This window comes from Phodopus roborovskii, unplaced genomic scaffold (genome assembly GCF_943737965.1).
Source record: "Phodopus roborovskii unplaced genomic scaffold, PHOROB, whole genome shotgun sequence".
NCBI lineage: Eukaryota > Metazoa > Chordata > Mammalia > Rodentia > Cricetidae > Phodopus > Phodopus roborovskii.
The window spans coordinates 25111883-25183971 of NW_026125052.1; positions in this window are offsets into that span (position 1 = coordinate 25111883).

Consider the following 72089-nt stretch of genomic DNA (forward strand, 5'->3'; position numbering starts at 1 on the left):
GACCATAAAAGGGAGAGCCTTTATGGGTTTGAAGAGAAAACTGACTCTAGAGAAATGTCCAGAGACCTACAAGACTGACCCCAGCTAACAATTTGAGCAACAGTGGAAAGGCTACCATAAATAGCCTTCCCTGATAATGAGATTGATTACTAAGTTATCCACTATCGTAGAGCCCTCATCTAGTAGCTGATGGAAACAGAAGCAAACACCCACAGCTAAACACTGAGCCGAACTGGAATGCAGATGCAGAGAGAGGACAAGACCAGGCTACAGAAACCCACAGAGATAGCTGACCTGAAGTAGGGGAACTCATGGTCCCCCAGACTGACAGCAGGGAAACCAGCATTGGACTGACTCAGACCCCCTGAACATGGGTCTCAGTTAGAAGGCCTGGGCAGTCTAAGGGACCACATTCAATGGAATCAGGATGTATCCTTGGTGCACAAAAGGACGTTGGGAGCATATTCCCCATGGAGGGAGGCAGGAGGGAGGTTCCTAGTCCCTACTTCAAATGACTGGACAGATTTTGTTGACCCCTTCTGGAAGGCACCACCCTTCCCGTGGACTGGGAGGGAGATGGGATGGGAGAGTGGTCAGGGGGCATGGGAGGAAGGGAGCGAGGGAGGAAGGGAGTGAGGGAGAGGGAACTGGGACCGATATGTAAAATAAGAAAAAAAAAGAAATATAAAAATAGAAAAAGAAAATTGAGCCTCTGTTTTCTGATGGGTTAGACTTAAATGAATAGGATTTGTTTATTTAATGATTTTTGAATACCTCAAAGGCAACTCTGAATAGTCTCATCTTCATTTTGACCTAAATTATATTTATTTTATCCTTCAGGGTACATGACCATGTAAGGTTACTGTAATATTTTATTAAATGGCATCAACATACCACATTATTGCATTCATTAATATTCTATGGAACTAGTTAGTAAGTCTCAGTTTTATCAAATCATTCATCGATAATTCTATTTACATTAGAAGAAAAAACACATATATGTGTGTATGTTTCTGAAAAATTAAAAGACTTGACTTGTAAAATGCACACTAAATGTTGATGGTATGAAGAATGACTTATGGGCACTGAGAAGATACAAATGGAGGAGGGCTATGATCAGCAGGGTTGTGTGAAGGTTGGGAAGTGGAAGGAATAAAACAGTCAAGAGAAAACAGCTTCACAAAACCAGTGCATGTACTGGTGTTTGAGGGAGACCTCAATGATGCAGATTTTAGTTTTATATTTCTAAAAATAAAGTTGAAAGTTGTTCCCCTTCCTGCTTCTCCTCTTCCTCTTCCTCCTCCTCCTTCTTTCCCCCTCCTCTTTCTTTCTCCTCCCCCTCCTTCTCTTCCTCCTTCTCCTCTTCCTCTTTCTTCCCCTTCTCCTCCTCCTTCTTCAAGACAGAGTTCTTTGTAGCTGAGAATTATCTTGAACTTCTGATCTTGCCATCTTTCTTTCCAAAGTGTTGGGATTAGAAGCATGGACCACCACACCCTGTAGAGATAGAATGAATTCAGGACTGAACCCAGATCTTCAATCATGCTAGGCAAGCACTCTACCAACACAGCTGCATCCCTACCCTTCTTGGTCCCATTTCTGACTAACCTCCAGGAAAGCTGATGTCAGGATTTGCACAGACCCCCTTTAATGTAGCAAGGCTGATGCACAGCAGATGCATAACATGCTTGTCTCTTTCATATGTGAGCTTCCAAAGCCACAGGAATTGTGTTGAATGCTGGATCCATGCTTGAAGAAAACGAGGCCAAACAGGAATAGCTGGGTGAAGCAGTTTGAATGAAATTTCTACAGCCTTCCAAATGACTCATTCCTCGTGTTCAGAAGATCAGAGAGTTCATGATACTGATGGACACTGGTTGGAGTGAGTTAGTATTATAAAGAGCAAGTACCTCAATAGAGTTAGCATTTTTTTAGCTTAATTATTGATGGTGAATATGTGCAAACAACTTTCCAAAGTGTGTGTGAGCACTGGGAGTCTTTGCCACCAATGAAACATGTCTATTACTTATTTGCTTGCTTACTTTAATTTATTCTTTGAGAATTTCATACATGTATCCAATGAAATATGATGATATCATTCCTATTTCCTCCTTTAGACCCCTGACCCTTCCCAGAACAACCCCATCCCAATTTTATGTCATCTTTTTTACTTTTTAAAAAACTCATTAAATTCAAATAGTGCTGCCCATATGTGTATGGGTGTGGAGCATCCACAGAGCATGGGCAACCTACCAAGATCCAAACTCCAAAAGAAGAACGATTCTCCCCTTTATGGACTGCCAATAACTCCATAGTAAGAGATGGGGTCACAGGAGTCCTCCCATCCATAGTGTATCTATTTTTAATGTAAAAGTCACATTTCTGAGAAATCTGTTACTTTAGAAAGCCTAGTTGGCAGGATGTATCCCTGGTGCAGGAAAGGACTTTGGGAGCACATTCCCCATGGAGGGATACTCCCTTAGCCTAGAGGCAGGGGGAGGGCCTAGACCCTACCCCAAATGACTTGACAGATTTTGATGATCCCTCCTGAAAGGCATCACCCTCCCTGTATAGTGTGTGTGTGGAGGGGTGGGATGGGAAGAGGGTCAGGGGCATGGGAGGGAGACAAAACTGAGATCGATATATAAAATAAGAAATAATAATAATAATACTTTAAAAAAAAGAAAGAAAGCCTGGTTGAATCCTGGGGCTATGTATGATTGTTCCTATTTTCCTCATCATGTGAAAGAATTATTCTTGTAGGAAAAAAAATCATCTTTATTATTGGAAAGAAACACTGGATAGATAGAGTATAAGTTCACAGTTTCCATTGAATGCATACTCCCTTACAGAATGTGCTGCACTGCTAAGCCACTCCAGCCTTTTAGCTTATGGTGTCTGCAGTGGAAATGAAGGGGTTGCCTTCATGATTGCTCAAGCCTATTTAAGTTGCAGTATTAGTGAGTCTGAATTCTGTGTGCCTGGAAGGAATATTTCAAACAAAGACCAAAAGGCATTTTTATAAAAATATCTTTTTGGTTCGACTCAGTGTTTTGGTATGGGTGTTTGCTTGTGTTTCCCACAGGTTCTACATGAGGGCTCAATGATGGTGGATAAGTTAGTTGTTGATCTCACTATCCGGGGAGGACATTTATGTTAGCCTTTCCACGGTTGCTCAAATTGTTAGTTGGCAGCAGTCTTGTAGGTCTCTAGACCTTTCTTTAGGTTCAGTTTTCTCTTCAAACCAATAATGGCTCCCTCTTTTATGTTCTCCCTCTCCCCCCTCTCTCTTATGTCTTCTATTCCTACCCTGACTCTATTTTCCTAGTCGCATGTGCTTTCCTCTCCTCCCCTTCTCTTTCTCCTACTTCTCTATTAACTGCACCCCCCCACTTCCCATGTGCTCTGGGGGACTTGTCCCTTCCCCCTTCTGTGAGGGACTTTATAGGAATCTCTTACAATACACCTTGTATTCTAGTTCCTCTGGTGGTGTGAATTATAGGCTGGTGATCCTTTGCTCTAGGTCTAAAATCCATATATGAGCGAGTACATACCATGTTCCTCTTTTTTTGTGACTGGGTTACCTCATTCAAGATGGTTTCTGAAATCCACTTAGCTGTGGATTTCAAGATACCATTATTTTTTTCTGCAGAGTAGTATTCCATTGTGTAAAGGTACCACATCTTCTTTATCCATTCTTCAGTTGAGGGGCATCTAGGTTGTTTCCAGGTTCTTGCTATTATAAATAATTCTGCTATGAACATAGTTGATCAGATGTCTTTGTTGCATGGATGTGGGTCATTTGTGTATATGCCTAAGAGGGGGATTGCTGGATCCTGTGGTAAACTAATTCCCATTTTCCTGAGGAACTGCCATACTGATCTAGATGCAGAGGGAGAGGACAAGACCAGGTTGTAGAAACACATAGAGACAGCTGACCTAAACAATAAGGAGCTAATGGGCCCCCAGACTGATAGCTGGGGACTGACTCAGGCCCCCCTGAATATGGGTCTCAGCTAGAAGGACTGAGCAGTGTAAGGGACCTCAGACAGTGGAACCAGGATGTATTCCTGGTGCACAAAAGGACCTTTCTGACACATCCCCCATGGAGGGATACTGCCTTAACCTAGAGATAGGAGAGAAGTCCTAGACCCTACTTCAAATGACTTGACAGATCTACATGACCCCACCTGGATAGCATTGCCCTACATGTGGAATTGGGGTGGGGAATGGGTGGGAGGGGAGGGTGGTCAGGGTGCATGTGAGGGGGGAGAGAGGATAAGAGGGAGGGAGGGAGAGAGAGGGAACTGAGATCCACATGTAAATTTTTTTATAAATTTATAAAAAAAATCTGTCTGTACAAGTTGAATAAATTACTTTTCACATCTTTTTATTCACTCTATTTTTATGAATATTTTTAAATTTAAATTAGAAATACTACTATTTTATATATTAATCCCAGTTCCCTCTTTCTTCCATTCTCCTGTGCTCCCCATTGACCACCATCCCATCCCTCTTCTTCTCCATAGAAAGGGTAAGGCCTTCTATGGGGGATCATCAAAGTCTGTCACATCATTTGGGGCAGGGCCTAGGCCCTCCTCCATGTGTCTAGGCTGAGAGAGTGTTCCTATATGGGGAGTGGGATCCTAAAGTTCATTGGTACACTAGGTATAAATGCTGTTCCATTACCAGGGACCCCATAGACTGCCCAGACTACCTAACTCTCACCCATGTGCAGAGGGCCTGGTTCAGTCCTATGCTGGTTTCCAAGCTGTCAGTCTGGGGTTCATGAGGTCTCCCTTATTCAGGTCAGCTGTTTCTGTGAGTTTCCTCAGCCTGGTCATAACCCCTTTTCATTCACTCTTGTCTTTCCATGCATTATCAGTTTGGTTTTCGTATTCTTGAAGTAAATACTAAGTATTTGCAGAGCCTACTGGGTTACCCTTTAAAAATACTAAATGGAAACTAAGACATATATAGAAGAAGTGAAGCCAAAAGGAGAGAACCTACTCCAGCATATGGGCTCACACACTAACATTATGTACACACACACACACACAGGGAGAGAGAAGGGGGAGGCAGGGGGCTTAAGAAAAATTAATTAATGAAAGTAAAAAAGATACAGATGTTTTGGGCTGGGGAGATGCCCAGTATGCAAAGTACTTTCTGTGAAGGTGTGAGGACCTGTGCTTGAATTACCTATGACCTGCACAAAGAGAAGGGAATGGGAGTCCTCCATGCTTGGAATATTATCTGTGAGGGTTGTATGGAAAGCAGCAAAGACAAAGAGGTTCAGGAGGGCCCATTGGCCAGCCAATCTAAATCAAAGGGTGAGTTTCAAATTCAGTGAGAAGCCTTGTCTCAAAAATAAGGGAAAGTAACAGGACAAAATGCTGACATTGACACTCCTATGCACAGGCATACACTGCATCCAAACACATGCAAACCAAAAAGGTACAGAAGCCTTAACATCAACATATCATAATACATGGCAATGTTTCAAATTCAATACTAGAGGCAGATGTAGGAATATACAGCAGATCAATGAATGGCTTCTGCAGTACTATAGGCTAACCCTCTAAGCAGGAACATTATTCAGTCAATGGTCGTTTGCTGAATAACTATTTTATAGTTAGCCTTTTACTAGCATTTAGGGTGCACTGTTGAGCAAAGAAGGAAACAAATATATGTTTTTATAGAATGCATGATCTAATGTTGGGACATGAGAGGTTTAAGTAAACATGAATACAATAGTTGTGTGTCTGTATGTAAAAGTAATTTTACATTGAGCTAGCTAGAATTTTTAGGACCTATCATGCTTGCAAGATAAAAGCTGTGGCTTCTTTAAATGATGATAAATCAGCCTCCAAATCCCTTTTCCCTTCAGAAGAAACCTTCTAGAGAGACTTAGAGGGTAACCTTCAAGTAACCTCTGTAACAGGCAAGCTGAACTTTTCAAACTACCCTACCCTTCCCTTTTAGTTAACCTAAAACTGAACTTTGCTCATTAAAGCAGTAAAATTTCCACCCGGGGACATTCCTGACCACCACTTTTTAAACACACAAACTATGAAGAATCGCGACCTTGAACTGACCTGCCTGAAAGCGCATCCCCCTCCACATGCAAGGGAGTCTGCCCTCTGTCCACGAGCAGAAAGAGTTTTCACATTAGGAGCCGGTTGTTTGTTTGCATACAGAAATATGGCTTTTGAGAATGAGGCCATGCAGTCTCCTTACTTGCCTAGGTAATCAACCACTCTGTGTGCTTTTATCTCTTATTTGTGTTTATCAGCAGGGCAATCACCAAAAGTACAATCATACTGCTTTGGTGGAGAAATAGAGCTGTGATAAATCCTAGGGCAGAGCAGTAGATATATACTTGGAGATTATTGGGAAGAAGATTTGACATAGCTTTGGAGTTCAGGAACAGCTATCCTGAAGATGCTGAGATTTGAAGTGAGTTAGACTTTAAAGGATTAAAATAAAGTAGGAGGAGTAAAATCTTGTGCTGGTGGTGGAAAGTTTCCAGACAAAGATTAGACACAAAAGTCCCTCAACTGCCTTGGAGTGGAAGAGTGAAATAATTGGAAGATCAGTGTGTTTTGACTTTACAGTGTCTAAAAGCCTGATGATAAATTGGAAAGTGTATTGTTATACATACAAGTAAGCAAACTTAAAGAACAGTTAGGACTTAAGGTTACACGGTTGGGAAAACGATGTTATGGCTTAATTTTAGGTTTCATGTTCGGTTATATTGGTACCCTCACAGTGTTCACTATTGAAATGCAGAAATAAGAAGAAATGAATGTGTGGGGTTGGGTGTGGACACATTGGCCTCACCTTCAAATTGCATTTTACACATCCAAGTGGTCATGACCAGTGGGCAGCTCTGTTAATAGATTTATCTCAGCAGAATGGGGAGTCAGAGATATGAATTTCAAACTAGTCTGTATGTGAGATGGAAGAGAAGCTGTAAGCTTGCACGACAGAGACCATATATAGGAAGGGCTAAGATTTGGGGGCCTCCAATAGCAATGGTAGAAACTGAACCTGGGAAACAGAGAAATGAGGCCTAAATGATGATATGGGTAGAACAAAAACCAAGACAGTGCCATAGCAGACAAGGGAAGAGAGCTATTCAGAAAACAAGGGAAGTTTCATGTCAGAATGCTGGGCAAAGACGTAAAAATAGGAGCTGACAGACACCCATTAGGCTCTGTTATATTGAGGTAACCAAAGAACTATTCCAATGCTATTAAAAATGATAGATATGGAGTCAAACTGGAGTTTTCAAGAGGAGAATCTTAGGGTTAAGAGTAACCCTCCCCCCTTCTCCACTCTCTCTCTCCCCTCCCCCTCCTTCTCTCTCTCTCTCTCTCTCTCTCTCTCTCTGTTGATTCTTTTGAGTAATTTGCTCATGAATGATGAAGGGTGCAGGAGAAAGGATCATATTTCAAGGGAAAGATGTAGCTACAAGCATGTTTTTTTTCTTCTTGTTTATTGCAATGTAGGATGATTTATGATATATAAAAAGAATCTAGTTGAGATAAAGATTCCAAAGACATAAGAAAGAAGGATCATAGATGCACTATATTGTAATACACTTAATAATAGTACAATGCCTGTTAGTTAGTTAAAGATACTATGCAACCTTTCCTCATTCAGTAGGTCTCAGGTAGACCTATCATTCTTCATTCCAATAAAGTCCTAGGTATTATTAGATCACACTCTTATACCTTTAGTCTAAAGGCCATACCATATTTTTAGTAACAAGAGTTTAATAGAATTGAAGACTAGATTACAGTCAGGTCATATATTCATTATAGTTTAAATTTAATATAGATTGTGCTTATATATATATATATATATATATATAATTTAATAAAGATGAAGCAAAGTTGCAGGTACTAAGATGGACACACATGTTTATTTTTACATGAATAATTAAAACCTGGCTGAATATTTCATGCTGCAGGACACATAACATCTTAAATGCATTCTAGAGTTGTTGACACTTTGATTTTATAATTGCCAATGGGGCTTCACACAAGCACATAGTAACCATGTAGCAGAATTATACTGAGGTCAGCTCCAGACATCACTGGAATTTCTATCATAAGCCCAGCCCAAAATTTATTTAAGAAATTTTTATGTAATTCAAATCAGAAACTTAGAATTTTAAAAAATCAAACATTTAAACATAATAAAACCCAAAGATATACTAATATGATCCTTCAATGCTGAGGAAGGATGATAGGAAAAGATTAAAATTCCTTGTTTTATATCATCAAATTATATTATGTTTCTATTAGAGAAGAAACCTTATATATACAGTAAAGTCATCGAATCTGAGCAGAAGCCTTTCATGTACTGATCACTGGCTCTGCTTTGCATGGTGTCCACTGTGAGCATCTTGGTTGCTTGGAGATGTGGGAAAAGTAAAGAGAATTAGGGGTTAAAGTTGAGCACAGAAGGAACTAAAAGAAATGATTACATCTGGGAAAAAGCAGAAGAGTCCAGAGTATTCAAGGTCCCAAGAGAGCTGATATGCTATGAAGTGGTGGCGTTTGAAAAGACAAGTGGAATGCAGTTTCATTTCAGAGTTTTTTTAGAATCGGTTAATTCGTGTGGCAATATTACTGAGTGACTAGTGGGACACAGGCACTGTTGTAGACAGTGTAATGTCTACCAGACCTGAATGTGCTTATGGTCGGGTTCATGTATCTGGTTTCTGGCTTCCGTATGGATGGTGTTTGATGTGGACCTCTGCAGTCTGTCTCATCAGGCTGGAAGTGATGCCTGGGATGAGATGATTAATTCATCTCTGTTCTGGTCCTTTAAAGGAAAACTTGGTTATCATGAATTTCTTGACATGAAACTGCTGACTGAGTTTTATTCAACAATAGAGCTTGCAAATCAGCTTGTGGGAAAACCACCAAGAAGTTTCAACTAGATACCTTTGAATGAAAGTGTCATTTGTCATATATTCAAAGCCCTAAGAACATTCATCTGATGAAGATACAAAGTGAGGACTTGCATGAAATATCAATCACGAAAAAGATAAAGGACAGTGACTGAAGATCAGAGGACACCAGTTTTCTGAGAATGTAGGATTTATATATATATATATATATGTGTGTGTGTGTGTGTGTGTGTATGTGTGTATGTATATGTATATATATATATATATATGTTATGGAATAGACAATGTGAGTAAATTAACAATTTTATTTTTATTGATTATGTCTACTAATTATTAAGCTCTACTATAATTTTCTGGTTCTCAAGAGATAAAGCAGTGATATAAAAGAATTTATAATAAATGTATTGATTTAGTATTCTGTGGCATTATTGTATGAAGCATAAATCTTATCAATAAATGTCACACAATAGTACACAGGAAAGTCAAGTACATGGTGCATCAGAGAGCAGAGTAGACTCCTTGGTTATGGTTCTACCAGTCTCCTTCTCCTTCTCCTTCTTCTCCTTCTCCTTCTCCTTCTCCTTCTCCTTCTCCTTCTCCTTCTCCTTCTCCTCCTCCTCCTTCTTTTACTTCTTTTTGAGACAGGGTTTCTCTGTATTGCTTTGGAGCCTGTCCTGGAACTTGCTCTGTAATCTAGGCTGGCCTCAAACTCACAGAGATCCACCTGCCTCTGCCTCCTGAGTGCTGTGATTAAAGGCATGTGCCACCAGTGCCTGGCTGGTTACACCAGTATTCTATGTTTTTTTCTCTGGTGTTTCTGTAGTGGTTTCTAATCTGGCTCCATGCTCATCTGATGTCTGCCCTGATGGCCTGTCAGTAAAAGTTTACCTTTCTGGGCTGAGTGATATATCAGAGGCACAAAACATAGGAAAATTTTTCTCTTATTCTCTTGGTAAATATGAATCAGGGTTTGGAATGAAATCTGGACCCAGAAGTGTGAGAGAGGCACAGCCATTCATTTCCACTTTTGATGAAGAGAACTCTCCACTCTTTACCTTTGAAATCTGACTGAATGGTCCAACTACATTCCAAAACATGCACATTTCTCTAAAATTTCTTGGAACTTTTTGGCCAAAGCCTCTGCTTTTTAACTTTCCTGAATCATTTTTGAAACTTTGATCTTTTTTTATTTGATCTCTCCTTATCAGAAAAAAAAAAAAACAATTGATGCCAACACGGTTGGTGAAAGTGAGACCATCTGCTTGCAGGTAGACCTGAGATTTCAGGGTGAATTTTCAGATGGAGAAGCCAGTTTTGAGAAACAGACTTTCCAAGATGCTAAATCACTCCAGCATCACTCCAGCCTTATGAGGTAATACTTTTGAAGTGTTTTTCAACTGCCTTTTGAATTAGTGCAAACTCTTGATAAACCATAACTTTCTGTTTCAGAAGAAAAGACCAGAATGTGTCTTTGGCCACCAAAAACACCTCAGTTCATATAAAAACATTCTGATGAGCTAAGGGTAAATGCATTTCTATCACTGTGCTCATGGCAGACTCTTGTTTTCTTTTTTGAATGAAGAAAAGAATACAGCTGATAGAGTTTTGGGTTTCCTGAATGAATAATTAGAAATAAAAGGTACCTTCCTTCCTCCTGAATGTGAATAAATAAAATACTGCTTTCCCAACCCCACACCTTTTCTTTTCTTTTCTTTTTTTTTTTTTTTTTTTTTTTTTTTTTTTTTTGAGTCAGGGTCCCTCTATTTAACCCTGGTTGGTCTGGAAGTCATTATGTAGATGAGGGTGTCCTCTTCCTCACAGAGATCCACCTCCCTTTGCTTTCTGAGTGCTGGGATTGAAGTGTAGACCACCATGACTAGTGCCTACTGTTGTTGACATTTTTATCATTTGTTTTGACTTTCTTTTTTTCTTCCCTATTTGCTTTCAAAGACATAAACTATGGAAAGTGAATTAATTTGGACAAGCTTACTTTAAAGGTAAATAGCATACCCCTCCCAGGAACTTCTTTAATTTAATTAAGCTGTTTCACATTTAATTATTAATTATTTATCACATAAAGAAATGTTTTATTCTAAGTGTTAGCAGTTTCATGAATTTAATAAATTCAGGTAGCCAGATAGACTTGTCTGATGACTTTTTCTGGGCTATCTTTTGTTAAATTTTGCTTAAGATGAGATTTTTAATCTCTCTTTTTCTCTCCCCTCTCTCCTCATCCTCTTCGTCATTCTTATACTTCTTTTCCATTCTTTTAGCACCCTTTATCTTCCTTTGATATCTTATCTCATTTTTTAAATGAAAATTCCAACAGCCCCCAATGAGGTATCTCAGTACTATGGCCAGGACCACATTAACAAAACTTGGTAGCCATTTTCACAGTGTCTGAATAGAATAGTTTAATTTAATTATGCACTATGTACTATGACCAAATTTATAGTGTTTTATTGAAAATAATTCTTATCAGTGTAGATAGATCAGGAAATGCAGGTCAGTGTATCAATGTCCATGAAATTACAATACACCCATATCAATAAAATATAAAAATAATTGCTACAATAAAGTTAGGTACTTGCAAAGTCCAGTCAGTTTCTGTGGCTTACTATCATGATACATTAACTTGATGCCCGCAATTCTGCTCTTTCATCTTCTTTCTTCCTTAATAGGAGCAGGAGAAGTAAATTTAATTTTTTTTAAATTTTATATACTGACTCCAGTTCCCCTTTCTCTCTCCTTCTGCCATCCTCTTCTCCCTTTCCCACCAATCCACCCCTCACAGGGGATAAGACAAAGTCTGACATATCAAGTTGTGGCAGAACCAAACCGCTACCCCCTGTATCAAGGCTGAGCAAGGTATCCCACCAAAGGGAATGGGCTTCAAAGGCAGGTTTATGAATCCAGGATAATTCTTCTTCCTACTCCCAGCCCCTCCTTACCCCAACATGAAAATTCTTTAGTACCAAATGTTTTCAAGCTTTCTATCTGTTATAGTTTGAACATGAGATGTCCCTCAGAGGTCCCTGAAAGTTTTGTTCTAAAAACAACAGTGTTCAGCAATGGGCCTTTGGGAAGATGATTGGATCATGAAGCCTTTTACTTGTACTCATGGATTAACCACTTGATAGGTTCATAATATGGTGGATTATTGGGAGGTGTTGGAGACTAGAAAGTAGGACCTAGCTGAAGTTTATCAATACTTGGCAACCATACCTTGGGCTACCTCTTTTACTCCAGTTCCCTCTCCCTTCCCTTATCTGATTCCTGGCCACTATGAGGTGAGTATTCTATTGCCAGTGACACACGTCCTCCAACAAGGCCACATCTGCTCCAATGAGTGTTCAGATTTTTATGCCTATGTGGGTCATTTTATTTGAAACTGTCACACAATATTAAAAGAGAAGAATTTCCAAAGAAGATTTGCAGATTATAGACCCTGCTTATTTTAGCTGTTTTGAGCTAATGAGAAATAATGTGTTCCTATAGTATGCGGCTGTTTTGTCCTTTTCTATTAAATTAAATTCTTTAAATCAGGTCTCTCAACACGTGTTTTCCAGTTTAGTGTCATTTAGGACACATTGGGTTGTTTCTTGCACAATATTGAAAATAAAGATATATTTGCAGGATTATTTCCCATTCTATATGACTAATTACTTTTTACTTCTCTCTCTCTCTCTCTCACATACACACACACACACACACACACACTATTTTTAGCTATGTTCTACAACTCAGGTAACCTTTAGTGAGAGGTGTATTGTTAATGGTAGTATAAAAGAACTCATATTAGACTGAATCTTCTAAGTTTAACATTTTGTTTTATTTATTTATTTATTTATTTATTTATGTGTGGATCTGTGCATACATGTATATGTATGTGTATCTAGAGGTCAAAATCAATGTCATGTATCCTTCCTGAGGTCCTATTTTTTTTTTTTTTTAGACAGGATATCTCACTGGGTTAGAAACCACATAAGTCACTTTTCACACCCCAAATGCTGAGTATTCGAGCATGTGCCACCATGTGGGTTCTGAATATAACTCAGGTCATCATTCTTGCACAGAAAATTACTTCACTGGCTGAGATTTCTCCCCAGCCCTTTTCATAGGTTTAAATGATAAGATCAAATTAGAGTCTAGCTGCTCTTGCCTTTATTAGAAAGATGATAACAGAAATCCCCCTTTGAAGTTTTAACTCTGTCCTGTGGGCTTTGTTTGCTTAATATACTTCTCACAGAACTGCTTTAGGGATGGTACTTTCACATCACATTCCTACATGACAAGGAGAGGCAGATGTACAGTGAGATTAAGTCACCTATTTATTATGTCACCGTGTCAAAAATTTGAGCTCAGGGAGTCTGGCTTTGGGGCTCACATTTGGATCTTCTGTTGTCCACTTTTTGTCTCTGACATTTTTGTTGTTGTTGTTTTTTTTTTTTTTTTTTTCTATTCTAACTGGCAATACACATTCTAAAAGGAACGTTTTTTTCTGATTTCATATCCTGCCTGCCCATTATTTAAAGTTAGTTTAGTTAAAACCAGAGGATAGAGTGTGGAATTGAAATGACCCAGAAGCAAATTATGGTGTAAATATGATGAAAGGAAAGAAAGGGTGGCTCTGGCCCTTCCGCTTAGGTTGTGGATCCTCCACCATTTGTGTAAGAAACTCCCATTTTCTAGATGAGTGGGCACTTTCTGATATGAACACCAGCATCTACTCTATATACTTACACCAGAAGGAGAGGAAATATTACACAAACAGAAGTGTTAAGTGCCTATCCATATTCATAAGACCCGCAGTGCAAGGACTCTACTTGGGAGACCACTGAAATTATTGCAAGATGAAAACTTGAGACTGAAGAGCAAAGAATCATTGAATACTTAGGTGGGTGTCAAACTAAAGAGGAATGGAAGAAGTCAACTTATATTAACTGATGGATTTTAGACCTAGAGCAAAGGATCACCAGCCTATAATTCACACCACCAGAGAAACTAGGATACAAGGTATATTGTAAGAGATCCATATAAAGTCCCTCACATAAGGGGGGGAAGGGACAAGTCCCCCAAAGAACAGGGAAAGTGGGGGGGCAGTGAATGGAGAGAGAAGTAGGAGAAAGAGAGGGGGAGGGGAGGAAAGCACCTGCGACTAGGAAGATTGAGTCAGGGTAGGAATAGAAGACGAGAGAGAGAGAGAGAGAGAGAGAGAGAGAGAGAGAGAGAGAGAGACAGAGAGAGAGAGAGAGAGAGAACATAAAAGATGGAGCCATTATTGGCTTGAAGAGAAAACTGAACCTAAAGAAAGGTCTAGAGACCTACAAAACTGCTGCCAACTAACAATTTGAGCAACCGTGGAAAGGCTACCATAAATGCCCTTCCCGGATAGTGAGATCAACAACTAACTTATCCATGGAGCCCTCATATAATACCTGTTGAAAATAGAAGGAAACACCCATACCTAAACACTGAGTCGAAATAGAATCCAGATGCAGACTGAGAGGACAAGACTGGGTTGCAGAAACACATAGATACAGCTGACCTGAACAAGGAGGAGCTAATGGGCCCCCAGACTGATAGCTGGGAATCCAGCATGGTACTGACTCAGGCCCCCCTGAATATGGGTCTCAGCCAGTAGTGAACATTCTAAGGGACCTCAGACAGTGGAACCAGGATGTATCTCTGGTGCACAAAAGGACCTTGTGAACATATCCCCCATGGAGGGATAACTGCCTTAACCTAGAGACAGGAGAGAAGCCCTAGTCCCTACTTCAAATGACCTGACAGATCTACATGACCCCACCTGGATGGTATTGCCCTACATGTGGAATTGGGGCGGGGAGATGGGAGGGGAGGATGGTCAGGGTACATGTGAGGGGGGCAGAGAGGGTAAAAAGGAGGGAGGGAGAGGGAACTGGGATCGACATGTAAAATAACAAATTAAATAAAAAAATTAAAAAAAAAAGACTACTGGAAAAAATAAAATCTCCAGCGGCCATGGCAGGAAAGTACAGTGGAGTCGCTCTGTTATCCCAAAGTTTTGAAGGATAAAATGTCTGTAAATGTCAATAGCTATTTTCAGGCTTTGCTGGAACTGACTCTGGAGTATCAGCCTGAGGTTATACAATGCTCATCCATCAAATACACTTTCCACAAGTAGATGGTACTTGAATCTGTGAAAAACCCAGTGCTATAGGTCCTGACTGCCAGAAGGCTTTTTGGAAAGTCAAAAACCCTGTGGATCATGGATGGGGCCAGGATTTGCTGGTGATGGGATGTTCATGCGTCAAATAAGACAGGGAAAAGTTCACTGACATCTGCTCATACTTCCACAGATGGACATACTCTATCTTTTTGATATGGAAATAGTTGATAATTGTACTGAATTATATTAAGCATCTGAGAGATTTAAGGCATGTTCAAAGGTTTTCAGTGTCTTCATATGATGAGTGTCTTATGTTACTGGGTCTGAACTGATATACCCACTGTCTTATATAATTTGTTCCCATGATTGCTCTGCTTTGGGCCCTTTATATGCTGCTAACAACAATGGGTGTCATTGTATGCCCCACTGTGATGGTTTAAAAATTCCTGGAGGCCATTCTGACTTACTCTTTTAAGTCACATTTGGATTTCCTAATTTAAAACTGTCTCAACAACTTCTGGTCTTACTGATGACTTATGATCGGGGAATTGGGCCCTAACAAACATTTAGAGACTCCTTGGTACTTGGGTCCATGTCAGGGTAGCTCTCTTTAAACTCTCCATGCTAGCCCATTGCAGCTCTCATTGACAATTGACTCCACTTTGACTTGGTTAACCTTTCACCAGCCTTTCTTTGTCTTCCTTTCTCTTCTTTCTTGACATCTGCAGTATAATCTAATAGTGCCATTAATCTCTGCAAGGTGTTTATTAATATATAAAGCTATGTGTAACTTTTCCTCATCAAGTGGTGGTAACACTGGACTGTTTCTGCTAGGAGAGTCATGATGACATCATTTAAAGAAACCCTAACATCACAAAGTAACATGATAGATGTTCACGGTATTCATTCACAATACCAGTCTGATCATCTTTCGATTCCCTTTTGGTGCTGAGAATTTGGTGCTTTGTGTATTCAGCCCACATTCCTTCACTGAGCTGCACCTTTTCCCTATGATCCTTTAAAAATAATTCACTATCAGATCTGGGGATATGAGATGATGCTGTCATTGTAATGTTTGCCATGAAAGTCTAAGGATCTGTTTTGGGATCCTTGACACCCATGTGAAAAGCTGGTGCAGGGGCATGTGCTGGTAAGCTCAGCCTTGAGGAGGCAGAGACAGGCGGATCCCTAGAGCTTGCTGGCCAACCAGTCTAGCTAATCAGTGAGTTACAGATTCAGTGAGAGCTCCTTTCTCAAAAAGTAAAGAGGAACATGTTTATGAAAGATGCTAGATGTCAACCTGTGTTCTCCACTCAGATGTGCACATTTGTACACACACACACACATGTTCATCTACAATCACAGAAAAAATGAGACACATGATATAATTTAAGAAGTTTGGCTCAAACACACTTTTAATCAATCATATCTGATATTTAAATAATGAAGTAGGAAGTTTGTATATTATTAGTGTCAATAAAGAATCTTAGAGATTTTCCAGTGAATATTTTAATGGATAAAGACTAAGTGCCTGAGGACGTGACCGAAACCCTTCTAAGAGAAACAGAAGTCTCTGCTAGTGAAAATTAAGAAAAAAATAGTGCACTTTAAAATTTTTACATGTGTTTACTAGTAAATCCAAAACATTGCTATGCTGAGACTGATAGAAAAATTATAATATTTCAAATGGAGGCTAGTACAATGATCAATACTCTCTCTCTCTCTGTCTCTCTCTGTCTCCTGGAGACGATCATAGTCAATCCTCCTGACAACTTATGGAGTGGTGGCCATTGTTTCTCCTCGTACAGAGTAAGATGAGTTACGTCACTCCCTGTGAGGCTACAGCTGGGAAGTAGCCAGGGAAGAGTTGGAAACCCAGGACTTGCTCTGAAATTCAGGCCCATTTCAGGCCCATGTAACTTCTTTTAGTTACCAATTGCTTCCAGGAAACAGAACTTAAGCATGAAAAAACAGTGGTCAGGTTGTAAATTACTTGGTAGAGTGCTTGCTTGATGTACATGGATCCCTTGTATCTTGAAGCTGTCTTGAATTCTGGCATTCAAAGTGGAGGCAGGAGGATCAGACTTTCAAGTCATTCTTAGCTACACAACAAGTGTGAAGTTTTCCTGGGACACATGAGATTCTATCTAAAAATAAGTGAAAAGTTTTATTGTTTCTAAATTACCACAAGTTATGGAAAGCTGATCATGTGTACTTAAAAAAGAAACTTTTGCATGATTAGTATAATCTGAAAATAATAACTAATATTATTTTAGAACCAATTATCTCATCATTTTTTTTCACATCTCAGTGTCTGAGAATTGAGACCAGTGCTGCAGGCAGAATCGCTTATCTTTCTGGGTGATACAGGGCAAATAAATAAGGCATGAGATCAGCAAACAAGAGGTCATGGAAACGCTGAGGAGCAGACAGAATTGAAGAAAAAAACTGGTAACTTTATCAGGAAAGTGTGAGCTAATGTAGAACTACATATGGTTTAGATTGAGTTCCAACTCATAACAAATCAACAAATCCCCCCCTCCCCACTTCCCATGCCTTCTTCCACTCACCCTCTCTTCCTTCTCCTCTTTCCTTTCTAGCTTTTATGATGAAGTCTATGCTGGCAAGATAAGTATTACTCACTTGAATTATCTGTTTGATGCCAAACAATGTATTCTGCCTTTTCCTGTCTGCTGTGTTAATTTTGCTTCTACATATGTTTCTCAGACGCCATCATTAGTTTTGTTTGAAGTAGTCAATGTTCACTTTTACTCATCCAAACTATCACATTTCCTTGTCTTCTTCATTCTTAGTTGCTGTCCTGTGTTTCAATTTTGAGTCATTTTCCTTTAGTTTGAGTTGCTTCCTTTAGTATGTCTTATGCTGTGGGTTGCATTCAATGCATTTTTCAGCTGTTGTTTAATCTAAAAATCCTATGTTTTAGAATTTTCATTATATAATCATCTGTGAATGTTGTTTTTATTTTTTTATAAATTTCATTTAAATTGGAAACAATCTTATTTACATATCAATCCCAGTTCCCTCTCCCTCCCATCCTCCCATGCCCCCCAAAACCCCCCATCCCATCCCCCCCAGGGAGGGTGAGACCTTCCAAGAGAGATCATCAAACTCTGTCAAGTCATTTGGGGCAGGGTCTAGGCTAAGGGAGTATCTCTCTATGGGGAATAGGATCCCGAAATCCAGCACTACAGAAATCCACAAGGATGACCCCAACTAGAAATGTAAGAAATAGTGGAGAGGCTACCTTGAATGCCCTTCTCCTATAATAAGAATGATGAGTACCTTAAGTGTCATCCTAGAGCCTTCATCCAGTAGCTGATGGAAACAGAAGCAGAGATCCACAGATAAGCACTGAGCTGCACTCCTGGAATCCAGTTGTAGAGAGGGAGGAGTGGTCAGCAAAGGGGTTAAATATGTGCTGGGAAAACCCCAGAAATAGCTGACCTGAGCAAATAGGAACTCATGGATACCAACCTGATGGCGGGGGGGGAAACAACATAGGACCAAACCAGGTCCCCTGAACATGGATGTCAGCTAGGAGTTCTGGACACTCTATGAGGCCTCTGGCAGTGGAAGCAGTATTTATTCACAATAGTCTTTTTATTTTTATCATTTTGTAACTGCTTTACAGTTGATCTCTGGCTGGTAGAGATTTTTTTCCTGTTCTATAGCTAATTGCAATTATTTCTTTGAGCATTTTAATTTATTTTTAATTTCTTGAGTTTTTCCCCTTTTATTGAAAAATTATTTTTTCTCACATAATTTTAGTGTCTACCCCTTGCTCTTCCCCCTCATCTACCCTTCTCATTCCCTTCCATCCAGGCACTCTCTTTCTGTCATTAGAAAATGAACAGCCTTCTAAGGGATAATAGAAAGAACAAAATATAAGATAAGACAAAATTTAACACATTGAAATTGGACAGAACAAGCAAACAGAAGGAAAAGTGCCCAAGAAATGGCACAAGAAACAGAGACCCACTCATTTGCACACTCAGGAATTCCATGCAAACACTACACTGGAAGCCATAATATAAGACCAAAGGGTCTGGTGTAGACCTGAGCAGGCACTATGCATGCTTCCTCAGTCTCTGAGTTCATATAAGCTTTGATCATATGTTGACTAAGAGAATCTTATTTTCTTTGTGTCCTGTATCTCTTCTGGATTGCACTCTTCCTGCCTCCTCCCCTTCTACTGGGTTCCCTTGAACCCCGAAGGGTGAGATTTGATGGAGACATTCCATTTCGAGCTGAATGTTCCTGAGTCTCTCACTTTCTGCACAATGCCTGGCTGTGAGTCTCTGTATTTGTTCCCATCTGCTGCAGGAGGAAGCTTCTCTGATGATGACTATCTAGTCTCTGGCTCTTGGTCACCCAAGCAGTGTCAGGTGTGTGTATGTGTGTTCGTTCCATCTTTGGACGTGGGCCTAAAGTTAAACCACCTACTGGTTGGTTAATCTAAAACTTTGTGCCACTATTTCACTATGATCTTGCAGGCAGAACACCTTTGTATGTGTATATATATATTTTAGGATGCTTTATCTGTATCAGATTTTCTTTTTTTTTTAAGTTTGTGATTTTTATTAAGAGCACTGAGCTTTTTTATATCCTTTACTCAGTATTTGCACTTGAAATGAAACATTTCAAGCTTTCCATTGCTCATTTGTAATGAGCATTCAAAAAAAAGCAAATACAAAATAATTGGGAATGTCAAACATACTATGACACATGCATAACTAGATTATATAGTTAACATAGTAATGCTTGTGACATAATGACAAGGAAAAATAGGCTGAATATTGAATATATACAATATAGTTTCACTTGTTAGCAAACAAACAAACAAAAAAAAACCCACCAAAATATCAGCAGTGGCCATATTTGGGATACAGAATTAGTACTGCTTTTCAATTTTTCATCTTTGTTTTAACATATTTTCTATTTTTCATAGGGAACACATATTGTATATAATCAGGGAAAATATTAGGGTAATGTTTGCATAATGATCTCTATACATTCAAACAGGAACAAATGTTATATACTAAAAATCATGAACCACTGAGCCAGTTTATGACATTTTAAAACAAGAAACTAAATAGATCCTGGAAAATCCAAACACTAACTTGAAATATTTCTGTTCTAAACATACAACTCATGGCTCATGATGATTCCAGATTTTAAGAGGTTGAGATAGGTGGATCTCTGTGAGCTCTGCCCAGCTTGGTCTATATAGTAAGTTCTAGGACAGCCAGGGTTACATAGAGAGATGCTGTCATAAGTAAGGAAGGAGGGAGGGAGGGGAAGGGGGGACACGGGAGAAGAAGAATAGCTTTAAGTTCAAATCCAGTTGATTTAGCTCTCTCCCTCAATTTCCTCCGTCCTCCTCCTCTTCTCTTCCAACTTGAACCTCCCATCCCAGCCCCCCACCAGTCATAATTATCTACTCTATTTTTATTTCCTAGCAATATCTACTTTTCCCCCAGTCCCTTACTCTATACCTAACCTCTTCAGTTCTATGGATTCTAGCTTGGTTATCATTGACTTAACAACGGCAGTGTGATTTGTCATAGGCCATTTAGCTTTGTTCTCCACTTGGGAAATACAGCCAAGATGGGCTTTCCATAAGCATCCCTCAGCCCAGTATCTCTACCTTCTATATGGTGATTACCATTTCACACACTATTCATGGACTCTGTGGAGGAACAATTGCTCATCAGGATCCCAGTGTTTGTACCTCCTTTATGGTAACTACCATTCTGTACACTATTCAGGTGCTCCAGGAGCCTCAACAGTTCAGTAACTAGCAAAATACCGAGGGCTAACTGAAGGCAGCAATTAGTCAACATTCAATTCAGTCAGGAATTCAGATTTCTTTCCATGGTGCAATAGCGGAAGGAAGAAAAGGCTTTCCCTTGAATTAGAGGTGTGACTGTGGAAGCACCCACAATGGGGAATGCCTAGTTGTGTGATCAAGCCCTACTCTGTCTTTTTAATTTTTTTAAACAAAATGTAATATTACATTTGTTATTTTTATTTTCGAAGCGAGTGTCGCAAAATTGCACAGGCTGGCCTTAAACTCACTCTCTACCTCAGGCAAGCCTTAAAGTTGTGACTCTCCTGCCTACATTTCCTAACTATCCAAAATTATAGGTCTGTATACCAGGCACAACTTCTCTCTCTCTCTCTCTCTCTCTCTCTCTCTCTCTCTCTCTCTCTCTCTGTCTCTCTCTCTCTCTCCTCTCATATGTCTAGTGTGTGTATGTGTAAGTGAGGGAGATATACAGAGTTCTCCTTGAGCTTTGTTGAATTTTTGAATCTATAATCTTTTATCAATTTCAAAATAAGCTCATCATTATTTCTTCAAATTATTTCTAAATTCATCTGAATTCTTTGCGTTAAAATGTAAATGTCTTCTATGTAAATATTTTAATAACTTTTTTTTGTTTGTAGGTTCTACCCCTCTCTTCTTTTCCTTTTTATTATTTCTTATTTTACATATCAATCCCAGTTCTCTCTCTCCTTCCCATCCTCCTATGCGCCCAGATCTCCCCTTCCATCCCATTCCCCCTACACTCCACAGGGAAGATGAAGCCTTCCAGAAGGGATCATCAAAATCTGTCAAGTCATTTGGAGTAGGGACTAGGCCCTCCCTCCTGTCTCTGTGCTCCCAAAGTCCTTTCATGCACCAGGGATACATCCTGGTTCCACTGTCAGAGGTCCCATAGACTGCCCAGACCTTCTAACTGAGACCCACGTTCAAGGGGTCTGGGTCTATCCAATGCTGGTTTCCCAGCTATCAGCCTGGGGTCCAAGAGCTCCCCCTTGTTCAGGTCAGCTGTCTCTGTGGGTTTTTGTAGCCTGGTGTTGATCCATTTGCTCATCACTCCTCCCTCTCTGCAACTGGATTTTAAGAATTCAGCTCAGTGTTTAGCTGTGGGTGTCTGCTTCTGTTTCCATCAGCTACTAAATGAGGGGTCTAGGATGGCATATAAGTTAGTTATCATTCTCATTGTCAGGGAAGGGCATTTAAGGTAGCCTCTCTACTATTGCTCAGATTGTTAGTTGGTGTCATCCTTGTAGGTCTCTGGGCATTTCTCTAGTGTCACTTTTCTCTTCAAACCTATAATGGCTACTTCTATTATGGCATCTCTTTTCTTGCTCTCATCTATTTGTCCCTCTACTCAATCTTCCTGGTCCCTCATGATCTTCTCTCCCCTCCTCTTCTTCCCTTCTCTTTCTCCCAACTCCTTCCCCACTCACTACCCAATCCTCCTGCTCCCAATGTACTCAGGAGATCTTGTCCCTTTCCCCTTCTGTGGGGGACCTTGTATGAGTCTCTAAGGGTCCTCTTTGTATTCTAGCTTCTCTGGTGGTTTGAGGTAACCCAGTCACAAAAGGGGGAACATAGTATGTACTCATTCATATATGTATTTTAGACACAGAACAATCACCAGCCTACAATCCACACCACCTCTTCTTATTCTTAAGTGTGGATATTTAGCTAGAAAAAAGGAGGCTTCAAGTTTTGAGTTCATTAAGCTTTTGTTATTTTTTAAGTTGTCCAGACAATTCTACTGTGCTTTTTAAATTTCATTTCTAGAAGGCATATTTTTCTTACAGATTCAAGTTATTTTGTTTTCATTTCTCTATCTTCTTAACTATTTTGAACACTATTTTCTCTATTTTGATATAATTATATTAATTTTTTCTACAAGTTATAGTTGTTTAATATCCTTACCTACAAATTTTAGTATATGGCAAATCTCACCTCTTTTGTTTAATGTTTCTTTTGATTAATAGTTATATGTTTCTTTTTTTTATTTTAGTTTTATTTAGAATTAAGAGCTTTATAGTAGACATTGTTCTCTCTGGTCTTCATGTGTTACAGTCTGACCTGAGCTGGAGCAGAAATGCTTAATCACTGTCTTTACAGGACTCCAACATCTAACAACCATTTTAAGGAAGAGATGAGAGATGAACTCATGGGCATAGGATATTTTATCCTAAGGACCTGGAAACCAATGGGTATTTCCCTTTCTCTTTGCCTATGGTTATTTCCAGGTTTTGAGTGACAGCCTTAATGAATCTTGTAAATCTTTTCAAATGCTTTAAACTAAGCTTTATAATCTTCTATTCCAACACATTAAAAGCCTGACACCTATTTCATGTTTGCTGAAGGATTTGTCTCCTCTGAACCATGAACAAGTGAAAACCATCTCTAGCATTGCTCTAGCACTCAAGTGATACCCTATGCCGTCATGTGTTTGGGCCTCTTTGATCTTCATCTGTTGGAATAGTTTTCATTGCTTTCCAAAAAGCACATTCAGCCCCAATATTCTGCATAAGAGTCATTGCACTAGTGCCCAACCTTGTCCTCTATTGCCCAGACAGGTAGATTCTCTCACATAAAAACTACTTCATTTTTTACCAACTCTTCCTGAGGATTTGAGCTAATCTAGCCTTTGATCCTTCCATTAGTTTCCAATGGCTTTCTGAAATTATCACGAAGCCCATTCTTTTCCATCTATTCATTACCACATTAGGCAAAAGAAGTTGCCAGTGAATGCCACATGCTGTCTGAAAAACAATAAAGCATTTAATAAATGCTATTGGTTATTTGTAACTTTATTCCAGTTTTCTGACCAATTGTAATAAAGCACATGCATTTTGGACTTGTTTTATGTATATCAATTTTTTCTTTCATTTTGGAGTTATGTAATTTGGAAAGCCTACCTTTTGGCTCTCCCCCTCAAAACACAATGTTCTCACCCTTCATGTGATAATACTGTGTGATCAGCAGCACAAATATAAGGATTTTCTCAGAGCCCATCCTTAGACTGAATAGCCTGCATATATCCATGCAGGATAATAATCAGTTAATTACACACTGACATGTGTGCAAAGCACCTGCCTGGAGTGTTGATGGCAGAGGTGGGGGAAGGTATCTCTCCCCATCTGATGCTGCCACATGGAAGATGAGTAATGGGGACAGCTTTCCCATGGTCACGACTTTGGGGCTGGCTCGCCCACCCCTCTGCCAACAGGGTCAGCTGTATACCTAGGCTAGGTGCAGGGTCCACTTTCCTGATTGTTGGAGCTGCTAATGGAGAAGGTCAGCTTGCTAGTCTGTGTCAGGCAGCAAGGTGCGAGGAGTAAGGGGCCATTCCTCCCCACCCACATTGTCATATGGCACATGAGTAGTGGGGACAGTTTCCCCACACTCACAACTTTGGAGCTGGCTCATCCACAACTCTGCCAACAGGGTTGCCTCTATTATGCTGCCCAGACTAGTATGGGAGAGGGTCAGCTCTCTCATCCGCCACAGGTGACAGGGTCAAGGGGGGAAGGTCATCTCTCCCCGGCCCTCACCATGACAAGGCAGACGATGGGGTGTGTAGCCATCTTTCCCTCTGTCACACACTTAGAGCTATTTTACCCATGCCTCTGCCAACAGGGTCATCTCTATCTCTTCTGTTCTTCCCAGGTGAGGAACAGAGCCAGCTCTCCTAAGTGCTACGGGTGATACTAGGGAGGGTCAGCACTGTCTGTCAGTAGCAGGGGGTGAGGGGTAAGGGGGTATCTCTCCCCACCCTTGGCAGATGAGTAGTCGGGACAGTCCTGCTTTGCCTCCACCATCAGGATTAACTCTCTTGTGCTGCCCAGGTGAGGTGCAGGACCTGTTCTGTCAAGTGTCAGAGATGGTGGGGGCCGGGCCGGGGCAGCTCTCCCACTCTTATGACTTCAGGACCAGCTCTCCCACCTGGCTGAGGCTTTGGTGCAGGGCTGGGGATGGGTATCCTACTATTGCCTCTGTAGGGCAGATGAGCGGTGGAGTAGGTTTCCCAGTGCTCATGTTCCCAGGGGTTGCCTCATCTGTGCCCGTATCAACAGGGTCAGCTCTGCTGTGCTGCCAGAGAAGGGGCAGTGCTTGCTCTCCTGCATGTTGCAGTTGGCAAAGAAGGATCAGCTTCCTTGCCAGCTGGAGGTGCTAGGGGCAAGGGGAAGGGGGTAGGGGCAAGGCACGCCGCAGAAGAGGGAAGCAGTACCATCTCTGCCCCTCTCGTGCGCTCTGAGTCAGCTTATCTGTTCCCCTGTCTACAGGGTCAACTTTATTATGCTACCCAGGTGAGGTGGTGGGCCAATTCTCCTGAGTGCTGCAGCTGGTAAGGGGTTGGGTCAGGTCCCGCACCTGATGCAGGTGTTGAGGAGTGAGGAGAGGTCATCTTAACTTCACCCATGCTACTACATGGCAGAAGACAGGGGTGAGACATGCTCTCACATTCTCATGCCCTCAGGGCCAGCTTGCCTATGCCCCCTTCAAAAGGGTCAGCTCTATTGCACTGCCCCAGTGAGATGTAGGGTCCTCTCTCCTGAGGACTTCAGCTGGGCTAAGTTTGTACAGCCCTGTCCTCTCTGCATTTAGCAGGGCCATGGCCCTTGACAGCATCCCAGACCCAGACAACTGAGTCTATGTGGCATTAGGGTACCTGCTTCAGCCCATTGCTCATCTCCTCCACAAATCTGCCTTTCTCCATGCATATGACTCATTCTGCCCCTCTCTCCCGTATCACCATCCTGTACTCACTCACTCATTCCTAGCTGGGTCTTGCCCCCATCCCCCAGCCAGAGGGCACATTGAGGAACTGTTGCTGTTGCTGTGTCATGGTGCAGCTAAAGTTCCCAGACTGCTCCTAGTTACATCCTGCCCTGGCCAGCCACACGGCATGCTGAAGGAACTGTTGCTGTGCCTCGGCCTGGGGCTAGGTTCCTTGGTTCTCTTTCGTTTATAATAACATTATTAACAATATTTACTTAAGACTATATAAATCCCAAGATGTGTTTTGAGATCAAAGGCTTGTTACTAGCTTGTCCTATATTGTTGCAGCCTGCATAAAAGTGTTTGAGAAGGAATTAAGCTGACTGATCTGTTCTTAAAGCCCCGAGCTCTCTTAGAGGCTGCTGCTCATTCACCGGTTCCCCTGCAATCTGCCTGCAGATCCTGCAGCTCTGTCTGCATAGAGCATACAATGCATGTGACATGATGAGATAATCTCTTCACTATATGGTGAGTGACACAGCGTAACATAAGATAAATGTTATTTCAAGGGTATAAAAATGACAAAACATAAAAGGCTTGTTTAATGACATGCTGAGAGCCTCTTATGGAAGGAATTCTGTAATAAGCATTAAAGGTTAGTGTTTACATTTATAATTTTGTTTGTGTGCTTCATTCTTCTGACTTCTTCAACAAAACATTTAAAGTTTTCTCTGGCATATAATAAGTAAACAGAACACTCTTCTCAGCATGTGTTATTTGTACATGGGGTGATTTAGGTAAGATTACATATCTGTACGCACAGTGTATTGTATGGATAACATACCCCATAAGTTCAGGAAACATTCATTTGCTACTTTGCTGGTTTTCTATCTTCTTAATTTATCTCATTATCTAGTTCTAATGACAAAACGGAGAGGTCTAATTAATGTTGCCCATAGGTACAAAGCTGTGGGCTATCCACTGAGGCATATGCATCCTCAAAGGGGAGTGACCCTTCCTCAGCAACCATCTATTATGCAGCAGCTCATTACCACCAGCATACCCTAATCTAACCATTTAAGCCATTAATCAGATTCCCTAGGAAATGGTGCAGCATACTGGAATGGGGGTGGGGGAAGCCTTGGCGCGTTCAACTATAAGAAATAATAATAAGGAATCAAAAGGGAATTTAGATGTGATTGGAGGGTGATGCGCTTGGCTTATACTTTGGTTGTTAAATAGAAAGTGTCCCTTCACGGGGTGGGAAGAAATCGGGCTTCAGAATCAGCGCTGTGGCAACAGAAAGCAGAAGTATACTGGGGACTGAAGAAAGTGGAGCAGTGTTTGCTACACCGCCTCTAAAACTAACTTCTCGAAGAAGACAGGTTCTGCCTAATCAACCCAGTTAGGGACGTTTAGACATGCCACTGTAGAAGTAGCATTACCCAGAGATCTCTTGTAACCCAACATTTGAGTCACCCTTGGCATCACTTTGCAGTATGTGGTGGCTTGCATGTATGTGAGCCTAAGGAGACCTGGGTTAGTGGTTAAGACAACTTCCTGCCACAGTCAGAAGGCTTGACTCACCGAGTCCGGATCTCCTCTGACTAATGCTCAGCCACTGAGCATAGCTAGGGAGCCTGGACTCTAGCTCCTTGTCTGGAATTGTCATTTCCTCTGACACAATGTGAGGTAAAGAGCTTCATTGTACCGCCAGGAATGACATAGTAATTGAAGCCTGGGAATATGATTTATCAACCTCCTCGTTTCCTAAATTATAACAATTGCTCAAGGACCATTTTAGCAATGTTGCTTTCCCTGCCCCTCTCCCCTTTTTCCTTGGTGTGGGGGTATTGCATCATAATAGTGGCCATGGGAAAGAAAGGGGGTATCTTTTCTAGAGCTGTGATTTAAGATGACCAAAGACCACATCACAGTACTGTGCATGACAGGACTGAGGACCAAGGAAACTGAACTCCTAGATATTTTACATTTTCTAGGCAAGTCACAATCTGTCCAGCCTTTAGACATTTTCTCTCTTTATTCCCCCAAGGTAGTGTTTGTGATAAAAGGAGTTGTCTGTAATCCATCAGAAGCTGAATTGTACTGAATTGAAATCCAATGCACTCCCACTGCAGGACAGGCAGACTGGCTTTGAGGTTCATTAACCGCTATGAGCTGTTTTCCAAAAACATTAGGTTCGAAAAACCAGAACCATTCTGGGTCAGCTATTTTTTTTTTAAATTCTTCTTTTTCTATTAAATCTGTGTGAATTTTAAAGGAAACATAATCATATGTTCCTGCTTTCTTTACACTTAACTAGACAGGAAGGCTGTACAAACCGGGGCTTGGGCAGGTAGTCCCTTTGGTGATCAGGCAGCTCTACCTGTCCTTGAGCTCTCATGTCACACGCTTAGTGATCCATCCACACATGAGGCCAATCAGAAACAAGAGGCAGATGCTCCCACTGATCATAGATAGGATGTAGTTCTTTGAGGGGGATGTCATCACTTGCATGGCAAGGTCAGAGAAGGCATCTGCTGGGGCCGCCTTGGCTGCATAACTCCACATTTCAATTCACTTTTTGCAGTCTGGCTGCAACCTCACCCGCTTATCTTCCAAGGCCGCCATCAGGATTTGTTGAAGTCTTCTCTTCAAAGCTATTATATGCATGTGGGATTTTGATCTGCAATTTTCAACCCTCCTTGCCCCCAGCACCTCTCCTTTCTGACTCTCCTGGATTTCCCCCTTCCTACCCTCTTTCTCTCTATTAATAAATATCCCATCAAGTGAAGAAAGTGTTGCCATGTGCTTAGAGATGTGGGACGGTTCACTGGAACATGTCAACTTACCAGGGGCCATGTACCAGGAGAAAACCAACTCCTCTTCATTGAAAGCATTAACTGCTAATGGCTCTAAGTTATGGGGAGGGAGAGGCACAGGAGCCCCTCCCCTGTCTGTGTTAAATGTTGATTAGTTTGATCCTGTGCAGGTCTTGTGAAGGCAGCCACAGCTGCTGTGAGTTCATGAGGGCAGGAAGTGAGGGCAGCAGACCTGTCATGTCTGGAAGACACTGTTTCAATCTAGTCTTCCCAGACCTCTGGGTCTTCTGATAGTTGTACCCTAAGGGTATGTAATGTGGCTGTGTTATCTTGGCTGGGCTCCTTACAGAAAGACTTTTACATAGAAGAAAACAATACACGCAGCATTTAAACGGGGAGGGTGTTATTCTACAGTGCTCCTTCCAGAAACCACAGATTGCCTCAGCAAAAAACCTGTCGAAAAAAAAAAATGACATCAAATACCTGGAAAAATTATCTTATTTAGTAATAGATTGGAATATTTCATTCTTAAGACTGCAAAACCTGAAATCTATCTATAAATGAAGTGCAATCTTCATGAAAATACCAGCTGCAATTCTTTTCCCCTTTGGAAGCATACATCCATCTTGCAACTTTCGTGAAACTACAAGGAACCCAAGACAGGCAACAATTTTAAAGGAGAATAGAACTGGAGAAATATAACTTCCTAATTTCAAACCCTGCTTCCCTCAAAAATTTTTCATATGGGTGGAGATTTGGATTAGTGAAATATAATTTATAGCCCACAAATAATTCCTTTCATTAATGGTAAAAAAATAGTTGATGATGGGAGATGTCATTCTGTGTATGTTTCTCATACTGATTAATGAATAAAGCACTGTTGGCCAATAGGAAAGGAAGATAGGAGGCACTAGGAGACCAGGAGGAAAGAGGAAGTAGGGAGGAGGAGTCAAGATGGAGAGTCTGGAGAAAGCAGAACTGCCGTTCATCCGCTCTCTCGGTAATGGAAATACATAGAAATGGGTTAATAATTAAGACAGAGCTAGCCAATAAGAAACAAATAACTGGCCAACAGCATTATATTTATACAGAGTCTCTGTGCATTATTTGGGGCTGACGTGGCAGCGGGACCAGACCGGCAGCGGGTAGAAAAACCTTACTCCTTACAGTTGATGTCTGTGGTGGTTTGAGTGAGAACGACCCCCATAGGATCATATATGTACTCAGGCCCAGTTTTGCTTATTCTCCATGGCCACTGTCTGTGTGTGGATCAGGGTGTAAGCTCTCAGCTACTGCTCCAGTGCCAAGTCTACCTGCCGCCTGCCTGCCTGTTTCCTGCTTGCTGGCCTGCCTCCTGCCTCCTGCCTGCCTGCCTGCCTGCCTCCTGCCTCCTGCCTCCTGCCTCCTGCCTCCTGCCTACCTGCCACTAGGCTCCCATCTGTGTTGTTAACAGATTAACCCTCTGAAACTGTAAGCAAATTGCCAATATAATGCTTTCTTCTATATGCATCTTCATTATGTTATCTCCTTTTACAGCCATGGAACAGTAAGTTAAAAAAAAAAATATCTGACAAGGATACCCCATGACAATTCAATGAAAGGAAAGAACACTGTTTTCAAAACTAGTACTTAGGATAACTGGTTCAAGTAAGGAAAAACAATGATGCTGAACTCTTGCTTATATTTAAAATTAACTCTAAATGGCTGAAGGAACTAATTATGAAAACTAAAGTCACCAAGCTCTTAGAAAAATAAGTAAAATCATTTTGAGCTTAGATTAAGCCATTCTCTCTCTCTCTCTCTCTCTCTCTCTCTCTCTCTCTCTCTCTCTCTCTCTCTCTCTCTCTCTATTTGTATGAGTATTTTGCCTAAGTGCATGTCTGTGCACCAGGTGCATGCAGTGCCTTTGGAGGCCAGAAGAGGGCATCAGATTGTCTGATATTGGAGTAACAGATGATTACAAGCTGCCATGTGAGTACTGGGAATCAAACCTGTGTCCTCCAGAAGAGCAATCAGTACTCTTACCTACTGATTTGTTGCTCTCATTACTGTTTCTTATATGTAGCAGCAAAAGTATGGACGGCCACAATCGATAAGTTGGACTTTATTAAATCAAACACTCCGTGGTTTAAATCATAACATGAAAGCAATGAAAGGGTAACCCACATAACAAGAGGAAATAATCACAAATCACAAACATGAAAAGAGACAGTTGGGTGTGGCAGGATAGCACCTGGTACGGGGCTGAGGTAAGAGGACTTCTTAAGTCCAGGAGCCCTAGAAAATCTTAGATAGCATAGTGCAATTCTTATGTCAAAAAACAGTGTGTTTCATAGGGTAGGTAGGTAACAAACATGCAAAATAAATCATTTTTATTTTAGTATTATTGCTTAATTTTAAAAGATTTTTGTATTTTTTCATTTTATTGAAAATAGATTATTTTTCTCATGCAATATACCCTGATTATAGTTTTACCTCCCGGTTCCTTCCTAACTCCCCTCCCCTCTGAAGTCATAACAATTAAATGGGACAACCCAAAATATAGTCTGATGAAGGAAAAAAAAAACATATTGAAGTTACCCTATATGGTTACCACATGGCAAGAAGGCATACCACAAGGAAGAAAAGAGTCACAAGGGTAGGTACAAGAGTCAGAGACTCTTTTAGTTAGAAGTTCCATAAAAATAAAAATACTAAGCCAACAGCTATGATATATATGCAGAGGACCTGGTGCAGCCTATGTAGGTCCTCTGTTGCTGCTTCATTCTCTGTGAGCTTGTATGTGCCTTCCTTAGCTGATTCAGAGAGCCTTATTTTGGTGTCTTTCATCCCCTCTGACTCTTATAATGTTTCTCTTCTGTGGATTTCCCTGAAGTCTGAGGGAAGGGATTTGCTGGTGCCTGGTCCCAGAACTTGGGAGATAGAGGCACGTGGATCTCTGTGAGTTCAAGACCAGCCTAGTCTGCAAAGAATGAAAGACTCCCTCTAAGGCTCACAGAATATCACAGAAGAGGGGGTATAAGTATTATACAACCCAGGGGTCAGGGAGGACCAGATTGAAACAAAATCTTCTGTATAGGATAAGACCAGTGCATTGATGAGCTTATAGCAATAGGGGTAGCCTAAGAAGACCTGAGTAAGATCAAAACATGTATGATAGTTCTCAATCTCGATCTTTCCACCGTTTCTGCCATGAAATATTAATCTGTTTTCTGCCTCAAAGGTAGATTTGTTGGATAGTTTCTAGCAATGAAGTCATGTAATAGTTTAATCCTTTCTTTGTACCTAACTTTTTTTCACTTAGAATAGTATCTTAAGAATTCCTTCACTTTCTAATGTGTATCAAAACTTCATTATTTTTAATCACTAAATAATGTTCTATTATATGCATATGTTACATTTGTTTCTGGTGAATATTTAGGTTGGTTGTTTCCCTATTAAGGATATCATGAATAATGATGACATAAATATTTGTGTATATACCCTAAGTATACATAATCATTCAAGTTCTTTGGAGTTTACAGCATGGAGTGACATTGTTATGTGATATAATGATTTTTTTTTTGAGATTTATGAACATGGTCTGGCATTGGTGATGTAGTATTTCATGAATACACTTTAAAATAACCCTACAACTGACCGGTTCTTTTTTCTTGGTAAATTATATATAGATGAATTCTATATCCAAAATGCACATATTTTTCCAATTTACTCAAAAGCATGAAAAGCAGGGATATTTATGCATCTTTTTTGTTAATATTGCTACGATTACTGCTTGTGTAGGTAATTTTGGCCTCAATATCTCCAGGGATGATTATTTTGTTAATGTACAAATTCACATAGGAGAAATATTGAATAGAAAAAAGAAAGAAAAATCATGTTTTTTTTTTCTTCTGTTGAAATGCAACTCATCAATCTTCTTCGTTTGGGCTTTCCTGAGTGCTTGGCAATGACAGATAATTGACTGCAGTCATATGAATGGATTAGTGTTAGAAAGATGTGACCTTCCAAGACCTGCCCTTCCCAGTGTCTTGGTCATCTGGGCAGATGCTTCAGGAAAGAAACTGATATGTTTGTTATTGCTGTTCTTTTACCAGCAAAGTTTACTTTTGTAACCAGAAATATATAGGCTGTCATAGTAGCACAGTGTTATGGTTGATTAATACTGGGAAAAGAAAGTTTTGGTATCTACTTGCCATATGGCTACTAGACTCCTAGTCAATAATAGGTAGAGTTTGGAGTCTGAAAATTAATGAAATAAATATGATCTCATCAGGGCCATAGCAGAGACAAATCAGAGGTAAACATTCTGTCATTTCTCACAGAACATACAAAAATCTTCAATTTTTAAAACTTACTATATAATTATCACATTTACCTTTCCTTTCCTAACCCAAGCCCTTCTATATACCCCTTTTTTGTTTCTTTCAAATTTATGGTGGCCTCTTTTAAAAAAATAATTGTTACACACCACAACACAAACACACACACACACACACACACACACACACATGCAAGTTCCTGATGCTTTGCATTTTCCTCAGTGGCAGACTGTGACCAGTTGAGCCCTTTCTCCCATACGTTGCTTTCAAGTATTTTATCACAGCAACAGGAAGCTTAACTAAGATAGAATGCTTACAAATATTTACTTATCCCCTGTAATGTCGTTTCATTAAGTTCTTCATATAACACCAAATATATGGGTGATGATGTAATATTTGTGGTATTAGTCTACCAAGTGCCCATTATTATAGAGCATACAGAATACTATAGTTACTTTCTATCTACTGACAACATAGTTGTGATGAGAATTTATATTAATAAAAGAGGAATCAAATAATGAATGCTTCTATTTTTCACTTCCTGGAGGGGGTCTTATTTACAATTTTCTTTTTTTGCCTACCATCAGCACCCACATTTAACAAAATAATCATATTCTAACATTTTAACTTCCAGTTCATGTTTAAAAGTTGTGTCTGGGTTTTTGCTCTGACTGCAGTATGTAAGTGACTAATAAGCACTGTGTTCAGAGAGGATAATGCAGAACAATTGGACAGCATCCATGCATTCAGAGTTTAAACGCTGTGGGATAAACAAACAGTTAACCGAGAAATTATAATAAACAAAGATGTGGCTGATCATAGCATCGGTTTAGCCTCCTCCAAAGTGAGTTAGCTCAAAGATTTACCCACAGTGAGCCTAGCAAGTAGGACAGGCTCTAGAAAGGTTATTCAAGGCTTTGAAAATCAGATCAAAGAGTTTCCACTTTTTTCTAAGAACTGGTAGAAACTGTGAAAGGCTTTACTCTTTACTCAGAAAATGACATAATCAGGTTTGCAGTTTTAAGATGGAATTTTGCTTATATGTGTAGTGATCATGTGTTTTATTATTTAAACTAGGAAGTTTGGAAAATAAATGGACCACTGTCAATAAATGCTGGAACTTAAGGTAAGAACTGGTTATCTTCAATGAATTGTCTCATTTATGAAAATTGAAATGGAATAGGCCCCAATTTGACAAAACAAGTCATATTTCTAGGCTATCATTTAATATTTTAACTTCCAGATCACATGTGCAAGTTATGTCTCTGGCTCCTGCCTTGCCTACAGTATTTGAGTGAGTAATACACACTTCATGGAGAGAGGAAAATTCTGAATAATTGGAGATACTGGAGATAAACTAGGAGAGAAAATGATGAAGGGAACTCTGGTAAGATCCATAGAGACACAAGTGATAGTTACCGAAAGCAACATGTACAGAAAGAGTTTCTGGTGAGATATAAAAAGGAAGCAAGGTCTTCTACACTTCTAGCTTGAAAAATTGAATAGATATTGGACACACACAAGAAATGATGCTTTAGAGGGGTAGGTCTTAGGAATATGTATGTTGAGATGTAGGTAGCACTTAGTCACCCAGGAAAAGTTAATATCAGTATTAATAATGGCTAGACCTTGTGTAGAGTATGTGTTAGCTATCCATTGTTGCAATGTATACTTCAAATGCCTTTCTCACATTTGAAAATGAAATGTGAACAAAGCTCGATTGTCCATGTGCAAATAGTAGACTCAGAAAACAGTGCAGAATTGCAGAGGCTTACACACACTTTCCCATGAGAGCTATTCAGGTGCACTTTGATTTCCATTTTTGCTTTGGTTTGCAGTACTCTTTTTAGTACTCATCAGCACAATGAAGGGTCGTTGGAAACTTTGAAGGAGCAACATTGTCAAGCATCCTTTGACAATCTTGATAATTTCTGGGAAATAGTTTCTTGCTAAATTTCAGAGTTGTGTGGATATTGTAGTGTATACTAAGAACAGCAGTGGCATTGATAAACAATACTAAGTCCCATCATAATTTGTGATATATGTGGTCCACTCTTGACTGGAATATTGTTCTCTTTGGTAGGGCTAAATTTGCTAAGTTGATGGTTATATCTTCAGGTTGTAACAAATTTATGCTCAAGGAAAATGTTATGATTCTCATGTTAAAAATAAGATATGGAAGGCTTTCATTTGTCAAACTCCTAAAACTAGTTTAAATAAACAAAAAAGACAACTTGAAGCAGAAACTGTCCCCAGAGTTTCAACATCATGGGGCACAGTTTTGATAGCAGTGGTAGATGGTTTACTTAAAAATTAAGCTATTTTCCCACTGAGTGTTACAATCTGTGATCCATGGCTGGAGACACAGCTCTGTGGTTGACCTTCAAGGACCTACATTCATTCTCCAATGCCCTATAGAAACTGAACAAAAGAATTGTATGGGTACTGGGGGAGACACAGTAGGTGAAATGCTTGCCTTACAAGCATAAGGACTTTGATGCCAAGGAACCACATTTTAAAATAAAATGTGATGATGCATGCTTGGAATCTCGGCACTAGGAAGTATATCCTACTTGAGTTCTAGGCTAGTGAAAGATCATGTCTCCTAAAACAAGTAGACAACTGAGAAATAAAGCCCAAATTTATCCTCTGCCTACACACACACACACACACACACACACACACTCACTCACACACACTCACACTCACACACAAGCCAACACATGTTCATCTATATGCATACATACAAATTGCGATTCTTAATTTGTTGATATAGCAACAAAACAACAGTTGACTCCAAACTGCTGAGAACGTCCACAAAGTCAACAATGTCATTTGTTTAATCTGGGACATGAAGAAAGCTTTCAAGGTTTTCCATATATATATATATATCAATAATCTCATTCTAGAATGACCCCTAACAAGGGTCTCTTCTGTTAAGCTGATGAGAAGTGGTTGTCTTAGTTCTACAAAATGGGATGCTTTGTAAACAAACACGTTGATGCTTTCAAAGAAGGACTTTACATACACTAGCCACGGAAATGATTATTGGTTAGCTTAAAACTGGAAAGTGCAGTGTTTGGTCATTTGTCTTAGCATGGTCACAGCCAATGAAATATGGGGGGAAAATCTCTGGCTTCATACTAATGGTATTTCATTCATAAAAAGCAATTGTGCCCTACTATTTAACTGAGTGGTTCCAGGGCTGTGCCAGCAGACAGTCAGCTGGTTGAATTCCTATATAAACACTACGACATGCTGACGGTGGTGTTTACTTTTCCTAATTAAAGCAAATTAGAAGCCCCATCATATTTCGGCAGTGAGTTCTGACAGCAGCATGTTCAGGGAAATGCTCACTGTACTTTAGAAGAAGGCTCTCCTTTATTCACTGTTCATTTATTCCCTTAACATGTTAAATGTATTCCAGGCTCTAAAACCTTGGTTTTTTTCAGTCATTTATAAACAGTACTGGAGGACCCAGTGGAAGTCAATTCAACCGCTTGTGAGGATGTTCTGTTCTTTCACATTGATGCTGCTTCTCTCTGGGTAGACACTCAATTTCCTCCACCCCTCTTTTGTTCTATCAGTTTGCATAATAGTGAAGCAAGTCTCTAAGGGACTACCCAATTTGGCAAGGTGCAGTTGCTTGCAAGGACTCAGATTGTTAACACAAACAACTAAAATGTCAGTGCAAACATAGCAACTGGACATCAGAAGGGAGACTCTGCACGCACAAGGGAAGCCTCCATGGGGCTCTTATTTGACAGTTTCCATTAATGACATGTTTATCATATGTACAGTTTAAAACCATCTTCCAGGATCCAGGTATGTCTGGGTTTTGCTTAGTATTTGGGGAAAAATGATGAAGGAACACTTAGATCCTAGTTGTAAGAAATCCAGGATTCACTTCAATAAAATCCAGTTTAACCAGTTGCTCATCTAAGATATGTGTTTATGGTAAGGAGATCAGTAAAGCATTGTTCATTTCCTAATATTTGTGTGAATATCTATGTGGGGGCAAGAGGAGAGAGGGAGGAGGACAGGAGAGGAGGGAGAGCATGGTACATGTCAACTTCTAGTATCTTTCTTAAGAATTCTCCAATGTGGCTTGAGAAGAAGGCCTCCTACCTTTACCTGGATCTTGCTGACTTTGCTAGGTTGGCTTCCAGCAAGCCTTTAGGACCTCTATGTCTCTAGTTATCCTGCTCTGGAATTACAAGTGCTCAGCATCACAGTGAGCTTTTTGCTTCAGATTCTGGGGATAAAATTCAGTCTATCACTCTTGCGTGGCAGGTACTTTAAGCACTGAGCCACCTCCATAGTGCATGGCCTGACTTTTTAAACTTAAGAGTCTTTTGTCTAAATTTTAATTATCAGCAAGCTTAGACCTCTACACCCCAGTCTTTCCAACAAAGAGAGTTCAGGTAAAGACAATGCCATTATTATTTTTATTTCCTTTGAGCTAATTCTTAACTCTGTGTCTTGATGAACTTGGTATTGGAGAAAAGGTCAAGTTTATAAAAGGGGATGAAGGGCATTTCATATGAATAAAAGTCATAGAGCAAGAACAGGAGGAAAGCCCTGCTGTGTTCTGAAGCCTTTTAAATGTAAAGAATTTTAGATCTATGCCTCCAATAAGCACTTCACTGCTTTGGAAATGATACTATATCAGGTCCGTGGAAGCCAAATATTTCTTAGATACATTTGATGATTGAAAATGTGAGAAAACTCAAATTACGAACTGTGTATTAAAGGCAAGAATCTTTGTTGAGGGGAAGCCTTTTTAAAGGTCTTTTCTCTCTTCAGGCTCACCACTTTCTTGTTATTCAGCTGCTGTGCCAGAGACAGTGAATAACAATCATAATAGAAGGTGAAATTTGACTCAGTTTGGTCTGTGAAGTGTTGTAATCTTTGTACAGCTAATGGCAAGAACACAGACTGGGTGGAATTTCTCAGTCTTTTATCTTTATGCCCGAAGACAGTCAACAATTACCTGTAAATACATTTCAGACTCCAAGAAAGAGATTCCACGCGTCTCCTAGGTCCCCAGCCCACCTGTTCATGCAGTCATGGAATTTCCCCTTTGCTTAAAATGAGCTGTATATAGTCAAACATCTCATAAAATGGGAGAGGGGGTTGTGCAATAACAGGAGAGAGTATTTAAAGGTTCTGATTTAAAGAAATGCACCCAGATGAGTTTGGCCAGTTGGGGTCAGTTAAGCTTCCCCTGACACCAGCCATTAGTAATATTTTCCATGCACCAAGTAAAACAATGGAAACTTCATCACATCTGGTTGAGCCTCCAATACCTACGCAGCTTGTAATGGTTTTTGAAATCTTTGATATGAAACAGCACCGTGGCACTCAACGGTAGATTGTTAGTGAGCAAAGAAGGCACGCTTGCTCCAAGACAAGGAAGAGGAGTTCGTTGCCATTTCTCTTACATACTTGACTATTTCATCTTGATCCAAAGAGATTCTGGAGCTCATTCCTCCACAGTCTTTTCACCCATCTTTGAAGCAATCAGCAACAAGCCTCCAGAAAAGCCATCTAAAAGACCTTACATCTTGGGAAGACCACATTTTCTTGCTTTAAGTGGCCGAATGAACACCTTGGAAGGTGGAGAAATGAACTTTGATAAATTTATATTGCCATGAATTAGTTACTGCTTTAGTAGCCTTGTTCTCTACTTGCATTTTCTTTAAGTATTTCGGAGATTTTCAATTAAGATTCTCAGCACACCCAAATCATCCTTAAACCACATACTTGATGTTTATGTTGAAGAGTGTCATAAAATTCCAAAGTTTTGATCATTGTTCTCCATGAATAAGGACATCAGACAAGTTTCTTATAGACTGAAGGAGCTTCATCTGAGAGGAGACTATAGGTCTGTCTTCTTCAAAGTTCTGTCTTCAACACCCATCAGTATGTGAGAGACATTTCATGCATATTTTGTTGAATGCCTATTACCTAAGACTTTTTACTCTGAAAACAAGTATCTTCATACCTTGTAGTGCTAACCAAGGTAATATATACATCACATCACCTCTATGAGGGATATAGGACTCAGAATCAAAACAGCTAGTGATTTCCTTAATTAACAATGATAGCAGCAGCAACAGCAATAACAGCAACAATAATAGTAAGTACATGCTTTCATTAGAGCTTGGTTTGAGCCAGAATTTGCCTTACTCTCTCACGTTCATTGACTTACTTTGTATTCAATATGTTGTAAGGTACAGTCTTAGTTTCTTTTCCTTTTACTATCCCAAACTTTACTGGCAATGGCAACTCAAAAGAGACTCAGGACTTACTCTATTTCATGGTCCAGAGTTCCAGTCTATCATGAAAGGGTAGTAGGGACTTGAAACAGTTGGCTATATCATAACCATAATCCAGAAGTAGAGAACAATGATAGCATCCCGAGCTAGATAATGGTCCTGCCCACATTAGAGTCTTTTTACATCTATTACTATAATCAATATAAACCTCCAGAGGTGTTCTCAGAAGCTCATTCGTCAGGTGGGCCTAGATTCTATCAATTTGAAAATTTATATAGGCAGGAACTTTTACAGCAAAGAAACTGAACCATGAATAAGTAACTTAGTGATTGGTGCAAACCAAAGTACTGTTTTTTTTTTGTTGTTGTTGTTAGTTTGTTTTGTTTTGTTTTTATGCTTTGCAATTAAAATAGAAAGTTATTTTGCTCCTTTGTATAGCTTCAGAAAATGAAAACAATGAGCACTGGAGAGATGCTTCTGCAGTTAAGAACATGCTCTGTTCTTGTAGATGAACCAAGGTCAGATAACATGTTGGGTAACATACAGCTACCCTTAACTCCAGCTACAGAGGATACAATACCCTCTTCTGGCCTTACATGCATACACACACATACACATGCAGACACCCCCCCCACACACACACACAAATTAAAAATAAAAAAATAAAGTCTTAGAAAATGAAAGAAATAAAATTAACACAATGGTACTTATGCCAGAGGAATAGACAATGCAGATGGGGACAACAGGCTGGAATATTTGTGAGTACATTTTCCAGTGTGAATATGCATGAGATAGCTTACTATTTCCAAGACATTCACAATATCATCAAATGTCATAGGACTTGGCAAACAGGACAGAAGTAATGGATGTCTCATTTCTACCATAGTAGAAAATCTCACATTGGTAGAGACATGTGTTCTTCAACAAGGCTTAGGAATCTGTGTGGTATAAACTCTTGGAGTAGAACAACATATAGTAAGATGTTTCTGTTTATAAAAAAAGTCCTTCCGTATTAAGTTTTTATTTTTAGTCTCCATGAAGGCCAGTAATTTTCCATTTTCTTCTTAGGAAGAATTCTCTAATGTATTCCCTCATACTACAAACATGCTCAGATGTATACATACACATGTACATTTGCATTAATATACCTTCACATTAATATACCTTCACAGGTACATACACACATGCATGCCCCTTTGAGAAGTTGATACTAGGTCTTGCTGCTTGCTGGTGGCACTCAGAGGCATACTTTATCACCTTTAAGCAAGCCTTATGTTTCTGGATATTTAGAGAAAATGTACAGTTTATCTCCTGTAGTCTTGGAGTTGAGAAAACAACATTTTCCTTTCCTCATTTTCTTTTTTAACAAAAGGAGAAAAGGAAGTTCAGAAATAAAATGAGGGATCAATATAAATTAGTCCACGCACATAATGCATTCAAAATTAATTTATACTTTGTCTTGTTTGAGAGGCATTGTCTCACCATGTTGTCAAGCCTTGCTCTGAAATTCAGGCAATGCTCTTGCCTTTGTCTTCCGAGAGTCCTCTGGGATTATAGGAATGCGCTACATGCCAACATGACAGCAACCTAAAAGTTGGGCATTCAGGCACATTAATTCTCACCCTTGTGTTCATAATTTTATATGGATTTCTAGGGGAGTATTCCAAGTCAGCAATGTGTGTGAATCTTGTTTATCTGTCTCTGAATGTTTGTGTGCATGTGTATGCTTGCATGTGCACATATAGATCAGTTGTGGCCTGCAACTAGAGACTCAGAGTTGCAACAGGAAGTTAACAGTTAATAATTCGCTTCCTCGCTGGGTAACTTTAACTCTTACTTTTAGCTGGTCTCCTTTCAAGCCTTCTATTTTTGCTTTACTAGAGATTTATTTTAAGCAACATAACCATTTTCTGCCTTTAGTGCCAATTAGGATTGATGCCCAGGATTTTTTTTTTTATTCAATATGGAGTTTTTCAGGTTCTTCTGATCATACAGAGGGTTGTTAAAGTTTCAAATGGTGTTCCTTTTTTTTTTTTTTTTTGAATGGAGTTATGGTATAGAGAAGGAATTAGGTCTGGGCTCAGGATTAAGAGGTCATGACCTATTTTGAATGTTTGTGAGTCTGTCAGGTCTGACAAACATAATCTGCAGTAAAATCAAGTTATGAAAAACATACCAAAAAGTTCAATTATAATTTTCCTAATTTATGTCGCAGAGCTCCAGAGAATTAGATTCAGAAGGTGAGATATTTTGTTTTCTATAACTGGCATTTTTAACTCAAGCCAAAACTAGTTGAGAGCTCTGAGAAAGAAAGATGCTTCCACAGAATGAACACAGTCTCATGAGCAATCCATGCTATTGAAGCATGCAGAGATGGAAACAGGCACTCTGAGCATGGTTAGGTTTCCATAATATGTATAATTCAATCATTTCATGGTTTTGTTTAGCTACTGATTTTGTAATTGTGTGTGTTTGTGTATTTCCTAGAAGTTCGTTGGTTACCCCAAACATTTGGAAAACTAAGTTCTGTTAATTAGACCCACAAACATTAACTTGGTCAACATTTCAATGAGGCTCTAGAATATAAAAAATTTGTTTCAAAAAGAAGTGGCTCATAGAAATAGATTCTGTTTAATCTTGCAAATTTTTCATTTTCCTCTTTAGAAAAAGAAGTCAAAGTTTAATTTTAGCAAGCAAGAAAGGAAATGTGGAAAGTGTATCATTCAGAGAGAGCCCAGATAAGTTTTTTCTTTTACTTTTCTGTAAGAAGCACAAATGCTTGAACAGTAAGTAATGCTTGGACCTGGAAAGAATGTTACAGTGCAAGAAGGAAATAAAAGATACCTACCTTCGTGGAGATCAGGGACAAAGAGAATTCTAAGCAAGTGATGCACTTGTTAATAACACTTTCATCAGAGGAACAAGATGCTGCAGCCTAGAAGAGGCCCCAAACTGACCCAGAACTGCATGATTTGAGGATGTGTTTTGGCATGTGTGTGTATGCATTGTATGCATGGCATGTATGCATAGGTCTGTTGGTTAGCTAGAGGGCACATTTCTGGGTTTAAGTGAGACAGCTCGCTTTAAAATGTAAGGTAGAGAGAAACAGAAGAAGATACCCAGGGACAACCTCTGGTTTCTATAACTGCCCCCACACATTATTCCACATGCAGGCAAAATTGCAGAATGTAAAGTTTAAGCAAGTCACTGTCATGTCCAAGGGCATGGGAAGTAGAATAATGCAAATATATCTCACAATTAAATATTCCCATATTTTATCTATTAATCTTTCAATGCATTACATTGATTGCAAAGGCCCCTGTCTTCATCATAAAAAATAATTGAATGAAACATAAGTTAAAATTAAGATCAATAATTTAGTTCACTAGAAATGAGTATTCAGTAGAAATAAGTGCAAATTAAGTTGGTAGAGTATGAACCTACACATCTAGGAGCAAGAATGAAAAACAAGATCATGAAACAGTCTTTTATAAATATGTAATACCTTAGTTAAAGTAGACTTACTTTGTATCTGTCTGCCACCAAAACTTCTAGAAAACCAACAATTCTGAAACATCTAAGTTATAACAGTAAATTAAAAAATGCGCAGACATTCTGGATTCCACATTAAACCCAGCTTCAAAAGATCACAATTTCTAATTATTAAATGGTGCTGGAAATAATTCTTTCAGAGTTTATTCTATCCAACCTGGCTTGCATGCTAACAAAGTCCTAATTAAAGCTATAAAATGATGTTTGTGATACACAGAACATCATTTGAAGGGTGGTGACAGCAGGAGGAAAATATTGAGTACCCAAAATATTTTGGTCTTTATAGCTACTGAGGTATTCTTTCTTGCTAGGGCTAGATTTTGTCCATTCATGAACCTGGTGTTTCATGAATGAAACTATATTAAGTATCTATTGCTTCCTAAGACATTATTGTAATATTAGATGGTTAAAGTAGCAAATGTTTATTAAGTCACTTTCTCTATGTTTGTTGTAAATCTGAGCCTAGCCTTGGTGGATCTTTCTAGCTAAGGATTTCACCTGAAGCTGTGAAGTAACTTTTGGCAAGGATTTCAGTCAAGTCTCTCATTATGTGTTTACTATGGGGGCAGTTTTGAACATAGACAGTGGTTAGCTTCTAACCAAGTGCAATCCAGGCAGAAATGAGTCTCTTTCTAACTTACCTTGGAGAATAAGCACCATCACATTGATCAAATTTAGGATACTGGAAGTCAATTATGGGGTCCAGCTCACCTTCAAGAGGAGAGGTCTACATATGAGTCTGAGTTCCAGGAAGGAAAGATCACGGAAGGGCATTTTAGAGGTCACCTGTAATTGATGTGAAGTGCTGCATAGGAAGAAACCCTCTGCACTCTTGTCACTCTGTCGTGGCCTCCAGACCATGGGAGGACTTCATAGAAAAGTAGAGTCCATATCCAATCCACTCCAATCCACTGATTTAGAATCTGTGTGTGTAATGCTGTCCAGGAATTCCTCACGGATACATGAAAGCATTCCTACCCTTCACACAGAACACACTGAATTGCTATTTATACAATCAGGGTCTCTGTCTTGGGACAGGTGATGATAAATAAATGGAGGAGATTCATCTTCAGTAACATAAGCATAGGCAACCTAATCCAGGGTCTTAAAATGCACCCATAGTCACCGCTTAATGACTTAAAGATGAAGTCTGAACTTTAGTTGGCTAGTAGACACAACAATGGCCACATGGACTTTTCTTATCCCCATCGCACATTTACAGGGCAAACCAGATCCTTTGAACTCATGAAGAACCTCAAGCCCTCACTCAAGCATCTTTCATTCTTCGTAACTTTTTTCATGTGGAAACTATCCCCTTACCTCTTGTAAATTCCCCTGCTGCATGCAAATGGAGTGGAGACCCCAGCTTCCTGCAGCTGCTTGAGATTTGGTTACATTTTCTTCATGGGGGTTGCTGACAGAACATGGCTTCATCTACAATTCTGAACCGATTTTAAGAGCATAAACAGAAATATGTTTTCTGATTGTTTGTGTCAGTGAAGTAAAGAAAAATGTTATCCACACATTCAGTGATCTACTGGCTGCTTCACTTCTAGAAAGTATGCCTTAAAAGAAATAAATAATATATTGGTAGGGGAGAAGGTCATAAAGATGAAAATATGGGTAGACAAAGATGAAGAATGGAGAAGAGGGGAAGGAAGAGGAGGGAGAAGGAGGAAGAGGAGGAGGAGAAGAAAATATAAATACCATACTTTTGGTTTACTCTATTTTCAATGAACGCCATTTGCTTTATAAGCGGAAAGAACAACAACCATGCCATTTGTATCGAGGCAGAAATAATCGACTAGATGTAATTGGAAAAGTTTACAAGGTGATGGATATATATTACACCCCCCACCATTGTCCATTTTTAAAATTTTACATAGTGAGAAAAATTTCAGTGAATAAACATATATGAAAGAAAAATGCTCAAAAGTCAAATTTTCTCGTAACAAGATGGAAGAAATGGAAATCTAATTTTACCAGTGAATAGATCTCTCCTGGGCTGCACAATTATACTTAGTAGGGAAAGGAAACTCTCTCACTTGGTTTTCAGGTATACTGTTGTAAGTAATAAAACCATGAACAATTCTTGTCTCTCTCAATCGGCTCTAATCCTCAGGATGAATTTCCTTAACCCAAGCAGACTAAATTCCTGCAAAGTGGAAGGGCTAGAAACTAATATATATTTGGATTTTAGAGTCCAGTTTAGGCTGATATGAGACCGATGCACTTGAGGCCAGGCTTGAAAACAATCATTAGGAAGAGGCAGATGCAATAGAGCTGAACAATTATTGGAGAAGTTGTCTTGGCAGTGGAAAACCCAAAGGTTTATGCTTTAGGACAAATTGTTCAATTGAAGACCCCATAATCACATCAGAAATTCTGCTCCAGATGAAAGAACACAATGTGTGGAGAGTTTAGCTGTGTGACAGATGCTAATGTAAGAAATCTGATCTGTGCTAAGGCTTTTAAGGGATCATTCGAAGGGATTAATAATTGCAAGTCATATAGTGGGACCCTAGTTCTAAAATATAGAGTTTGGAATGAAATGTTCATTTATAAGGACAAACAGGGAGTGACCCAGAGCAAACTTTTAGTCAATGATCTGGAATAGGAAATTGGTAGTCATTTTATGAGTTAGAGAGAGGAAGGAAATTCCAAAGAAACCCATATCACTTCCTTAGAATATTAAATGAGACTAATAGGTTATGGGAAGACAAAGAATGTGGGAGTGTACATTTAGTAGCTGGACCATCAGATTTCAGGTGTGAGAATTTGACTTGATTTTGATATTTTTTCACTTGTAAAACATTATTTTTAATGTCACAGTACTAGATTTTCAGAAAATTATCACACAACCAGTAAAACAATTCCAAAGTGAGTCTTAATCTTTTGCGTCATTCCAGTTAGTAACTATTGAGATTGTAAGCTTTTACTGTCTATTTGAATCTTGTCAAACTATGAATCAACTACCCTAGCTCCAGATAAATGGCTATGAATGACAGTGACATTTTTTTCCAAGCAGAAATTTATCAACATCAAGATTAAAAAAAAAAAAAAAAAAAAGCTGAACTTCCAACTGTGTGCAACTAATACTAACAAAAACATCATACTATCTCTCTAGATAACCAGACTTTTGGGAATACCTGTCGAATTAGGTGTTTAAATTTTTAAATTTAAAAATGAACCAAAGCTATGACTTTCTGATATATTTGTTTATACTCACTGGCATGTAAAAGTTGAGTTTATTGTGCTGGACCTACATTAGTTGTAAGAGACAAAAACGAAATTTTGATATTATTATCCATTTCCCTGGAGAAGAGTGGACGGTTCTGGACAAACACACAGAAATAATCACAAAGGCAGGAATGGTGTATGAGTTTATCTGTGTTCATCCAGACTAGGGACGGGGTGGTGGTAATATAAAGCAGAAACAACATGTTGCTGACATTATCTCCTTACGTTCTGGTCAAACTCTTTTCTCTAGAAACTCACTGCTGGTCCAGTGATCAGCTGGGGATACTTACAGGTTTCTGTTGTTTCATTTTATGTGGTTTCTTATGAACAAGAGAGAAAGTGCTGATCCTCATAGTTGCCTTGTAATCAAGAAGACGCCCTTATTAGGTCGCATTCCAAGAAACAGATGCTGTATCTGATTTCCTTTGGAAGCAATGCAGTAGAGGAGAAATGGCACACCACCATGAAAGACAATCTTCCCTGGAACCAATGTGTTTGAGTATTGAACTCTGGGTCATACTGAGCATTTCCCAGCAATGATATTCGAATACATAATTACTCTTCTCTTCATGTGGTATTGGTAGTGCAAAGAGCAAGTGTGTGCTTCATATTGATTTTCCAGAGTTTTTCCTTTGTTGTTTCCCAAGTTGAATGATGGGGCAAGTTTTCCTTCACCACACTGAAAGATAGCTAGTCTTGGCTTCAGGAAGCTTTTTGATTGCTTACCTTTTTGTTCTTTCTGATCATCTCTTCCTTTGTCTAGAGGGCAGATGCTCTCTCTGTGGCTTCTTCTTTAGGTAGTTTATCTACTCATTAGGAGTTGTAGCTCAGGCATTTCACAATGAGTGCTTATTTGATATCATCCATTAGAATAAATAATGGCTATAGAAATGGGCAGAAAACTTAGGGTGCTCTCTTCTCAGTCACAGGTAGTAGTTGAATTATGTGATCCTGGTGACATTAGGGGCTTCCAGAGGATAGGTGAATCTAAGTCTGCTGCCCACTTATTATGTAGTACCAAAATATTTGGGCATTTCCATTTTCAGTATGCTCAAACTCATCCATACTGGCTGACTAACATTTGCTTTTAGAATGCTGTTACAGAAAAAGTACAATGAATAGGTGCCAAAGCCTGGCACAATCTTCTCATCTCTGATTAAAATTACCTTCATACTTACTAATTCTACAAACACTCCTTGAGCATTTATTATACGTCAACCATTTTCAAGACATTTGCTGAGATGATGAAGAGTAAGATTTACTTCAGTTCTAGCCCAAGGATGGATAGAAAGTAAGGAGTGAAGAAAAGCAATGCAGCATAAACAAGTGGAGAGGGGTGAGGTGGGTTTTGGATTCTGTGTCCAGGAAGGTATCTCTAAGGCGTGAATGAGTTATGGGCACAGTAATGAAAGATCTGTGGGAGGGGGTCCATGACATCGAGAACATCACCATGGTTCCATGATAGGAAGGAGTGTGATGTGCAAGGCAAATAGAAAGAGAACAACTGGAAGATAGGCAGGGGGAAAAGTAAGCAGATGAAGGGAGAACAAGAGCCCAGGAATGGTGTGTGTGTGTGTGTGTGTGTGTGTGTGTGTGTGTGTGCTCGTATGTGTGCACATGTACACACATGTGTGGTGTGTGTTTATGTACATGGTGTACATATGTATAAAGATCCATGTATATCTATGTATGTGTCTGCAGAGGAGAGTTCAGGTATCATCCTCAGAAACATGTCCATGTCCTTTAGGACAGATTTTCTCAGCATCTACGAACAGTACTAAGACCAGGCTGGCAGGTCACTGAGCCCCAGGGAACCCCTTGTCCCCACTTCCCCAGTTCTGGAATTGCGAACACATGACCCAGCACTTGGCTTCTTTTGAAACAAGGATTCTAGTTTAGTGTAGGTCCCCATGCCTCCCAGGTGAGTACTTCATCAAATAAGATATTAACCCAGTCCCTGAGAATACAGATTTTTATTCTGAGAATAGCAGAAAGTCGCTGGACATTTGTGAATGTAAATTATGTTTTAGACGTATCACTCCAGTTGATTCATTGAGAAAGTGTTTGGGGTGATATGAGGCAAAACATGATGGTCAGATAGGTTTTCTAGCTGGATTTGTTTGTTCTCCGTGGTTTCTTGAGATCTTGTAAGAGGTCACTAGGAGAATTAACCAGGGTTCAGAAAAGTGTGTCTGCTTCCAAGATATGTTGTACAAATCTACCTCTAGTTTCCTTGCCACCGTGGTCAGTACTGGCTGCATGTCAGTTAGAAAAAGACGGTATGGGCCCTCAGGGAGTCTGTTATTGGCTGCCTTGGACTATTATGAGCCACTGTAACAGGAGACCTAAGATTGGGTGGTTTTTCTCTTCTTCTTCTTCTTCTTCTTCTTCTTCTTCTTCTTCTTCTTCTTCTTCTTCTTTTTAAGAACAGAATTTTTTTTTCTCACAGCTCTGGTGGTTGGAAAACGTAAGGTCAAAGCATTGGTATCTGACCTGCTGAGGGTTTTCTTGTCCTCTGTCCTCACAGGGCAGAAGGCCCAGAGGATAAAGTAAGTAGAGTTATGTGTTCCCATGTATGTGAGATAAGATGAAAGAACCCATTCATCCAGGAATTTTATTATAAACTGAGCACATTTATGAATGCAAAGCCTCCAAGCCCAAAACACATCCCAGGAGAAAGCACATCCCATGCTGTAGCCGTTTTCTATCACACAACCTTAGGGGACACTCATGCGGGTGAATTCTTGCACTGTAACAAAACACAAAGGATGTGTTGATAGTGAGGAGTCCTAAGAGAGAATCATTTTCCTTTAGTATTTAGATTCAGAGGTGACATCTTCATTTTTAGAATACTTAATTACTTGGTTGTGTGTGAGGGGTCTATATGGGTGAATTTGTTGCTTGTGGCTGTGTGTAGAATCCAGAGATTGATATGGAAATGTCTTCCTTCAATCACTTCTATACCTTGAGTTTTAGAGACAGTCTCTTCATTATCCTGAAGCCCACCATCCCAGCTAGATAGACTGATCAGCAAGCCCTTAGCACCCAACTATCCCTGTTATACCTGCCAGGTGTTGGGATTATAGATGTGCACCATCACACCTGGCTTATATGTGAATTTCAGGGATCCTAACTCACATATTTATGCTTGCTTGCACAGAAGACATTTACCCACTGAACAGTCTCCCAAAGTCTGTCCTTGTTTTTAGTAAAATTGGGAACCATTGATAATGAGGGGAGTTCAAAGTGAAGTAAAAGGGAGCCACCAAAATAAATAGACTGAAGAAGAGACATGTCCCTTCAAAAGCACACAAGAATTAGCAAAATGGAGATCTTGCTTTGTGAAGACTACAATAAAAAATACTTGACTTTTTGATATCTGTTCCCATTGAATTCTATCTTTGCATAGTCTGGAGACCAGCTGATGGTCTTACCACAAGGCAATGGAACCTTTAGGAGGTAGGATTTAAGAGAAGGAAAGCAGGTTATTATAGGTATGTCCTCAGTGGATATATCAGGGCCGGAGAGCTTTTCCCTTTTCTTCTTCCTGACAATCATAATTTGAGCAGCTTTGCCCCACCGTGCTCCCTGACATGATGTCCCTCCACATCTATTCATTCACTTGAAATACATGAAACCCATTGGCCATGGATGGAAAAGAGGCTGACTTATCCTTTCTTACCTTTAAGTAAAATTTCTCAGCTGCTTTTATGAAAGCAATGGAAAGTGAGCTTGTACAGGACCTTTTGATGTCCAAGGCTCTGTATAGCTTTCCAGGATAGACACTGATGGAGGCAGCCCTGGAGAAAGACACTTGATGGCACCCTCCATTACCAGTAAAACTCAGGATGTGTCCTCTGTACCCAGAACCACATGATCAGGCATGAGCACATGGCCTATTGAGCATGCATGCAGGGTGAGGGGGCAGAATGGCATTTGCTGAGTTTAGTTTCTTCCACATTGAGTTGGAAATAAACTGGTTAATATCTAGGTAAAAATTAAAGATGCAGTGAAGCCTTACAAGCTTCAGTAGTTTTGATCTCCTTCAAAGTTATGCCTTTTAAGCCAACAATTTAGATTCTCTGTTACTTCTTGTCAAAACGGTTGTTTTGAAATTTGATTTCAGTTCACTGGAGATGAAAGTGGGTGGGAAGAAAAGAAGTCATCTCTTGAGGAAGATGAAGGTGTCAATCAACAGCCTTTGTATTTGCTGGCTTAGGAGTTTCTTGGGCTGCCTAACACTGGAGACTCACAAGAGGAAATGACCTAAGTTTACTACAGGGCTTACGTAGAGGCCAGCTCAGCCCTGGGCAGTGTTATCGCTGGCTAACTCTCTCTCTCTACCACTTTAATGCCAAGTTCTAATAATAGCTCAGTGGGAACTACCCAGTAGCATCTCCCTCATGGCCTGCAAATTGTAGTCCTGATTAAGTTCAAGGATGGGAAATGTGGTGGCAGAATTGCCCTTCAGTGCCAAGGGCAGGAACCTTCCTGCCCACTCAGAGGTTGGGACCCAGCCATGAAGCAGACTTCACTCAGAGGTTCTCGAAAATTCTGGAAGCTGTTGGTTCCCTGAGATTTGAGAATCCAAGGATAAACACTGTTCAATTTATGCTTGTGTGACATGGGGTCAAAGAATGCCATGCCTCCTGGGATGCCTCTCTTCCCAGGAAAAGAATTCTCAGTAGCCCTGTCTTATAATAAGTGAGGCCTCTGTAGAGTTTTCCTTCCTCCTTATTTCTGATGGGGATAATTTAAAGCAGTGCTGGGTACTGGGCACTTATGTAAAACAGTACATTATGCGACTGAAGCTAAGAGGCAGGCATTGAAGAAAGTGACAGGGTAAGATGGACAGTGGTACAGTTTGGGAACCGCACTGCAAATGTTCTGTATCTTGGTTCTTTCAAATTCCTATAACAAAAATTCCACATTCCAAAGGGCATAAGAACAACACATTCTGGGCTGGGGAGATGACTTAGTCAGTAAAATGCTTGCCATACAAAATAAGGACCTGGGTTTGGATACTCAAGGGCCATGTAAAGCACCTGATGAGGTGGGATGCATTTTGTAATCCCAGCACAGGGGCAGTATAGATAAGCTGATCCTAAGGGCTTTGGGGCCAGCCAGTTCAGCTCAGACTGCAAGCTCCAGGCCCAGTGAGAGACTCTGTCTCAAAACTAACATGGGGATCACTTTCAAAAAGAGGTGTGAGGATTTCAAAAGAATATAATAATATGGGGAATGATTGAGGAAGATACATGACATGTGGCATCCATTTGTACACACTTGAGCATCCCACATATAAATACATTAATCAATCATATCAATCAATGAATTATAACTAAGCATATAAATATATGACATATTTTTTTCCTTACAGTTGTGGATGCTGAAAAGTCCTGACCAAGGTTCCCAGCGTCAGTGTCTGGCTCAGGTCAATATCCTCAAAACTGGTGCCTATTTTTACTGTGCCCTCATTTTGCAAAAGGGGCTGAGATCTCTCTTCACCCCCCCCCCTTTTTTTTTCTTGAGGCAATAATTACACTCTTTTGTACTTTATCCTTAAGACATGAGAACTTGCCAAGGTCTCCAAACTCTCTGGGGGCTAGAACCTTAGCATATGAATGTGAGGAAGATGGATACATTCAACCCATAGCACATTATAATTGGGACTTACAATTGGGTCCTATGACAACTATGCCCTGTTCATGCATTTCTAAATTTTATCAAGGCTTTGTTTATCATGATGACTCATGTCTGCATTTTCCAGGGTCACTTTCATATTGCTTAGGTAGAGCACAGTGACCCTGAGATGACCATCTGGTACAACATTAAATTATCTGACAATCTACTGAAAATGTAGACTTCTGATCGCTGCTGTACAATAGTGTCTGCCACTGTATATGTTTTAGGAAATAGTAGTTCAACATGGATACTAGTCTCTTCACTAACAGTCAGGGAAATAGAGGTCAAACTTGCCCAAGTCATGCAGATGATTAATGATAGGGTTGGGTGTGTTGTTGCTATGTCTGAGCCCATGTTCTCTTAATCACAAGTATTTTCTTCAATCTTCACCCTGTTAACTTCCCATTGGCTCATTGATGTGACCCTCTGCCTGAAAATTCAAATGGTTTCTGGGGCTAGGCAGGTGAGACCCAAAATATGCTGCCCTGGGTCAGAAGGAGTGGTGTGTCTTGTGGTTGAACTTGAAAGTACAAACCCAGCCTAAAGGCATTCAAATGGGAATTGTGTTTTTTTAAAACTTCAGGAGCCAAACCAAATATGTCAGCTGCCCTTATCAGGCTAACAGCTCATTGGCTTGTGACCCCTGGATGGAGTTTGAATAGGCGGGGCAAGAGGAATGAAGAGATGCTCAGAATGGCAAGGGGAGAGCCTGTTTGCTTCTACCTCTGGCTCTAGTTCACTTCTCAGGGAGCATCACTGATGACTCCCCTGAGAAATCACAGGATTCTAGGCAAGGAGTGGTTTGGTGTTTTTTATTCTAATTTAGACATTTAAACATGCTGTGACCTTACACAAGTAAAGGCCACCTATACTTATTTCACACTTATGTGTGAAAGTTGAAATACTTATTTCACACTTACTGATCTCTACTTTATAGCAACCTGTGTTCACAACAATGCATCTCAGAAAGCCCCACACTTTCCAAAGCTTCTGGGAGATTCACTTCTTTGTTTTGTGTCCCCCACCCAACCTGCCCATATAGGCTGCTGCTTCCATGCCTGATTCCTATCAACGAGCTCTCCCTAAATTCTAGGCCAAAGCCTCCATCATCATCACTGACTGGATTCTTTGAGCACTTTCTTATTTAAAACAATAAATTTCAAGATTTAATTTAGTTATATCTTCTCCCAGCCAGGAGTTTGTCCTCAATCCAATGGTCATAAAGGCTATGTACCAATTACTTTTCTTATGGCTGTAACAAAATATCTGACAAAGTACCTTGAAGAAGGTTTGTTTGGTTTCTAGAGAGTCCATTCTTTCAGGACAGGGAAGGTTTTGCAGCAACAACTTGAGGTGCTGCTCTCTCCCTGTTTCCAGTTAAGCAGAGAGCAGTGAAGGCTACTTCTCAGCTTACTTTCTTCTTTTGATGTAGTCTTGCACCCTAGGATGATATCACCAATGTGTAGGGCAGATCTTCTGCATCTCTGTGGCGACCTGTTTGTAGTGAGCCTTCAGTCAAATAGAGCCAACTTGCCTGGTTCATACCAGAGAGGGGGAGTGTGGCTTGAGAAAGGGCAGGGAAAGACTATTAAAAAGAGACAGAGACACAGGGTAGAGTAAGAAGAGCAATCCAGTGAATACTGAACACCCTGAGTTTATTCTTCAACATTCCCAACCAAAAGGGGGGACATGGCAGAAGACTTTTATTATCATGCATAAGGAGCAAACAGACTTTCCTTCCTTAATCCTCCAAGCATTGGTGACCACACTTGTTATCCAGCCTTTAGGGTCAAGAGTTAACACTCCTGAGCCCAAGTCTGTTGTTATTTAGATAAGACCTCTGTTATCAAGGCCAAAATGTCCTGCAGTAGCCAAACCTACCTTTAGGTCTTTTGACTTATTAAGGACAGTTTTGAACTCTGAACTTGAGGCATCTTTATGGGCCCTGACACATCTCAAATAACCCAAGCTTGGCATACCCTCAGTGATTTAGATACTACTGTCAGATGGACAAAGTTAACCATCATAGACTCCACTCAACACTTAGATTCTCTCTGGACTTTCAAATTAAAAATCAAGGCTTCTTCTTTTTTGTTTAAATAATTCTATTAACACTGAGAATTTCAGACAATGTACTTTCATCATATATTCATTATATTTACCACACTTCTCCCACTATCTCCTCCCAGAATCATGCTCTACTGCCTCACCCTTCCCAACTTCCAGTCAAGTTTTAGTCACCCACCAAGTCCAATCTGTGCTGCCCTTGTACTCACTGGTATGTGGCATCCACTGGGAAGCGCTGTCAATCTGTGTCCACGCCCTTAGAGAAAACTGACCCTTCATCCCCAAGAAGCCATTGATGGTCAGTAGGTCCTCCTCTAGGGGTAGGGACTAGTGACCCTGGATCCCCAGTGCTGGAATGTTGATGGCTTGATCTTGTGCAGGAAACCATAGCTGCTGTGACTTCATAAGTGAAGAGGTCCTGCCCCGTGGAGAAGACACCGCTTCACTCTGGGCCTCCCTACTCTAACCCTTTTGTGATAATTCCCAATCCTTGGGTGGAAGGGTGACATAGATATCCCACTTGAGTAAGCACTCCATTAATGCTTTTATCTGTAAACAAACCAGCCAGAGTTGTTACAATGACCTTCAAAGTACTAATGATTTCCAAGTGTGACCCTTCCAACCCTTTCTTTCAGACTTCTGAGACCCCATCCCTCAGTGCTCTGACTTGTTGATGACCCTCCAGCCTCACTGGCCTTCTGCTTGCCTCTTAAACACAATACACGAGCTCCTGCATCCTGTACTGGAAAATGTTCAGCATGAATGCCTCAGACAGTTTCCTCATTCCTTCGGTTTTGCAGCTTGCTCTCTCGGTCATGCCAACTCTCTATTTCTCTCTCTTTCTTTATTTTCCTGCCCTCCTGCCCCGAACTTACTGTTACCACATATTTTCTGACTTTACATATTAACATCGGTTTTCTTTTTGTTTTTTCCATGGCAACAAAGAATTGGTCACTGCTGTCATCTCAGTAGGTGCTGAGGGCTAAACACACATATCAGAGATATCGGGTACTCATTCATCCCTCTTTTTCCATCCATTTTGCTTTATCACCAACTTTTTATTTTTATGTGTTTCTATTTTAAGTGTATGGATATTTTGCCTGCATGTGTGTCAGTACAGCACTGTGTTCCCTGATCCTGTGGGGGCCAGAAAAGGGCATTTGATCCCCTGGAAATGGAGTTACAGATAGTTGTAAACTGCCATATGGATGTTGGGAATTGAACCTTGGTCCTCTGCAAGAGCAGCCAGTGTTCTTAACCACTGAGCTATCTCTCCAGGCCCTCTGCTATGGTCTTTAGCCTGATATAACTTAATGAGAATTCTTTCAGTTTGAAATATCAGTGACCAATGAATAGAAGCTATTTGGGGTGCTTATTATGTCATTAGGGTCTCATATGCTAAATAAAAGATACAGAGACAGATATTGGGGTTCAGGCTTCAAGCTGAAGATCAGAAAAGCATAGCAGCCAGCCACTTGCTCTTAACTCTATCTCAGCTCAGACCAAAGGAGTGATCCTCAGGCTGCTCCCAACTTCACTGTTCTTCAGATTCACTCAGACTTCTATGCGCCCTGCAATGTGGCTAGAAACTGATCCTGAGGCTCACTACTGAAGACTCTGCTCCTATCTTTTATATCTCTCTATTGTTGGGATTAAAGGTGTGAGCTCTGGTACTCTTTTAGACTGATCCAATCTTGTGTAGTCCTAGGTGGCCTTGAACTCAGAAGGATCCATGTGTCTTTGTCTCCTGAGTCCTAGGATTAAAGATGTCTACCACCACTGCCTGATCTCTATAGCTTGAGGCTGACTTTTTCTGAATCCTCAGGCAAGCTTTAAATTATAAATAATATATCACCACATCAGGATCCCTATATTGGAATCACAGCTTCACCAAGAATTTGGTCAAAATGAGAATTATTAGACCAACACCCCCAACACACCCTATACCCACTCCCCAAGGATAGTGAGGCCTTCCATGGGGGATCATCAAAGTCTGTCACATCATTTTGGGGAGGGCCTAGGACATCTTCCATGTATCTGGGCTGAAATAATATCCATAGGGAATGGGCTCCCAAAGTCCACTTGTACACTAGGGATAAATGCTGGTTCCATAGTTAGAGGTCCCATAGACTGCCCAGGCCTCCTAACTGACACCCACATTCAGAGGGCTTGGTTTGGTCCAATACTGGTTCCCTGGCTTTATGACTGGGGTCCTTGTGCTCTCACTATGTCAGGTCATATGTTACTGTAGGTTTCTCTAGCATCGTCTTGACTCCTTTAAGACTCATCCCTCTTCCCTCTCTACAACTAGATTCCAGTGTTTAGCTGTGGGTGCTTGTAATAGCTCAGTTTTTATTGATGACATCTAGCTCTTTCTTCTTATTCCATAAATAATCTACTACTATATTAGTTATATAATATTTACAATGTGTTAGATACTATAAGGAGTCTGGGATAGATTAAAGTACATATCAGGATATACATACATAATATGCAAATACTGAAGAATTTTATGTAAGTGACTTGAGAGTATTCTTGTGTTTTGGCATCTACAGAGTGTCTGGGAACCAACTGTAATGAAACAGCTGTGCTGTACATGGGATGGGATTGTACACTCACCTCTGGCTTTTAGTGATTTCTGATGTGCCTTTTCTCTGTCCTAGAACTTGAGTTCCATAATTACAAAGAAGGATACAGAACAAAGTGACACTGAGTATCTTTCCTGCTATGAATATCTGTTGAGTTTATTTTGAACTTGTTTCTCTGTGTGGATTCTCCTACTCCTTTTAAACCCTTATTATAGTGCCACAGTCCCCTTCTACTTTATACTCCTGGGTACTAAAAGCCAGGGATTACAACCTGGATATGACATCTCCAAATAGTTTGTTCCAATCAGAGAAGATACTGAATGCTTGTTTATTTTACTTACTTTATAGTATGTGTACATATATGTATGATTTATTTTCAGGTATTTATTCTTTTATTATATATTCGTTCCTGTGTCTGACAGTGAATTTGTGTACGTGACAGTAAAGTCCATGAAGGCCAAAATAGGAAGACAGATTCTCTGGGGTAGAAATTGGAGGCAATTATGAGCTGCCAGACAGGCATGTTGGGAATTGAATTCAGGTGCTATGAAAGAGCTGTGTGTTCTCTTAACTGTTGAGCCATCTTTCTACATGATTTTATGCCAACACTCAACTTTATAGCCTACTTAATGCATGTGAGTCATACATGACATGGAAGTGTAAGCTCATATACAATATGTTATGACTTAGATTAATCATAGAGGATGCCACTTATTTAAAGATCTCAAAGCCTGTATTACTTAACATTCTCATGGACCCACTTTCCAGATAAAACATATTTTCTTTGGAAGCTAAACACAATACCTGTCTCATATTGACTGGTTCAGTAAATTCATAAAAGAATCACCTTCCTTTTATCAAGTCCTCACTGTTAGGCACCATGGCTAGTGTTTCTTGGGTACATTAATCTTGCAAATTTTTTTATATTGTGAAACATGTATCATTTACCATTTGGTTGGATGTGGAAAGTGAGTCAGAGGTAGATCAAATAACATGTTCAAGAGGATAGTAAGATAGATGTCTCAATCAGTAAGGAGTCTGCCATGCAACCGTGGGTGTCTGAGTTTGGATTCCCAGGACACACATAAAATTCTGGGGTGATTATATACTTCTATAACTCTAGCACTGAAGGGTAGAGGCAGGAAAACCCCTCAAACTCATTGTCTGGCCAATCTACCGAATTGATAACCAACAAGTTTGGTGAGAGATCCTGTCTCAAAAACTTAAAATGGAGAGATTAAGGGAAGATACATGGTATATACCTCAGGCGTCCACAAACACATAGGCTTATCTACATGCTCTCATACCAGCAAACATGTGTGTATAGATACACACATCAACTTATTGAAGTTTATATGTTGGCAAGTGGCAATGCTTAGACACTACTAGGACACTGAATTCCTGTTGCAATAGCATCAAGACAATTCTAAGGATTTTAGCTCTTTAGGAATCACCCTTAACACAGTTATATGGCACTCATCTCTAATTTGCCATGACTACTTGCACAGGAAGCTCTTCTTGTTGCCGTTTAGCGTATATAATTGTTTCCATCCTACCAAGTGAAGGGACCGCCCCTGAGGCTAGAGACATGGTTTACTTCATGGGTGCTGCCCTACTTTGATGATATCTTGGGCAACTGAGTTGCAGTATGGAAGGAATGGCAGAGAGATAGCACTCCAGAGTTGATGGAGTTAATGCAAACCATTTTGGAAGCTAGAAACATCCAGATATATCTGGAAACAAACATCAATTATGTCACACCTGTAACTGTCATGAATGTCCCTCAAAGAGTCGCTCACATGGCGGAGTGCATATTAACTCTTCCTCTGAACTGATGAGTGCTTTCCACAGTTGACAGGCACTCAGAGTTTGCACGTGCTTCATCAGCCGCATACTCAATTGACATGCGATATGGAAAATCTCTCATTCTCCTTTGTTTATTTGAAGCATCCACTGACAGAATTTGGTTACTTTCCTGGTCTCTGAGGAACTAAAAAAAAAATAATCTCAGAAATCTGACTTTATGAAGTTAGGCTTTTCTGCCACTGAGAAATATCTTCATATTAAAGGTTTGTTTACAAGAAATTGCTGTTTCCATTTGCTGGAGCAGCTCTTAAACATTTTTTTAAAAAGTTGTTTTTTCCAACCACTAAGTGGATCTAAACATTAAGTGTTTCTGAAGTTGGTTTTCCAGCTCCTGGGCTGCTATTAACTTCTGCTTGGATAAAACAGAAGGCTGCCGCCTTCATGGAGTCCCTTGTAATGTTAGAGCATAATACTATAAAGATGGCTTACTCTACAATATTTATATTTCATTCACATCAGGTCAAGACAGTGTTGATACAAGGTTCTGTTGTTGCTGCCCTTCTCCTTTACCTCCATCCTACAGACCTCACAGATCTCAGCTCCCTCTCCTGCTGCTAGAAGCTATAGCCACTCAAAAAAAAAAAAAAAAAAAAAAAAAAAAAAAAAAAACCGGTTAACTGATTGACCATCTGCCTCCACTGCCTTGGATCTCCCTAGAGGAGAACTGTGGAACTGTGGAGAGAAGTGAGACATAAAAAAATTTCATCTTATTGGTAGAATCAAGGCCATTTGAGAGGGAGTCTTTTATTTATTAATTTTTTTCCTCTCCCAGAAGGAAAGACAAACGAAGTGTGATGTGGTTTTTATATAGAAATCTGTATTTCACACCTCTTCTGATGACAATTATCAGATGTTCACAAAGAATTTCTCACTTTATGTTCCAGAAACCAGCTAGATCCAGGATGTATGTGTTGGTTGAAAACAGGCCCGTGGGACCTAGGGAGGTTACAGAAGATAACTTCAGCCTTCTCTAGGCTTCTCTCAGATGTCATGAATGCTAAAGTGAACACTAAGGATAGATTCCTCTATTCCAAAGAAAAATACTATGCCACTTTCTCTATATTCTCTCCTTCTGATGATATAAATGAATACATTATTCTACTAACACTCTAACACTTCCCGTAAGAAGCTGTGGAACTGAGCTTAGCCATTGACTGGTAAAGACAGTAAAAAAAGAGGCCATGTGCAGCCTTTATGAGACTATCCTGATTTTCATACACACACACACACACACACACACACACACACACACACAAAGGGGGGAGGAAAAACAACAAAAAAATAGCCCAAGTTCGGGACTGGTAGTAGGTTGTTTTGATTGTAGCAAATAACCTTGCCAATAAAGTGCTACCCCCATCCTCTGTAAGCATGCCCCTGTCTCCCTCAGCAGAATATTCAGTTTCAAAATGAAAAAGCAGAGGTCTGTGCATTTCTGAATACCCAGCTCACCCACCTGGTTCCTTACTTCTCTCTTCTTTTAGCCAGTATTGTCTTCCTTCAGCCTATGTCCCGTGAGGGATATAAATTTAGAAAAGAAACCTGGAGGTAATTAGCAATGCAGCATGTCTGTCATTCCTTCAATAAAACGTGTTGGGTGTGGTTTCTCAACAGTCCTTGATAAAATGCACTGCTTGCTTCTCATCTGACTTTCCATTAGTCTCACCACCAACCACCACCACCACCACCACCAATGAGACTGTCTTAATGGCCAGCTTCTGTTTTAAATCAAAAGGGGCATTTCTATGGATTTATTCATTTATTTAATTTTTGTATTTTCCAATAAGAAACACATTCTGATCCTCTTAAAGGTCAGATGAAAAGTGTGGAAAGGAAGACGAGCCTGATCAGAAAAGCTCTGTAGGCTAAAGTGTTAGAAATACGTGCATATGTATGTATGTGCACGTACTCATGGATGTGTGTTCATGCATGTATGTGCCTGGATATAACTTGAGATTCTGAATGTCTCCCTCTTTTGGAGACACATCTGTCTCACTCATCATTTCTTTTCAACAATAATGACCTATGGTTGAAGAAAGAAATATAGTATGCTATCCATCTGTTCTACTTTAATTCTTCATAATTTACAAAGGAGGAAGGCTTCAAATTTTTGGCAGTCTTTTTGTCCTTTTTGCCCCAGCTTCTTGATTTCTAGGATTATAGGTAATAGCCACCACACCTGGTTGAGGATTTAACTCAGCCAACCACTCGGGATGCACTGCCTTCAGAGTGCACTTTGTGTTCATAAATGATGTAGGCACCATGTGCCATCCTTGCTCTTCTTTAGACCTCACAATTTACCTCACAGCCTGCCTCATCTCAGGCAGCCACCCTTTGCAAGAAACCATGTCTTCAATTAGACTTACACACATGATAGAATTGGCTTGTCATGAAAAGGTGGTCCCACTTTGATTATTCCTGAGACTGATGATAGAAACTAGGAGTTAGAAAGCTCTGTTTCATTGAAGAAAGACTCATCTTTCTACTGGGGACCACTCTCCACTGTGGCTGTGTCCATGCCTATATTAGCAGACACTCACTACTGGGGCTAAAACTATACCTAGAGTAGCAGAAGACACAGGTCTGAAGTTGATGACTCTAACACCTTCAGTTGGTTATCTAACAGCTGCCACCAGCACTCTCATGTCCTGTTTGCAAGCCGAAACACACACATTTGCTCAGAATAGCAATAAACAAAGTGGCAGAAGATGAATCATTTTATACCCCCATTGTAATAATCTTAATCTTTTCCCCACTTCCTCCTCTTAACATTTTTTCTCGAAGCTTTGTGACATTGTTACCAAATAAGGCAATACTGTCTAGTGTTGCATGTAAAGAGGTTTGCTGGTACCAAAAGTAACACATTTGGAGAAACTCTTGTTCAAAGGATGGATATGGATAAGCGACCTGAATACCAAAATGTGGAAGTAAATTCTAAATCCTAACTGCCAAGTCTCTTTTCCAGCTCTTCTTGCTATAATTACTTGTGTTCCTTAGGCCTAGTGACTATCATTCTTCATGCCTCAGTTTCTCCATCTATGAAAGCATGAAGAAAATAGAAACATCAGCCATATAGGATTGCTTAGAGAGTTCTATTAATTAAGTGAACTTAGAACAGCACCTGGTACCCAATACCAATGAAGCCTATAAAGACATCTGTTTAAGTTACAGGAGAGGCCATCACTAAATGGGAATTTTGTTTTATTTAACCAACATCTGAGGTGCCATTTTTTTTTGCCTATAAAGCAAACTGATAAAATGGGGCTCCAATAACAGCTGGCTTATTAGTAAATGGTTCTAGTTAATCAGGTGATCTTAAGTAAGTAAATTTCATAACTATGACTAGAAATCTCTTTACCAACAATGTAAAGGACATACAAAGTTATACTACTAACTTCCCAACAATGATGATGGGTCTACACATTTTTGAACTGAAAGTTTGTGTAGGGCTAATAACAGAATCAGAAAGCAGGCTATTATGTCCATTGAGTAATGCCATGCACTATAATATTTCTATTTAATCTATAAAATGGCAAAAAATAACAGGGAAGATTGATATCAAAAGTTCTGGAGGAACTGGATACTTGAAAATATTTTCCATTTTGCTTACTTGAGTCTAGTTTTATGTAATGATGTTAGTGGCTATGGGGCTATTGCGTATTAATATTATATTTTCCTCCCCTCCTCTCTCTGTTTTCAGGGTACACTAGCCTATGAATAGGCATGTGGAAGCCAATGGTCTATATTAGGCATCTTTGTATACATACATACATACATACATTCAAGAATTAAAAAATACAGGATGGGTTTGAAAAAAAGGGGGATATATGGAAGGGTGTGAATGGAGCAAAGGGAATGGGAAGTGATGTAGTTATATTATAATCTCAAAAATAAAAAATGGTATTTTTGAAAGATAGGTCCTCTCATTTAAGTTGTAGCTTACCCTTTTGTTAGATTGGCCAGCCAAATTGTCCTTAGCATATTCTCATTGTTGAAACAAAAGATGTATGAGACCATGCTTGGCTTTGTTCCTAGGTGGTGAGATTCAACTCATCCTCATTTTGTGAAATAAGCATTGTACCCACTGAGCCATCTCCCCAGCCAATGGTACTCTATTTCTGTAAAACAAACATCTTAACTTATGAAAACAGAAGAATCATGAAGTTTATACACCTGTAGCTGTCTGGAAGGGTAAACATTGAAAGGGTAATTACCACATCTGGAACTGAAGGGGTAATTACTATGTCTGGATTAACACTTGTCAGTATTTTTATTTACTGGTTTTTACTAAAGTTATGTGTAACCTTTTGATTAAAAAAATAATAAGAAAAATAAGAGCTAAGTAGTACATCCTCAAAGTATCAAGTCTGATCCTAATTTCATTCCTCTGTTGGTGGCCAAGCTGGAAAATTGTATAAGTGCCAGATGTTTGAGCTTATAGAGATTCCAGGAGAATCTTCCTTCACCCCACTCCCAACCCCATACGTTAGTCTGGAGCTATTTGTATTTGGTGCCAAATATCTGCCCCAAATCATCCTGTATCGCTGACATTTTGTCAGATTAATAGAGCTCAAGTGATGTGAATATGTTGATTTTATGGCAGACCTCCAGGAAAGCCCTTTTAGAGATAAAAATGGATAGGATAAATTATGTTTCTTGAAACCCTGATGTTTCTATTTAAAGGTGTCTGTAGGTACTCAGCTCTTTGAAAGCCTTGTGCTACATCTTTCCTTTTCTCCAAGCAGAGCCAAGGTTATCCCGAGGGTAGGCACTTTGGGCCCCATCTTGTGGTTTGTGAATTCCTTGGCCCACCTGCACATGTAAGGCATTCTGTTTTAATTCGAGTTCTTTAGTCAGTCTAGGAAAATGCTCTGCCTCTTCTGAAGACCTAGATTGATTGGTTAGGGGAATATAATGTGGTTCTTGTGTTTGTCCTGGACCAGAGATCAGAAAGCAGTTTCAAACTACCATGGCTCAGGTACTCTGAGTGGTGGAGTTCAGACATGCACTGAGGGACCAGAAAGTCAGTGCTGTTTATCCAGTCTCTTTGCTGTATTTCCTCGAGTGTTTTTAAGAGAAAAAAAAATGGCTCTCCAAACTTGCAGAATTGGCAGCAAGACTGTCATATGTTGTCAATTCTTATTTCTTTCTTAATTCTTCTGATTCCTACAGGTGAAAAGGCAGTAAATGAGTATAAGCATCAGTTGTAAAAAGGAACCTTTCTTGGATACTGGTGTCAGAGACCTAAGTCCAACTCCATATCTTATGACCCTGTTTTACACTATTATTTTGCTGTGAGAAAGTAATATCCTCATGGACATATGGGTGTGATCAACAAATATGAGTTCAAATAACAGTGATTGAGCCTTACACTCAAATTTGAACTGGCAGGTTATAAGCCATAACCAATCCTTTTCTCTTCCTGGTGTCCTCTATAGACAATGAACACCATGATGATGAGTATGTTAATAGTAACAAGAACAGTGACTCCTATCTCATGACATCAGCCAGTTTCAAGATGGGTGAAGACCTAAACACACATGGCTTCTGGTAAGCCAACTACCACTGTGATCACAGCCAATTGCCACCTTGATAATAGCAAAGTGTAAATAAAGGTGGGTTAACTCCATTTTCTTTTGGGTGCAGGGAATGATGACATCCAGAGTGGGCAAGCCTTCCTATTTCAGTTAATACTGTCAAATTACCTAACACAGGCACGCTCAGAGTTTTGTCTCCCAGGTCATGCTAGAGTTAGTCATGTTAGAAATTAATAATAACTCCATCTCACAGACTTACCCCTTTCTTTCAGTCATATTTGCTGTAGAGAGCAGCAGCACTTTGATTCTAGTGATATGTTCTTCTTGTCTTACCCTGATACATGCAGTTATCCATCCATTGTAGAATCCAAAGTACAGATTAGAGTTTCAGTTCATCTCTATAGTAATAAACCTCTTCACAGATCTGGTAAGTAAAACAAAAGCATGTTCTTCAAATCAGCAGCATATGAAAAAAGAGTTTCCACATTTTGGAAGTATCTGTTTAAAAAGTTGCCTGAGTGGTCTTCATTACCTCTCTCGGACATGTTGTTTTTGAGATGTAAGCTGAAGGCTTAACAATTTCATCCTCCTTGCTTTAAGAAGAAGGATATACCATGGATAACACTCAGTTTCATTCTTCCTCTTCCTCAACATCTGTGATCTTCTGAAGTGTTTCCTAGAGTCCCTGTCTAGAGTAGAGGAAAGGGTATGGCAAAATGTGAAATGAGAGAGGAATCAGGTTGATAGGGTCATTTCCATCTCTCTGTGGATAGGTGTACGTGTGTGTGTGTGTGTGTGTGTGTGTGTGTGTGTGTGTGTGTGTGTGACACAGAGAGAGAGAGATAGAGAGAGAGTGGGGAGATGCAGAGGTCAGGGATAGATGCTAAGTGTCATTGTTGATCATTCTCCATTTTTTTATTTTCTTATCTGAACAAGTATTGAGGTTTAATAAGGATCAGGAGAAACAGATAGGCCGAATAGATGTTTATTCAGGAAGAAATAACTTACAGTACAGACAGATGAACCAGGTTCCTGGTTCCAAGGATGTCTCTGGATGTTCTCCTGTCCCTGTGCTGCAAGCAAGAGCTCCTGGAGTCCCTTCCTCAGACTTAGTTCCCCCAGGTAACATCCATCCCTGTCCCCACCCCCAATGGGTGTGGTCTGTGCCACAGGTGCAGACAAAGTGAATATCTCACTACAAACAAGGGTCTTCCATTGAAACTACAGCTCCTTGATTGGCAACTCAGTCTGGCCCATGAGCTCCAGGAGTTGCACTGTCTATAATCCCTCAGCTCCTCAGATTACAGGTGTACACCACTAAGTCCAGAATTTTCTGGCAAGCAATCTGAACTCAAGTCCTCATGTGTGCATACTGTGTTCTTGGACCACTGAGCTATCTCCCCTGCCCAGTTATTTATACATTATGTTTTTTATGGATCACTTTTAAGTTAATTTCACTACACAAGGATGCTGAGACTAAGAAATGAGGGAATAAAGAATGAATAATAATAACTGAGTTTTTGTTATAACACTACATACCTGCCTACTATTAGATGTATCTGTTTGCTTTACAGGTTTTCCTTTTCCCTACTACATGCATATTGGATATTTTATCTATTTTTACTGGAAATATGTTCAGAGACAAAATAACTTAACTAAATTCCAACTGTATCAAAGGCAGAATTCAGATTAGAATCTTTGCTGAAACAAAGGAGAATAAACAAAATTCAGTCATGAAAAGGTGTAATTTCTGCCCTAGATTGGCCATAAAGATATTTGTAAAATATGCCTTTGAAAAAACAATAGCACAAAGCATGGGGAAATTTGTGAAGCCCTGAACAGTTGAAATAATCTGAGAAGTCAGCCTACATTATGCAGGGGAATGCCTTGATTGCTATTTTGTAAATCTTTAGGTCAGCTTGAACTAAGTTTGAGAACTGCTGAGTCTCTTCAGGCTCTCTTTGATAACTTTAAATGAGATATTTAAAAATAATCATTTTGATGTAAATTTTAAGTGCCAGGTTCCCAAGAATCATATCTTTTTAGGCAAATTGAACTCTGGGAAATCTTTTTAATGGCGTTGACTTTCTTCAAAAACTCTTTCTTCATAGATAATAAAGTGAATTTAAACCCATCTAATCTCAGTCACAAATGCCAAATGAGCTGGCTCTGAATTAATAAGCTTTCGTTGCAACAAAGAATGGGTATATTTACACAGAATGGCGACAGAAGAAAGAAGCAAACAGAGTCAGATGCAATTAAGGGGGAAATTCCATAACCTAAAAATCGTTTGATTTTTCCATGGATAAAATGGAAATTCTATCTTGTGACATTTGATGCTTGTACTAATCTAAACAGTCTGTTCCTCTCTAAAAAGAGCAAAAATATATCAAGGTGATTGGAATTTCTGCCTTGAATTTCAGTTAAAGCATAGACTTTGGAATGAAGCAGACAGAGAGAAAAGCAGATTTTGCTATTATGAACAGGTTTGGACAAAAAGCATACATAACCTCTCTAAGAACCCTCTAATCCTCTGCAAAATGGGGCATGAGGGAGACAAGGAACAAATGCATCTGGAAAGGGCCTACTTTCTGGTATTGAAGAAGGGAATAAAAAGGTGGCTGTTCAGTTAATATATTGCTACTTATTTCAGCACTATCTGAGTAGTTTCCGAATGCAATGTGATGAACAGTCAACTGGATGACTTCAAGTGATGAACATGGTCTCCTTCATTAGTTGTATGTGTGTATGTGTGTGTGTGTGTGTGTGTGTGTGTATGTGTGTGTGAGTGTGTTTGAGAGAAAGAGAGAGAAAGAGAGAGAGAGAAAGAGAAAGAGAGAGAGACAGAGAGAGAGAGAGAGAGAGAGAGAGAGAGAGAGATATGCATGTGGATGTGGATGCACGGGCCCTGGATAGATGGAGGGCAGAGAATGATGTGGGATGTTCTGTTAAACCATTTTTTGCTTTATTCCTTGGAGACAGGAGCTCTCACTGATCTTGGAGCTAGACACCAGTCCCAACAATACTCACATACCCACTTCCCTCAGGCTGTAGCCATGCCTGGCTTTTTACTTGAACTATGGGGATTCTAGTACCTGTCTTCACATTTGGGTAGCATGTGCTCTCATCCAATGAGCCACTTCTGTGCCTATATTAGCTGTTATTATTACTTTTTTTTAAAACAATGGTGATCATATTTCATAACTTTCTGCTTAGGAAATCAGGTTTGGCTATGCCATAATCAGATGGAAAGAGTTGCTTCTGGTTGGTCTTTCAGTGGGTACATGCATTCAGGTTCTTAGAGAATAGTTAGTGGCCTCTGCTCTCAATGAAGCAACTATGAAACTAGACAGAGAAATCCTTGAAAGAAGTTCATAATCAGCTGAATCTACTCAAGTACTAGAAAGAAAGGTCTTGCTAACATGAAAAAAAGACACATCTACAGTGTATTTTGGTTACAGTAACAAAACCTGGGCAAGTCCCTGGCCCACTCAATCAGTAAAATTTACTTTCCCCTTATGAAAGTTCAACATTTTCCATGGATTCTTGTTTGGTGTTTGAATGGGCATTAAGTAAGTTAAACTCTTGGGCCAGCAAAATCCTCAGTGGTGCAGGGTACAATTTCTACTTCCCCACAAGTACTTTAGATGTTTCTTCCGATGATCATTTAAAGGATATGTTAATAGAATATTTCATCTCCTCTTGTGCTGTCTGGGAAGAGCAATTTTGTAGCAAAACAAAACAGAAAAAAAAAAAAAACACCCAACACCCAACTTAATGTAATTTTCCAGGTTCAACTAGAAAAAAAATATATACTCAAATACAGTAGTGAATATACAAAGCATTTTTCACTGATCTGAAAATTCTGTCACACATTTCCTTCCTGTTCTGTGCTGTGGCTTCCCAAGGAAACTGGATAAAATAGAAAAGGAAGCCAATGGACTAGCACCTAAAGGTGCAGCATTCAGAGGTTTGCAGCGTACCCATAATTGATGATGTTTATTCCCGAGTGTGTTCCACTGTTCTGGCTGCTCTCTATTTTCTCAAAGGAGAAAGCAAAGGAAGAAATGTCTGAGCTATAAAATGTCAAATTGCTTTCCAGACTTGTTCCAGTTTCCAACCACATCAAGAAGGGTGTCTGAAAAGACAATCAGCTTTTGTACTAACCAAGTATGTATACAATTATTTATTTTTAAGAAATGTTCCTAGGAGCTGCACCATCAAAGGAACATTCAGGGTGATTTTCAGGCTATTTGCCTCCAATGCTTTATAAACTAGTTTTTTAGCTACAGTATGTTTGGGTTTTTTTTTCTTCCTTTAAATCTTTGTAAATCAAATAAACCACAATTCAATTTATGTAGAAAAAAAAGTGGAGATCTGGATATATTTTATCCATTTTCTGGGAATAAGATACTGGTGCTCTCTAGAAGATCAACTCAAGAAGAAATAATCAAAACCTTTCTTTTTTTGCCTCTGATACCAAAAGGGATGGAACTGAGACTTGATGAGGTATATTTAATACACTATTATTTAAACACTTCAAAAAGTAATTTTTCCATGCACTCAATTTCATTGTCTTAAGACCTCTCTGCCTTTCATAACTTTCTATTCCTTCTTTATTTCTCTTGTTTTTCTTCTATTTTCCCTATCTCTTTTCTTCTCACTATATATAAAAATATAATACATAGGGGATAGTGAGATGACTTAGTGATTAGGAACAATTGTGACAGTCATGATGCTCAGATCTCAGATGTCAACACTCACATAGTTAGTTAGGCACCCTGCACATGTCTATAACTGCAGTTCCAAAAGGAGCAGAGACAGCACCAAGGTAGCAGAGGCATGGATATTTTAGGGGTTTGCTGCCTTTCAGCCTCATGAGAAAATGGGACCCCAGGTTCAGGTAGAGACTCAGTCTCAAATGACTAGGTGGAGGAGAATGATGGCACATACTTGGATCATTTTGATAGATTCTGCACATATATTCACACACACACACACACGCACACACACACACTCGTGCATACATACACATAAAAATACAGCATGCATAGTTAATGTATCATTTTCTCCCATAAACTTTCTCCACTACACTGCATATTGCCATTTATCTCATCTCTTTCCATTGTGTTACTGTAGTCACTAATTCGTGTTTTCTTTATTCATCTGATTTAACCCTTTGCTTATTTAATAACCTTGCATAATTTACTTTTCCTATGGTACAAACCCCCCAGCATACTGATGATATTTCAGCTTTATAAGAGTCAACTGCCTTAGAAGGAAATTAAGAAAAGGAAAAACAATTCTTTCAACATTTACCCATCTCTGTAATGATGTGCCTGCTTTTCCACAGTTACCTTCTCACTGGAGGCTGGAGATACTCTTGTAGTGTTTTCTTGTAAACAAGGATGACTGTTGACAGGTCTGCTGGAATTTTACTCATGTGAAGTGTGTTCCTCTTGCCTCCTGTTTTGAGTGTTCCCCTTGGTAAGTAGATAGAGTTCCAGGATGACAGAATATTCCTGTGTTCTTTCTTCTCACTTTCTAGCTCCGTAACACTATCAGTTAGGATTTTTCTAGCTCACCTAGCTTTGATGCAAAGCAATAGAATCAACTAAGTAGGACTTAGTAGGAATGTGGGTATCTTTGTCTCTTTCATCTGCTCTTGGGACCCTTTTTCTCCCACTGGGTTGCCTCATCCAGCCCTGGTATGAGAGTTTGTGTCTTCTTTTATTGAATATTGTTATGACACATTCGGGTGATATTCCTGGGAGGTCTGTTCTCTTTTTAAGGGAAACTGAGGAGCGGTGAATCTGAGGGAGAGGGGAGGGGAGGGGGCCAAGAGGAGTGGAGTGAGGGGAACCTGCAGTTCAGATGTAATGTATGATAGAAGAATAAATTTTTTAAAAAAAGAAATGAGAAGCAGAAGCAGGAAAGCAACAAAGTCATTGTTTCACAGTCTCTGTTTTCCCTTTGACGATGGTACTTTTCCCCTTGGGTTTCTGCAGTTTTATTAAATATGATTTGTAATGCAATTTGTATTTTTTTTTGCACTAAGAATAGAACCTTTGATTTTTTTTCCAAATTTAGGACATTTAACCATTAACTATTTTTAAAAAAGATTTATTTCATCTATATTTGTGTGTATGAGTACATGTTTAGTATATGTACGTTTGCACATTTATGTGTATGTGTACATGTATGCAGGTACCTGTGAAGGCCAAACGAATGTGTAGAATCCTCTGGAGCTAGAATTATATGCATTTGTGAACTGCACAAGGAATGTGGATGCTTGAAGCTGCATTCTATTTTTCTGAAAGAGGCACAAACACTCGTAATCACTGGCCCATCTCTTCAGCACTCTTTGTTCAGTAACTCTTCAGTAACTCTTTGTTTTCTTAGTCAGGTTTCACTGTATAGTCCTGGCTGGCCCAGAGCTAGCTGTGTAGACCAGGCTTGCCTTAAATTCACAGAGATCCACCTTCCCCTGTTTCCATTGTTGTGATTATAGGTGTGTGCTATCACACCCAACCCTCTATAAATCTTTAAATAACTTTTTTTCTGCTTCATATTCTCCCTCACATTCTACATGTTGGACTTATTAATATAGTATTCCACAGGTAACTGATATTCTGAAATATCATTTTGGGTAATTTATATTCTTTAACATTGGTGCTTTCTGTTTCCATATTCATGCTGCCAAGCATATTTAACCAAATGGGATTTTTAAGTTCTAGAATTTCCATTTAGGCGAGTTTTTGAGAGTGTGTTTTCCCCAATGTACCTCTCTGCTAGTTAGTGTTTTTCCAGCTTGACACAAACAAATTGCCTGAACAAAGGGTACCTCAATTAAAGAATTGCTTCCATCAGATCAGCCTGTGGGCAGGTTTATGATTTTCTTGATTAATGAATGATGTTCAAAGACCCTGCCCACTGGGGGTGGTCCATGGCAGGTGGGCTTTGTTACAGAAGAAAGTCAGAGGTAGCCACTCAGTGAGCAGCATTCCTTTAGAGTCCTTTGAATGCCTTCTTGCCTTGTCCTTTCTGCTTTATGTTCTTTCCTTGACTTCCTTGGATGATGGACTATTATGTGAGCCAGACAGACCCATTCCTCTTCTGAGCCAGTTCGGGTCAGTGTTTTTATCAAGTGACAAACTAGAACAGGCCCCCTATCTTCACTATTGTTTCTTGTTTCTTGAAATGATTTTACATCCTTAAGTAGAATTTTAAGTCCTAAACTGTTAACTGCAGTACCTGTCTCACTCATGGGAGTCTCATTCGGTTCGCTTCTTTCTTCACCTAAACTTGAGGACTGCACTTAGTGTTTCTTTGCAGGTGTCATTATTTTTATTGCTTGGGGTATTTTGTGAAAAATCAGCGGTGGCAAGGAAAGAATCTTTGTAGAAGAAAATGCGTCCATTCCCCAAAGATCTCATAGTGTCTTGAGTCAGGGCAAGAACTTGATCATTTAGAGTTCACAGAAGGTGGGGGCTTGAGCCACAGAGTTTTATCAAATTCAGTTAATCTAACCATTAAGAACAATTTAATAGATAACCTATGAAAAGCCCAATTCCAAACCTCTACCATTGTTATAAGCTTCAGGGTTGCATTAATTTCTGGTGAGATTCAGAAACCCAAGCACTGCAGGAATGTATTGGACCCTGGGGTCTCCCTGTCCTTCAGTTCACCCTTAATGCTTATTTTTAAACCTGCAGCTGGGGTGTTAGATTGAATGATTCATTTTTGTGTTTGAGGCTCTTCCTAATCCCGTTGTTTTCTACTACCCAACTTTTGTATAAAGGCCCTCTGTTCTTTCTCATACTGCTAAAACTCCGTTCTCAATAGTTTTCCTGATTCTCTCTATTGCTCAGCACAGGAGCTTCCTTTATGTCAAGAGACCACAATCACCCCAGCTAGCTGGGGGAGAGCTTTTTCCTTCTAGAACTCTTCTCAGACAAGCTTCCTTCTGTCCATCACTCTTTAGTAATCTGTACGCCAACTTTCTCATTTTGTTGCAAAAAACTCATTTTTGTTGTTGTCAGCACAAAATGGAAAGGTCTTTGAAACTTGTATTTAGTTTGATTCTATTTTTGTCCCCAAGCTACTTACAGAGTAGTTTAAATACCAAAAATGCACTTAGAAGAAAGGAAGGAAGAACGGGGGGCAAATAGTTCTCAGATGGGAACATTATCGGTGGTCTTTCCAGGTCAGCGAGCATTTGCTGTACAAATGTGAATGAGTGAGTAAATGAATCTCTCTAGAGACGGTAGGATAAAGTGCTTTAAGCTATGAGAAGAGTGTGAACAATGTATTTGATAGGATGACCTGTAGAGTATTTGGAAGATATAAGTTCATTTTTTATGAAGGATTAAGGATGAAAAAGAAAATATGAAAAAATTCTGGAAAAGGCCATATGTTCTGTGCTGTTAGGTTTTTCTAACTACTTTAATTATTTCACTAATGTGGACTGGTATCAATACGAAAGAAAATTTCTGTCAAGGTCAAT